We start from the raw sequence: 63,342 nt of genomic DNA, 5'->3' as shown, positions 1-63,342 counted from the left end.
CACGACCTATACTTACCTGAAAAAAAATGATGCCGATATTCTTGCCAGGACCGTAATGTCCTCACACAATCCAACATCCACTCTAGTTTGTTGACACTAATGCCAAACTCAGTCCCACCTTGTCTCATTCTAGTACTAAAGACACTGAAGCTGAATGTAGAGGTGTTGCAAACATGGTGTCCGTGATTTGTTGGCTTTGCAACCTACTATTGGAACCGTGTCATCCTAAAAAACACACAATGCTTGTCTATCATGACAATGTTAGTACCATATATTTATCAGGGAATCTAGTTCAACGCCAACAGATCAAACGCATCGAGATGGACATCTACTTTGTTCAAGGTTCTATGAGGCCAAGTTTGAGTTCTTCATGTTTCGTCTCGGTATCAAATTGCAAATCTTCACAAAGGACCTACCTAGAGTTTTGTTTCATGATTTTAGGTCCAGTTTTGACATTCTTTCACCTTCTGCTTCTGACTGTGGGGACATCATATAGACTCAGATCCAATATTATTTAGTATATTGTTGTGGAGATATACATAGTCTCCTATTTAGCTGTTGTAATGTAATTGTATCCATAAGTAGTTAGATACACGTTTTCAGAAATTCTTTTTGTTATTTCTCCCCATTTCACACTACTAAAACCGCTTCCATCTATTAAATTTACATATACTGAGGCATTAAACACATCTATTTACACTTGATCAAGATGAAAGATCTGTTGATCCAACAAAAACAGTCAATCAATCAATCAATCAAACATACCCAGTGGAATCCCACCAATAGCAAAGCTATAAGTAGGGTCTGGGGAGGGTGGGATGTAGGCACACCGTACCTCTATCCGATGGGATAGAGATGTGGCTTACAGGGAGACCCTCAGCTCAAAATAACATTGTATAGGGGAAAATAAGGGGCATCAAAGTACAATAGTAATAAAATTGATAATAGCACGTAGTAAAATTAATAGTACCAATACATTTATAGATAACCATATAGAACTATATGAGAAGAGGAAACAACATGGTGTGTGACCAAAAATCAGGTAAAGAAGACCCCTAAGGTATTCCTTTCTCCCTAAAAGTCCTTAGCCTTAATTCTAAGTCTTCAAGAATTCCTATCCTCAACCATGTCCTCTGAGAGGTTTAGGTCTAGCAAATCATGTCTAATCCTCTCTTCCCAAGTCAATTTAGGTCGGCCTCTACCCCTCCTCCCCCTATAGTAATGTTTTCTACAGATCTAACAGGGTTCGTCATCTGTCTTCTCTTCACATGTCCAAACCATCTCAATCTCCACTCTCTTATCTTGTCGGATATGTTAGCTACCCCTAATCTCTCCCGAAACACCCTGTTTGTTATTCGGTCTAACCTTGTGTGCCCACACATCCAGCGTAACATTCTCATATCTGCTACCTCCATTTTCCGCTCTTGTGCCTTCTTGGTGGCCCAACAATCTGTTCCATATAACATTGCAGGTCTAACTGCAACCCTATAAAATTTTCCCTTTAGTTTAGTTGGGAAACTCTTGTCGCACAATATACCTGTGGCTGCTCTCCATCTACACCATCCTACCTGAACTCGATGTGCCACATCGCTGTCTAATTCCCCATCGCTCTGAATAAATGATCCTAGATACTTGAACTTCGTTACCTGTGTAACCACTTGCCCTTCAATGGTGATCTGAACGTCCTCATTGTCATTTACCCCACTAAAATCACAGTGTAGGTACTCCGTCTTAGAGCGATTAATCCTTAATCCTTTTGTCTCTAAGGCTGTTCGCCACTCCTCTAGCCTCCCTTTTAGTTCTTGTTTACTCTCAGCAAATAACACAATATCGTCTGCGAACATCATGCACCACGGGAGTGTCTCTTGAATTGACTTTGATAACTCATCCAAGACTACTGCAAAAAGAAACAAACTCAAAGCTGACCCCTGGTGAAGGCCTACCTCCACGGGGAAGAAATCGGTATCCCCCACGGGCGCACGAACACTTGTTGCACTCCTGGTGTACATATCCATAATTACCTCTATATATTTCCTCGGAACCCTTCTATCCTGTAGGCACTTCCAAAGAAGTTTGCGTGGCACACTGTCGTACGCCTTTTCTAGGTCAATAAACACCATATGGAGGTCGCGTTTCTTCTCCCTATACTTTTCCATCAATCTTCTTATAATGTGTATTGCCTCTGTGGTGGAACGCCCCGGCATGAATCCAAATTGGTTCATCGTAACCTGAGTTTCCCGTCTAAGTCTAGCCTCCATCACTCTTTCCCAAAGCTTCATAGTATGGCTTAGTAGTTTGATTCCTCGGTAGTTACCACAACATTGGGCGTCTCCTTTGTTCTTATAGATAGGGACTACGACACCGGTCCTCCACTGGTCTAGCATTTTACCAGATTTGAGGATAATATTGAACAGAGTAGTTAGCCACATGAGTCCTTTTTCTCCCAGGCACTTCCACACCTCGATGGGTATGTTGTCTGGGCCAACCGCCTTAGACCTTCTCATCCTCCTAAGTGCAGTTTGGACCTCTTCCCATGTGATCCGTCGGCTGTAGCAGTTATTCGGTTGTTGTCGTTGAGGGGTTGTGTCATATTCCTCTTGTTAGGCTCTCCCATTGTTAAAGAGGTTGTGGAAGTATGTTTGCCATCTTATTTTGATGTCCTGCTCCTTAACCAGTACATGGCCTTCTGTATCCTTTATAAACTTCACAGGCCCCAGGTCTTGCCCTCTACGCTACCTGGCTTTGGCAATCTTAAACATAGCATGTTCCCCCTCTTTTGTTTCTAAACGTTCATACATCTGTTTATAGGCCTTGTATTTTGCTTCCGACACCTCCTTCTTCGCCTCTCTCTTGGCCGTTTTGTAAGTCTCCCTCAATTCCACTCGCTCCTCCTCATTCGTGCACCTCATAAGCTCTCTAAAGCTTACTTGTTTTTCCCTTATATTGTCTTGTACGGCCTCATTCCACCACCAAGACTCCTTATGCCCACCTGTATTTCCTGTTGTGACCCCGAGAGTCTCCTTTGCTACTTGAATGATCTTTGTCGCCATAGATTTCCATATCTGAGTTGAGTCCCCATTTAGTTGAGCCAATGTCTCCAACACGAGTTTGTCCTTAAACAGTGGAAGCTTTTCGTCCTTCAAATTTCCCCATCGTATTCTCGGTGCACATTTCCTTTGTCGAACCGTTAGCTTAATTCTGAAGCCTATATCTGCAACCAACAGTCGATGTTAAGCCACGACCGTCTCCCCCGGTATGACTTTGCAGTCGTTCCATCAACGTCGGTCTCCTTGCCTCATCAAAATGTAATCAATTTGCGTGTTGTGTCCGCCACTACTAAAGGTGATCAAATGTGGATCTGGTTTCTTAAAATACGAATTTATAATACCTAGGCCGTGGGCCACCGCAAACTCAAGAAGCTCTGTGCCGGTCTCATTCCTATTACCAAAACCGAAACCTCCATGTACGGCTTGGAAACCATCGTTAGCCCTACCAATGTGTCCATTAAAATCCCATCCTATACAAATCCTCTCACCCCTAGGTATGCCCCCTACCACCGCGTCTAGGCAATCCCAAAATTCTCTCTTTTCCTGATCCCCTAAGCCTATATGAGGCGCGTAGGCGCAAACCACTGCCACTGCTTCCTCTCCTAATACTAATCTCAACACCATAATCCTGTTGTTATATCTTATCACTTCCATCACACTAGATTGTAGTTACTTAGTCACTAGAAACCCCACTCCATTCCTCGCTCCATCGGACCCCGAGTACCACAACTTATATCCGTTAAACTCGGCTCCTCTATGCCCTTTCCACTTAGTCTCCTGAAGGCATGCTATCTGAACCTTACATCTTTTGAGCACATCTACCAATTCTAGCAACTTACTATTTAGTGTTCCTACATTCCAAGAAGCCAAATGCAATATATGTCTATCTTTACCCTTACCTACACCCCTCGTTTCAGGACATGGCCTCAAGTAGTACTCATCGTTCCTACGCTCTATGATTGCAAATACTCACACAAATACAAGCAATAGAGCACCGAATCACAACTTAATAACCCAAAAAAATAATAATAGTAACTAAATAACTATAAATAAATAACAATAATAAAATTAAAATGTGAAAAAAAAAATCAGAAGAAGAAAAAGATGTCATGGATGGACTCAAAACAAAGACCCAAATCTCAAATTATCAATTAATAAGAAACCCAAATCATGGCAATTGAAGTTAGATCATGAAACCCAATACCCAGCTCTATTCAAACAAATCGGGCAGCTAAACCCAACTCAAATTGTGAAATTGACAAGTGCAAAAGTGCTCAGAAAGAAACAAGATTAGTGAGGATGGTGAAGATTAAAGGGGTAGAAATACCTGTGTACCGCAAAAACTATAAATAAGACGTAAAAAAATTCGCCGGCCGACTTACGATCTCGTTGTCTAGCTCCTTCGGTTTCGAGCGGTGGCTTGCGGGTGGTTTGTGGTGGAGACGAGGGGCGAGTGGAGAAGAGAGACTTACCTGTTGTCGGAAGCTTTCCAGTTGATACCGCCGGAAAAACTGCCGGAGGACTTGTACGAAGATGTGAATGTTGGGGGTAATTGGTAATTGTACGGAGAGAACGTTGGGACTTGTAGGAGTAAAAAATATATTATTTTCTTCAAAAACAGTATATATATCAAAGAAGGAAACTTATTTATATGGGAAAATGCAAGAAGGTGACAAGTGCGCGCACATTGCCTTTATCTTTTTATTTCAAAATCAAACACACATTTTATTTCATTTAAACTTCATACAATAAAAAGTTACTGATTTCATATAACTGTGGGAGAACATATATCCATCACATCCTCCTATATAATAATCGAACTTAAGTTTTTATCATCATTCATGGGGTGGCAGCATGATATTTAGTTCATGTAAACACCGACAAAGTCAGTGTGGCTCGAACCGACGTAGAGTGCATCGTTAGTCTCCTGAACCACAGCAATAGTAGTATCCAAGAACTGAGTTAGGGGTACAGTTTGGAGCACCACTGCAGTCCCATTGACCCTTAGTCCTTGACTCGGCTTCTCTGCCGCCACCCAAAACTCTCCATCATTTGCTGCCCTCTTAATATTCTTTGGGCTACCAAAGTTGGCCATGAAAACCTCATTTGTCCCATGTTTTGGTCCCTGCAGCCAATATCTATGTATTTTCTTGTTCATGTAATCCGGAACCAAAACGTACTTTCGGTCACTACTAACGGACGGACCACCTCCACCTGAAAGCCCGCTCATCAAAACGGTTACCCGTGTAGTTCTTGGATCATATTTCAATAGCCTTCCAGTCGAGTCGGTTGTAAACCCTGGTTGTGCCATGTTTCTGCACAACGCAAATAAAAATTTTATCGTTAGATACGATGAATCAAACACGAATAAAGTTCTGATAAAAAAGGGTTTCTAAATTTACCTTATGTCGTAAACCAAGCTCGCATCAGTCATATAAACATTTTGGGTATATGACTCGACATCAATACCAGATAAGTACTTGTAACCACCAGAAAGTTGAGTTGCAAGACCACCGTTGAATCCTACAACTAGAAGACCGAAGAAAGCGTCGGTGATATAGAGATCATCACTCTTATAGTTAAAGCTGAGAGCCACTGGTCTTCCACATGTTGGTCCTAATTTAAGATCATTTGTACCATCACATAGTTTCTTGGTCCTGATAAAATAAAATGTGACAAAACAAATTTTTACCAAGTAGTTAGTAATTAACTATTTATATATATGCATGACAAACAAACAACGTCAATGATTTAAAATTATCTGCGTCAAAATGTTGCAGAGATGTATACAGCTTAATTATATCATTTTCATGTAATGGTATGTAACATTGTTTTTAGTCACATACAATGATAAAATAATGTGCTAGATATGAAATTAAGCACACCTGTTAGGTGAAGTGTAAGCGAAATCAACGAACCCCGTGGCCGGATCTTTCCATTTTAGGATCCTACCATCTGCAACAGCCACGTATGGACCTTCCCCAGCACGGTCGAAAACAGCAGATTGAGGGCCTGTGACACTTGGAGGCAATGCCACTTTCTTAAAAGTTGTATAATCATTAGAGAACACAAGACTTGCCAGAAGCAAGAACCAAACAATGAGATTGACAACTAAAAGGCTGCTTGTTTTCATGATTGATGTGTAAGTAAACGCTTGTGTTTTATGTGTCAATTGCGGTTATGCATCTTGCGGTTTAGATATCGTCTTCTTATATACACATTAAAACACACGTACAGCTACTATGTGTTGTAGCAACAAGTTGTTTACCTATGCTATTGCTTCTTTGGGATAAAGATTGTTGCTTAAACTTGTTGGAAAGAAACCATGCATGCCGACTATAGATGTCGGTGATCGTTCACATATCTACGTTTTCGTGTAAGTTAAATTAAAATGAAATATACAAAGAGTTATGTATATGTAATTTTATACACCAATTATCTATTTGTCTAGTGATATTGTATTCCCACTTATAAAAATGAGGTGGGTTTAAATCCGAAAAATTTTTAGAAATAGGAAATACTAACAGGGTGTAATGGTTTATAGGAGAGAAAATAAAATGACAAATAGGCATTTTATTGTTAACGGGTTTTATCTCATCGCACTCTCGTGTCTTCAGACGAGTCTTTACGGTCGAAGATATACCCCATTAACAATAAAACGTCTATTTGTCATTTTCAAAAAAAATATTATATATGTTGTTCACTAAACAAATTAATAGAGAAAATGAAAAAAATAAATTAGCTATTTAAAATATACTTACCTATGATACTTTTTATTTCTATTGTTCACTTATGCCATTTGAAATGACAAGAATAAACAGTGATTGTAGGTTAAATGTGTGATTAAAAAACCTGCAGACAAAAAGTGTGTCATATAACATTGTTCACTTCCGCCATTTGAAATGGCGGAAGTGAATATGTGGTCAAAAAGGTGGTAGAAAGTCATGTCATGTGTCATAATTGTCGGTACTGTTCACATCCGGCATTTGAAATGGCGGAAGTGAATAGTGTTGGTCAACACCCCTCATCAGATGTGTCAGGATTTACACTATTCACTCACGTCATTTCAAATGGCGGAAGTGATAAAAATAAATAGGTGTAGGAAGGGGTGAAAATTGTGTTCCGCCATTTGAACTGGCGAAACATGTGGTTTTTATTCGGCTTCCGCCATTTGAAATGGCGGAACACCAAATTAACGTCCATGTCACCAGACTGTTACTGACAGGTTATGCTACCCTTGTCGGTTCCGTCATTTGAAATGACTATTCACCTAGAAACCCAAAAAAATTTTCTCTCTCATATAAACCATTACACCTCATTAGTATTTCCTATTTCTAAAAATTTTCGTTTAAATCCTTGTATTTTATGTGAAAAAAATCGTTGTTAAAAACAAATTTATATTTTTATACTACTTGAATATTTTTATATAAATATTGATAAATTAAATGAGTATACTAAATAAATAAAAGGTTGAAAGTAAATATATTTCATAAATCTACCAGGAAGAGAGGATTTTATGAATGTTCTTTGTGATTTGAGACAAATTTTATGCATATTCTCTAATGTTTAAAACTTGCAAGTATGGTTTCTAAACACTAACTTTGGTTTCATTATTAGTCTAAAAAGATAACCCAGTTAACTTTTGGTGTTAAATGCTACACGTGAAGGATGGTTTGGTCCACTTAATTCTTTCATCTTTTTATTTTTCCTCTTTTATAACGACAAATCTTTTTCACACTCGTCCACAACCTAAAACCTAAAGACTAGATTTTCTAATCCCAAAATCAAAGATAGTTCATTGTTAATCTTTACCATATATCGATTACTATGTAATATTTGGCATTAATTGATTATGTCTACCTTGTCCTAACCATGATGGAATCAACTCAACCATATTTTCAAACCATAGATCCGTTTTCCAACCACAACGTTTAAGAAACCAAGAGTTATATCTAAATATATTATAACTAAGAGTTAATTGCCATTAAACTAATAGTTGTATTTCTTTTTAATATAACCTACATGAAAACAAACAATATACTCTATAAGTTGAGTACCAATTCTTGCGTATGGCCATTTAATTGATATTTGGTCACAATAATCAATAACATTCTAAATGCATCTATTTAAATTTTACAAAGCGACACCCACTGCCACACGCGGCTGGAAATAATTTATCTCAATAAAATACTTTGATTACCTTATCATAAACAATTGAATTAATAATTAAAATAATATAATTATAAGGTACGAAGTTCATCTAAAGCTAGTTCAATTTTGAAAAAAAAATGATATAAAATAATGGGAGATGGAGAAAGATGAGAAAACTAAATGGACAAAAATACTTTTTCATATGCAACAAATAACACCAAAAGTTAATTGAGATATTTTTTTGAACAAAACATGATACTAAAGTTAATTGTTAGAGACCATACATGCAAATTTTAAACATCAGAGATTATGTATAAAATTTGACCCAAACCACATGAATCATTCGTGGATTCTCTCTTCTCTAAAAAGTTTAAATAATTTGAAAAGTCTTAATTTTATTTTTATTAAAAAGCATTTAAAAACAAAAATGTTATATACTGTGGATACAAATTAACATATGAGATATATTTATAAAATTTGTACCAGAATTATGTACGAGTATTTTTTATCGAATGCAAGTATTGTATTCATACCGAACTGATACCGACCTAACATAATCATTATCAGTACCGGCATTATTTTTTTGTTTTTTATTTTGATTTCTTATATATTACATTTGTGAGACCTTACTGAAAACTATAGTCAATTAAAAAACGGATGATTGATTGTCCGTTACATAAAGTGTAATAAACAAGTACCAGGCAACAGGGGCGGGCATATCTTATGTCGAGCCGTAGCAGGCTACGGCTCAAATTTTTACGAGTAGTGTAAAAAAAATAATTTGGTCGATTTTCGTGTTTCGTTACGGCTGGAAAAAGATAACGTTCCGGCTAAGATTTTAAGCCCAACTAATATATGTTTTAAACCTAATCAAAAGATAAAGCCCAAACAAAAACACCCATTAACCCAACCCAACCAACCCATTAACCCACCTTTCACAACAAAAAAAAATCATGCGTAGTCTTCCACCTCACAATGCTTTATCAAAACATCTTAAAAAAAAGAGTCAAGATTTCTTGGAAGCGTCTAAGTTGATAAGCGGGACAAATCGAGCATTGAATAATCTAAGACAAACCGGATTTGACAAGATGTTGGCAAAAGTTACATCTTTTTGTGAAAAAAAAACAAGATTAAGATGTTAGATATGGAGGAAAGTTATGGTAATCAAAGAAACCGGAAGTATGTCATTACTAATCGATATCATTTTGAGGTTGAAATTTTTAATACGGTCTTAGATATGCAAATTCAAGAACTTGGAAATAGATTAGTGAGGTCTCAACTACTTTGTTAGAAAATATGTCGGGTTTAAATCCTTGTGATTCGTTTTCCAAGTTTGACATATCTAAGATAGTGGCTTTTTCAGAGATATATCCGAATGATTTTACTAACGAAGAAAGAGGGTGTATTCCGGGTGATCTTACGACCATTTATTACACTTTAAAGGAAGATGATAAATTTGCAAAACTTGGTGGAATGGGTGATCGTGCTCGTGTAATGGTGGAAATCGGAAAACACACAACTTTTCCTTTGGTTTATCGGATATTGAAGCTAGCATTGGTTTTACCGGTTGCAACTGCAACCGTTGAAAGATGTTTCTCTAAAATGAAGCTTATCAACACGGATTTGTGCAACCGAAAGGGTAATGAGTATTTGAACAATGCTTTAGTTTGTGCGGTCGAAAAAGAAACGCTTGATAAAGTAAATGAAAAAAAAATTGAGCGCTCCTGCTCAGTTTCGAGTCTAGATCTGCCACTGCCAGGCAAACACTAAGATAACAACTTTCTATATAATAATAATTAATCAGGGAATGTCATGCATGGCGTATGGTATGATTCAATTAGAATGTTTGTTCTCTATCATCATTCTTGTACACTTGATAAGTGTACAAGAATGATGATAGAGAACAAACATGCATGCATACTTATCTTGTATTAGTTACGTTATACTATTTTAACATACCCCTACTGCATGCCCTACGACGAACATATAAAATACTCACAATATTACAAAAGAAAAATCAAGTTATTAAGTAAAAAGCTAAATAAACAAAATAAAGTAAAATTACAAGTTTTATGCAAGATTCGTTAATAAATAATTAACTATGGATAAAAAATGTCGTCTCCGAGAATTTAAACACCTCGGCCGAGCTAAAATAAAAGGGCCCGTATACCTTAACGAAATATTTTTATTCGCTAGCGTACATGGATAAAACTTTTATCGACCGGTTTATTATAAGCAGAAACCATTCTGAGCATGTACGTATCTCATAAACCATATCAAATAACCTTATTTTTAACACCAAAAAACATATATATGTAATATGTATAAAAAAGTTTGTGCCCCCGAACCTTTTGTGCCCCGGCCGATGGTGCTGTCGCACACCCTCCGAGCCTCCCTGTCATCAAATCTTTTAACAGAGTCACCCTGGACCAGACCCCAGAAAATATATTTCTTTTACTATCGACAAGACACAAGAGTGTTAAACTAAAGATGATTATTAGGGGGGACGGGGTGGTGCCTGATGGGGCTTCCACCAAGCGTGGTGGAGCGTGGAACACCGCCATCGGTCCCTCCATCACGCGTGATGGGGTCATTACCGTGGTGGTGATCACGCTTGAAATCCTTGAAAAGTTACTGTTGAAATCCTTGAAAACCATCAAGCCCTACTTAAACGAGTTGAGTAATTGGGTTTAAACATTAAAAATTCACACGCACACACACACACACATATATATATATATATGCATATAAATTTTAATAAAAATTGGGTGTATCAGGCGATCAGGCTGGCGGCCTGACCCATCGACCGCCATTTCAAAGGGCAGGATGGTCGATGGGTCATTAAAGACCACTTTAATTGGTAGTCTATTAAAGCGAGTTCGAGTCATTCAGATCCACTTAAGCTCTAATGTATAAGGCGGCTTTTCTTGTAGTGCAATACCTAGCTTCTAACTCCTTTAATGGCTTAACCAATAATATCTTATTGGTTTGACATAGATCTCAGTTCTTTTAAAGAATTGGTTTTATTTTCCTTATGACATGTTAATTAATAAATATAAAAAAGAGAAAAGATAAGGAGAAATTGACTAAGCAATCCCACACAAGAAGTCGGCATGCATGGTTTCTTTCCAACAAGTTTAAGCAACTATCTTTATCCCAAAGAAGCAATAGCATAGTGATAGGTTATCTTTAACAAGTTGTTGCTACAACACATAGTAGCTGTACGTGTGTTTTAATGTGTATATAAGAAGACGACATCTTAACCGAAAGATGCATAACCGCAATTGACACATAAAACACAAGCGTTTACTTACACATTAATCATGAAAACAAGCAGCCTTTTAGTTGTCAATCTCATTGTTTGGTTCTTGCTTCTGGCGAGTCATGTGTTCTCTAATGATTATACAACTTTTAAGAAACTGGCATTGCCTCCAAGTGTCACAGGCCCTCAATCTGCTGTTTTCGACCGTGCTGGGGAAGGTCCATACGTGGCAGTAGCAGACGGTAGGATCCTAAAATGGAAAGATGCGGCCACGGAGTTCGTTGATTTCGCTTACACTTCACCTAACAGGTGTGCTTAAATTTCATCTCTAGCACAGTATTTTATGCATTGTCATTTTATCATTGTATGTGCCTAAAAACAATGTTACATACCATTACATGAAAATGATATAATTAAGCTGTATACATCTCTGCAACATTTTGATGCAGATAATTTTAAATCATTAATGTTGTTTGTTTGTCATGCATATATATAAATAGTTAATTACTAACTACTTGGTAAAAATTTGTTTTGTCACATTTTATATTATCAGGACCAAGAAACTATGTGATGGTACAAATGATCTTAAATTAGGACCAACATGTGGAAGACCAGTGGCTCTCAGCTTTAACTATAAGAGTGGTGATCTCTATATCACCGTACGCTTTCTTCGGTCTTCTAGTTGTAGGATTCAACGGTGGTCTTGCAACTCAACTTTCTGGTGGTTACAAGTACTTATCTGGTATTGATGTCGAGTCATATACCCAAAATGTTTATATGACTGATGCGAGCTTGGTTTACGACATAAGGTAAATTTAGAAACCTTTTTTTATCAGAACTTTATTCGTGTTTGATTCATCGTATCTAGCGATAAAATTTTTATTTGCGTTGTGCAGAAACATGGCACAACCAGGGTTTACACCCGACTCGACTGGAAGGCTATTGAAATATGATCCAAGAACTACATGGGTAACCGTTTTAATGAGCGGGCTTTCAGGTGGAGGTGGTCCGTCCGTTAGTAGTGACCGAAAGTACGTTTTGGTTCCGGATTACATGAACAAGAAAATACATAGATATTGGCTGCAGGGACCAAAACATGGGACAAATGAGGTTTTCATGGCCAACTTTGGTAGCCCAAAGAATATTAAGAGGGCAGCAAATGATGGAGAGTTCTGGGTGGCGGTAGAGAAGCCGAGTCAAGGACTAAGGGTCAATGGGACTGCAGTGGTGCTCCAAACTGTACCCCTAACTCAGTTCTTGGATACTACTGTTGCTGTGGTTCAGGAGACTAACGATGCACTCTACGTCGGTTCGAGCCACACTGACTTTGTTGGTGTTTACATGAACTAGATCAATCTTGATACCACCCTATGAATGATGATAAAAACTTAAGTTGTATTATTATCTAGGAGGATGTGATGGATATATGTTCTCCCACAGTTATTTGAAATTTGTAACTTTTTATTGTGTGAAGTACTTTAAATAAATTAAAATGTGTGTTTAATTATGAAATAAAAAGATAAAGGCGATGTGAACTTGTCACATTCTTGCATTTCCCCCTATAAATTAGTTTCCTTCTTTGATATATATGCTGTTTTTGTTGGAGATTCAATAGATCTTTCATCTTGATCAAGTGTAAATAGATGTGTTTAATGCCTCACTATGTAAAGTTAATCGATGGAAGCGGCTTTAGTAGTGTCAAATGGGGAGAAATAACAAAAAGAATTTCTGAAAAGGTGTATAACTACTTATGGATACAATTACAACAATTAAATAGGAGATTATGTATATCTCCACGTACAACAATATACCAGATAATATTGGAGTTTATATGATGTCCACACCATCAAAGTAGAAGGTGAACGAATGTCAAAAGTGGACCTAAAATCATCAAACAAAACTCTAGGTAGGTCCCTTTGTGAAAATATTTGCAATTTGATACCGAGACGAAACATTAGGAACTCAAACTTGGCCTTGTAGAACCTTGAACAAAGTAGATATCCATCTCGATGTGTTTGGTCTGTTGGCGTTGAACTAGATTCCCTGATAAATATATGGTACTAACATTGTCATAATGGACAAGTGTTGCGTGTTTTTTAGGATTACACAGTTCCAACAGTAGGTTGCAAAGCCAACAAATCACGGACACCATGTTTGCAACACCTTTATGTTCAGCTTCGACACTAGAATGAGACAAGGTGGGACTGAGTTTGGCATTAGTGTCTGTCTTGAAAGGACATCAGAGAATATTTTTCTTTCTAGTAATTGTGTATGTTTGTTACAGAGACCAAAGAAGAAAATACCACAAAGAAGAAAATACCAAAGAAGAAAATAAATACATATGAACCACATTCTTAATCATGGAAAATAGAATAAAAAGTAAAAGAAAGTCCCTTAATTGTTAGAGATAACGGTCACATATGGCTGGCAATTTTGGTGGTGCTTTGATGTTGCAATCTTCAAATAAAGAAATGATGTTAATTGGCATATCCTTGAATATTCTTGATTATAATTACTTTTATATTTTCTAACACTCCCTCTCAAATTGAGTAGTGGGATTTCCAATACTCAACTTGCTAAGACCGTTGTTGAATATTCTTCCGTTGACGGCCTTTGTTAAGATATATGCTAATTGGTTTTTTGATCGGACGAACGGTAACTCTATAATTCCATCTTCAAGTTTCTCTTTAATGATGTTTCGGTCAACCGCTATATGCTTTGTACGATCATGTTGTACAGGATTTTCTGAAATTTGGATTGCGGCTTTGTTATCACACATAATTCTACTTGATTCGGTTGGAGGGAACCCAATCTCGGTTAAAAGTTTGTGGATCCATAGAACTTCTGCCACGCCTCGTGCAATTCCTCTAAATTCCGCTTCAGTGCTGGATAAAGCCACCACCTTTTATTTTTTGCTTCTCCAAGTCACCAAGTTTCCGCCAACCAGAGTGAAATATCCTGATGTAGATCTTCGGTCGTCTTGATCTCCCGCCCAGTCTGCATCAGTATAAAGCTGGATCTTCAGATTTTTATTCTGTTTAAAGAGAACTCCATGACCCCCTGTTCCTCTTAGGTATCTGATAATCCCTATTACTGCCTCCATGTGAGAATCTTGAGGTCGGTGCATAAACTTGCTAACCACTCTCACTGCATATGGTATATCAGGACGAGTATGTGAGAGATATATTAGTTTACCCACCAAGCGTTGGTATCTTTCTTTGTGTGCTAACTTGGCTTCTTTTTCCATACGAAGTTTGTGGTTTACTTTCATTGGTGTATCGGCGGGCTTGCAGTTGATCATTCCTGTCTCGGCTAGAAGGTCAAGAATGTATTTTTTCTGGCATATAAAGATTCCTTGTTTGGACCTTAGTACTTCAATTCCAAGAAAGTACTTAAGTCTTCCCAAATCCTTCATTTCAAATTCTGTGAATAGGTTGGCCTTCAACTCTCTCATTTCGTCTTCATCGTTTCCTGTAATGATCATATCATCAACGTATATAATTAAACAAGTCACAAGTTTACCTTTCCGTTTAAGAAATAATGTATGATCGGAATTGCTTTGTTGGTATCCATATTTCTTCATTGCTATAGTGAATCTACCAAGCCATGCTCGAGGAGATTGCTTGAGCCCGTAGAGAGATTTTTTTATCCGGCATACTTCGTTTGCTTTGAAATTTTTTGTGAACCCCGGTGGAGCTTCCATATAAACTTCTTATTCTAACTCTCCATGTAGGAATGCATTCTTAACATCAAATTGATGAAGAGACCAACCTTCATTAGCTGCAATAGAGAAAAGAACTCTGATTGTGTCAAATTTGGCTACTGGGGAGAATGTTTCAGAATAGTCCACCCCGTATGTCTGGGTGTAGCCTTTAGCTACGAGCCGTGCTTTATATCTTTCAATTGTTCTGTCGGGTTTGTGTTTGACTGTAAAGACCCAACGACATCCAACTGGTTTCTTCCCTGGAGGAAGGTTACATATTTCCCATGTATTGTTTTTCATTAGTGCCTTCATTTCGATATCCATTGCATTCGTCCAATTCCTCGATCCTAAGGCATGTTCCATAGAAGATGGAATTTGTTCGGCATATAAGGAAGAAGTAAAAGACTTAGCTTCTTTGGAAAGGTTTCCGTTGGCTATGTTTGCTATGGGATACCTAGAGGATTTAGATTGTTTTTCTGGAGAATATCTTTTTGCTGGGATGCCTCTGTTGACCCTTGGAGGAAGGACATATTTCTCGGTCGTTTCTTCTTCTCTTGTATCGTTTTGTACTGGTTCTTCTTGTTCCCCCTGCACTGTTTGTTCAACTTCTATCTCATGATTATCAGATATGTCACTAGTTTGATTTTCATGAGATTCTTTATTTGTTGTAGTTTGAGAATCACTTACTTCGGATGGCAGATCGGGAGTATTTGGATCTGAGACACTGACTCTTGGTCCATCGGATTGTTGTGAAGTTTGTGACTCATCTTGGGTACTGTGATTGACTTCTTCTGACGATGAAGCCCACTTTGGGACCCATTTAAGCCAACTCAGTGTGTCATTTTCGGTCTCCCCCTGAGCACTGTGTTGGGTGGCATAAAAGAACTCGGTTTCAAGGAAGTCACAGTTCATGGTAGTGTGCATTTGTCGGGTTTTTGGATTATAGCACCGGTATCCTTTTTGATTGACGCCATAACCAACAAATACACACTTCTCTGTACATGGATCAAGCTTGGTTCGATTGCTTTTGGGTATGTGAGCAAAGACAGAGCATCCAAATATCCGTGGTTGTAATGTGAGGTCCGGTGGAAGGTCGGTGAATTCTGAAAGGGCTTGAAGAGGGGTTTATAGGTCGAGGGCTTTTGTTGGTAGTCGATTGAGAAGATACGTAGCGGTAGCGAGGGCATCAGGCCAAAAAGATGTTGGAACTTGGGATTCAATCACTAAGGCACGAGTTATTTCTAAAAGAATGCGGTTTTTCCGTTCGACGGTGCCGTTTTGTTCGGGAGTGTGTGCACACGACGTTTGATGAATTATTCCTTTTGTTTGACAAAATTGTTTCATTGAGTCGTTACAAACTCCCTACCATTATCAGATCGAAGAATTTGGATATTAGTTTTAAATTATGTTTGTATCATAGCATAAAACATAGTAAATTTATCAAAAACTTCAGATTTATGTTTTAGAAAATAAATCCATGTCATACGAGTGCAATCGTCAACGAATAAAACGAAAAAACGAAAATTTTGACCTCCAAAAAATTTTGTCGGTCCCCATACATCCGAATGAATAAGTGAAAATGGTGAATTAACCCCCGTATTATTAGGTTTAAAAGTATGTCTATGGCTTTTGGCCAAGACATAAGTTTCACAACGAATACTTTCATTTAAAGGAAATAATTTTGGAAATAAAATATGTAAATAACCGATATATGGGTGTCCTAATCTTCTATGCCATAGCCAAACTTCTCTATTGATAGTTCCATGGGCTAGCATCACAGTACCGTGTTGAGTCACTTCTTCCACATAGTACAATCCCTGGCGTTAATTATCGCTCCCATCCTGATATCCTGTAATATACAGAAAGTCGGGTGCATTAAAACAGAGCAATTTAATTCTTTGGTCACATGACTAATAGATAAAAGTTTATGTGACAATGACGGGATATAAAGGCAATTTGAGAGTTTTAAAGTAGGTGAAATTTCAATGGTTCCTCCTCCCTTTACGGGAACCACTCCCCCATTCGCAGGTTTTATATAGTTAATCTTAGGTTTAGAGTTTGAAATTATATCTGATAATTCAAAGGTCATGGTGTCGGTAGCACCGCAATCAAAAATCCAAGATTTATTTAAATTTTCGTTGGTTTTGACCATGATAACTTCTCCCATGTTTTTGTTATTTTCAAAAACATCATTTCGAGAAAATTATGAGATATGCTTTTTATATTGTTGGCTTCTATTAAATATATTATGTTCTTTAGAGATTTTACTATTATTAATGAATTGTTCATGAGTTTTAAAAAAATCGTATTCTTGGTGTTGTTTATTGGCATTAGTAGGTTCACCAACGGAGCTCTTTAACAAATCAGATTCTTTAGAATTATTTATTAAATCTCTTTCTTTCTCAAGGGGTATTTTAAGCAATTTTTTAACTATAGGATCAATAAAAGATTCATGACAAATACAAGGGTTTGAGTGTATTCCCTCAAACCCGTTACCTCTTCCTCCGCCATCATCATTCTGTAGAGGCTTTGAAGCTTCTTCATCAGCAAATGCCATGCCGCCGAACCCTGCACCCTGGTGGTTGTCTTTTCCAGTTGTGCTGCCGACGGCACCTGCCGCCTTTGTCCCTTCCTTGTTCCCTTTCTTGTGCCCATCATTCCACCACTCGGGATAGCCCACGAGTTTAAAACACTAATCTCTGGTATGTTTTGACATCCCACAATGGCTGCACTTTAGGTTTGTCTTATTGATCCGGGATGATGAAGAATTTAAATTCTTTTTGCCTGATTTGCCCTTTGACACAAACCCTAGCCCTTGTCCTTCCGATTCGTTTGACCTGTTGGCAACTAGTCCTGCCGCCACTCCGTTCTGAGAAGATGAACTATCTGTGAGGTTTCCTAGTATACCTTGGTGCGCCATCTCTTTTTGAACGACCGAGTAGGCACCCTCTGCTGAGGGTAACGGGTCCATTCGGAGGATTTCCCGCTTAACGGTATCGTATTGTCGGTCAAGGGCATTGAGGAATTGAAAGAGTTTTTGTTCTGACCGGATTTTGTTGTATGTTCCTATGTTGTTTGTGCAAGTCATGGGGTTTGGATCTCGTCTTTCGATTTCTCCCCACACACCTTGCATAATAATCCAGAAGTTTTCTAATGACATTCCATTCTGTTTGATCCAGTTTGCCTTTACGTGTAAATCAAACGTTTGTAATTTATCCTTTCCACTACTGTAAGTGATCACCAAGGCATCCCACAAAGTTTTTGGTGTGGGAAATTCGGTTAGGTTGCTTGCAAGATCGGGTTCGATATTCTGTACTAACCAAGAGAACACGACTAAATCATCTTGTTCCCATTGTTCATACGTTTCATCGGTAGGTTCCGGTGGTGCCGGGTTTCCCGATAAGTGACTCAAAAGAGATTTTGATTTCCCTGAATCATTCGAGCCCACAACGCATAGTTTTGGCTGTTTAGCTTGAGACTAATTTTCAAACTATCGGAAAGGTTTTGTTTTTGAGATTGATTTTGGTTGTTTAGACCATTTTTGAGTAGGTTGGCAATTTGTAATGCTAAGTCGTCGTTATTATTGTTCTCGGACATGATGTTTTAACACAGGCTGAATGGTTGAATGGCTGGAAAGAAAGGTTATGTTTTTGATAAAAGAACTTGTATAGGTTTGTTTCAAGCTTTGGCGGGGTTAAAAGGTTGGGAAAAATGTGGTTTGCAGCAGGTTTTCGGAAAGAAATTCAGGTTTCACGATATTGGAAATTGGTAGATGATAATCGGTTCCGAGCAGGCCGATCCAAAGATCATATAACCTGCTTTGATACCATGTTTTGAAAGGACATCAGAGAATATTTTTCTTTCTAGTAATTGTGTATGTTTGTTACAGAGACCAAAGAAGAAAATAAATACATATGAACCATATTCTTAATCATGAAAAATAGAATAAAAAGTAAAAGAAAATCCCTTAATTGTTGGAGATAACGGTCACATATGGCTGGCAATTTTGGTGGTGCTTTGATGTTGCAATCTTCAAATAAAGAAATGATGTTAATGGCATATCCTTGAATATTCTTGATTATAATTACTTTTTATATTTTCTAACACTGTCAACAAAAGTGGATATTGCGTGGTCATATTTTTGTTCAGATAAGTATAGGTCGTTAGAGTAACAGAATTGCCCAAGCAATAACTCATGGAGTAATGGTGAATTCAGTAGCTAGAGGGGACATGAAGTGTTAACGAAGAGTATTTGAGGAGGCGGTAAGTATAATATCATCAACATAAAGGTAAACGTAGACCATGTCTGCTCCATGTTGGTAAATTAAGAGTGAGTGATCTCACCAGTCACCACCTGTGAATGTGATGGAAACCCATGGTAGATACATAATCCATAAGGCATTGATATCATGCTTGTGGAGCTTCTTTTAAACTGTAAATAGATTTCTTGAGTAGGCATACATACATGATTCAGAAGAGTTGGGTCACGTAAACGGTTTTATTCAAGTTTCCTGGAGAGAAGAGTTCTTCACGTGATGAATTGGCCAAGAACAAGCTGGTATGATGCTAAAATTGATCGAGTAGTATCCTAGTAGGCGGTTTGACTATTGGGCTAAAAGTTTCACCATAATAAATACCAACCTGTGGAGATTGGCCATCAAAGACCAAGCGAGCCTCATATCGCTTAAGAGAACCATTAGAGCATGTAACATATAATGTTCATATGAGGTGGAATTGGTTTTAATTCCCACATCTTATTAGCAATAAGAGTATCAAATTCACCGTGGACATTCTTCTAAACCGAGTTAGAAATAGCATTTTTGGGATTATGGGGCAAGGGATTGATTTGTAAACAGGGATTGAGATAGAGAGTGAGTTTAACGAGTTTATTTTGGAAATTCAAACCATGCAACGGGTGGTCATGGTACGAGGAGAGAGTTTGTGGGGAAGGCTGTGACGTGAGGGCGGGTAAAAAAATAAAAACGGTGGTGGTTCCGTAGGAGTGGTCGGGGGACGCGGGAAAATTTAGGTTAATAAAACTTACGGAGTAATAATTAACTATCTATTGGATTACCATAACTAACCAAACTTAGATATGTTACTTATATATTGTGACATAAGAATGTATACTTAAAACGCAATACCAGAACAAATACTAATGTTTAGGTTACTAAAACACTTTTGGTGTAATAAAACTTAAATCGACAACATCAACTACACGCTTAGCAGTTTCATTATGCAAGCTGTTTTCATAGTAGATTGCTAATACGTACCTGGTACACGTCAATGTATCACATTTAATTTTTCTGGAAAGTTGTTGAAAACGGAAGAAAGATCCACTATTGATTGATCATTACACAAAGCCTGAATTCAAACTGAAGCATGTGATCACTAGTTAATACCAACTTCTTTCATAAATTAAAAAGCCAAAGTTGATTTACTTGAATTAGGGAAGTGTCAACATGCATGTCCTAGCTAGCGTATTATCCAAATTAGAATAGAATGTTTGTTCTTTCCTAAGCAATCTTACATAAGTCTAAATGCCGACCAGTTGACAACTCAACAAGCATGCAATCACTTGTACATTACGGATGCCATTTTTATACACTTTTAGTAATAGATAATTACATGTAGTTTGAACGTAACCATACGTATTACCGACTACTAGGGTTGTCACATTTTTTTATTTTTTATTTACTGTGCATATTACAATGCCAAATACAGATATGATCATATAATTAACATCTGTGTCAACGGTCCCTCGAAAGTGGTTAACCATTACTCAAACCCATGGATTTTATAAAACCACGAAGTTGGACCCAAAGCTCATAAGGTTATCGAATATCCACGTCCTTGGTGACCGCAACATAATACTCCTTGGAATACACTCTCCTTGCCAATCAGATTATCAGACACGATTGACGTCTAATAGTTATAGCGTAATTGAATCTGGTACCATGATAATATAGAAAGAAATGAGAGAACAATTTCTTTATTATGTTTTGTCAATTCCAAAGAAATACATAACTAACTACCTAGCTGATTTAGTCAGGTTAACCAGCTAACTTTAACAATAAACTAACAAACTAAACTCAAGTACAGTAATACTCAAACCAGAATTCATCTAGTAACAAAATCAGCAGACAATAAAACCCAAATGATTAAATTCTGAATTTCCCATTTCAAAAACATAAGTTTGGTAATAAAATCTCAACTTTTAAACAAAATTTCTGTAAATTCAAAACATAACCAAGTGGCTAAGGCTCTTTAACCTATTTCTTTTCTTCTTTCTCAGCCTCTGCAGCTCTCTTCAACCGTGCGCCCAAATGGCGTTTGTTTGCTCTCTGAAGACGAAGTGTTGCATACGCATTAAACGACTTCATTTCTTCAGTAATCTTCACAAATTCTATAGCTGGCTTCACCCTAAACATAGGCAACACTGGACCTCGAAACTGAGTAGCAGTTGCAAGCTCCTCTGGTGTAGAGTCACCCCACACCTGATCAACAAAAAAATTTAACTCGGTATTATATAAAAGAGTCCACTGCTATACCAATAATTGGAGCAAGTTTCTTTGGAATACCGGCAGCCTATTTTTACAAAAATAATGAACTTCACAGCAAAAGAAAAATGTACAATTCGAGACCGTATAAAGTAATCTAGCTAAGAAAGTTCACATGTTGTAGCAATTGTAAGTGAGCCGTTCGGCAGAAAGTTCGTTTACGTTCATTTAATTAGAAAACAAACAAATATGCACAAGAATTTGTGTTCACTTGGTTAAACGAACAAACATGAACATATGTTTTAATCGTTCACAAAATAGAGTTTATGAATGGTTGAGTTTAGTGTTGGTTAATCGGTTTTAATACCTAAAAATACGGTTTTTAATATTTAAAAAAAAGGCATAATTATCACTATGTCACGCTACTAAGGGGTTATACATCAAATAGCGCCATAGCGGGAAAGAACCTATAGCGCGCTATTCTCGCTATTGACAACTATGTTGTGTTTTATATTCATTTATGTTCATTTATGTTGGTGAATTGTTTGTCTAGAACGAATGAACATGGACAGACACATCATGTTAATTTTCTCAACTAATGAACATGAACAAAATTCTTTCAATTAATTATTATTCGTGTCCGTGACATAGTTATTAAGTGTGTTTGGTGCACTCAAGACGCAAGACCTCGTTTGGGGCCTAGGCGCCAAAAAACAAGGGCCTAAAAAAGCCTACTTAAAAAAAAGTTAAAATATATTATGTGCTCCAAAACTCAAATAACATAGGTAAAATACCAAAACTCAAATAACTTAGTTCAAAACTTGAAAACCAGATGTCAAAAAGGTTCAAAGCTGGACAATTTAACTGATAGCCCATGACTTATCAACAACAAACCAAAATAGTATACATCATCAATGAAAAGACATCCCATGACTTGTTAAGTTCAGAAGTCTGTATTGATACGTGTTTAATTAATTAATCTGGGATTTTTAGAAAGGTTCTGGGTGGGAACTTAACAAATAGCCCCATGAACTTAACAGCACTCTTATTATGAATTTAAAAATCATGGGAATTAACCTTACAGACAAGTTGAAGTTCAGATAATTACCTCCAACAAACTAAATTAAATTGTAGTTTAAAAAACATGAGCATCTTCATACAAGTATTAATTTGTCATTGTTTAACGAATAATTAAATATTGAAAGTTTTAAAAACCATGAGCACTGTTAATAAATAAAATCAACAAATAAACATGTTTTTATGTTACTAACCATTCGTCGATTGTTGCTCATGTTAACCTTGTTCTTCCTTCAAGAGATGATGAAGCAGAACTATCGATTGATTTGATTATATAGAGAGATTGGATCTGATTATGGTAATCCGCTTATGTTTAGGTAAATCTTTTAAATATGTTAAGAGATAAGGCAAAACAAATCAAAAGAAATTTTATAAATCCAAAAAAATATCAAATGCCAATATTGGCTCCTAGAATAGTGCCTTTACCATATAATTAGCCTGAAAATACCGCCTAGGCCTGACAAGCGAGCGCTTTTCATAATTATGGTTTGTGTTAAGTTAAAGTTAAAACGCATGGTCGGTCCAACGATTTTGGTGCCCTAAAGCGAATTCTAAAAGGAAGACCTTTCGTGAAAAATAAATCATAATTCTGCTAAAAAGCTAACAAGTTGAAACATGGATCAATATTAGACAACGACCTGGGTTTGAGAGGTGGAAGTCATGGTTCAAGTTACATAGACGTTAAGACTTAACAAAAAATTCTTCGTTTTAAAAAAAGTAATTAAATTCACAAAATATGGACCTATTTTTCATTAAACAAAACATGAAATTTGTTAGCATTCTAAACGATCACCAGTGAAACGTTGATAAATCAATTCCTCTACCATAAAAACTATAACGAAGTTGATCTTTAGAGCATAAAATTTATCAAGAATGAATTATGGAAAGGATCATGTAACATGTATACATGCACTACACGTATCAATACTATGCAAGAATTAGACTAAATGTGATGAATATATACTTATAGTTTTGAGGCCCTAAAAAAGTGGTGGCCCCAAGCTAATGCTTGGGTTGGTAAAGCATAAGGGCCGGCAATGGTTAAACGATCCAACATGAACATATCTTCATTCGTGTTTGTCGAGTTCGTTTACAGACCTACTAGCAAGCTCCAAAAAGAGACTATAATTGTTATGTGATACTAAATTATACGAATCATCTTACTTCCAACTTGATGCAGGAGGCATCCCATCCATTAAGCCGGCCCGGCAGGCCCAAATGCTTATTTTTATATATAAATATGATAGGTCTTTTGTTTTTAGTTAGTTAATTGTTTTTGAATTAAAAATTGTAAGCTTTTAAGCTTGTTTACCGAATCATTCTGTTCGAATCGTTTGAATGAAATCGTTGTGTTCTTGAGCCATTTGAGTAAAGCCGTCATTTTATTCCCCCTTTTGAAAAAATACTAGTCCTCGAGTTTTGTCTCTGGCTTAAATCCACCTGGATCAAATGGAAAATCAACCCGATCCTGATTTATTATTATGATGACCTGCTCAAATAGTTCAGCTTTACTAATCTCTCGTCCGACTCTAGACTTGTACCACTAGGTTCAAAGGGAGCATCGATACGCTTTCCACTTTCTAAAATTTATGCGATCTTGATAATATTTCTTTGCTTGCATATTTAAGAACTGACCCCATTATATCTTGTGCATTTTTAAGATATATTTGATTGACTTCTAACCTTGATGCATGCAAATCTTTAAAAATGGCATTATTAACCATATAAAAATTAGTGTTTTGTAAAAAACCCTTCCATGGGTTTTCTTCTTCTTGAATAATATCTACGCCACCCACAATATTTGAAAAGTCAACCTTCTCAATACAAGGATTTATCTTTGACAAATGATTTTGAATCTCCAAAGAATCCTCCTCAATATTCAACATTTCATCAATTTTAAAATCATCTCCAATTAGAAATTCCACCTTCCTAGGAGATAATGTCGAGTGATATACCAATTTCAAACATTCCATATGTTCCACCGGATTAAATGGAACTTCCAAAATCACCACATCAACACCGGTAGCCTCCAACTTTTGCAGCTCACCACCATCTACCTCACCATCACCAATAATCATCGGTCCACATATCACCACCGTAAGGCTACTGCCACAATCTTCTTCGTCACCAACATTACAAATCTTCGAAATTGATTCGTCACTGGAACTCCGCTAAGAATATTTTTCACAAGTCGACATTCTTCTTCGTCGAAATCAATTCCGTCTTCATCAAAGACAGGGTTGTCTTCTGACACGCTTTTTGGATAGATCGATTCAAAGAACTGGGGAGGGTGATAGTAAAACGGATGCTCCTCTTCGCCGTCACCTTCATCCCTTACTGTTGGGAAAAAACGACCACCTAGCCACGAACGGTAAACAAAAAGTGAGGAATTAAACTTCGTTTGGCTAAACTTTTTCCCGACCCGAATGAACCAATGAGGATGCAAACAAATAGGGTAAATAAAAGTAAATATGACACAATAATTTTAGCGTGGAAAACCTCTCAAGACGAGAGTAAAAACCACGGGACTAGTAGAGCCGCTTCAAATCCACTATCACCAATAATGAGCAATACAAAGTTCTTCTCTAGGTAAAACTAGAGGAATACACAAATCATCATATACTTGGTACAAACTAACATCAAGTATATGGAACCAAACTACAAAAGTGTAACGAGTAAGAGGTATCACCAACAAGAGAATGAATCAATCTTTGGCACGTCTCTTATCTTCACGAAACACCAAAATCTTGGAGCACAAAAAACTTCTCTTCGTAAAATCTTGATACAGCAGAGGCAGAAGAGGAACACTTCAAATAGGTTTTAATATATATTCGTGTGTGTATCTTTTCGGAAGAATACATCACAAAAGAAAGTAAAACCAAATATATAAAATATATATTATGACTCTCTTTTTTTCTTTATTATTAAATAATAATAATAATAGAATAATAATAGTAATAAATCCCATGAAGGTTAAGATTGTTGTCGGATTTTCTCATAGGCAAAAATAACCCAACAAATCTCCCCCTTTTTGTCTATGAGAAAGAACTCATCACCCCAGCGAGTGAGCAACAAATCTTCAACTTCTCCCTTGCCAAAGCTTTGGTCAACATATCGGAACAATTATCATCAGTATGAACTTTATCAAGTTCAAACAACTTGTCTTCAATAGCATCTCTAATCCAATGATACCTCACATCAATATGTTTTGTTCTCTTATGATACATAGAGTTCTTAGCAAGGTGAATAGCACTTTGATTATCACAAAGAACCACGTAGCGCTGTTGCATAAAGCCAAGCTCTTGCATAAATCTTTTCAACCACAATAATTCTTTGCATGCTTCTGTTGCTGCCATATACTCTGCCTCGGTAGTAGACAAAGCAACGCAGTCTTGACTGCCATGACACGGCTCCCCCTGCAAATAACATCAAATATCCAGACGTGGATTTCATGTTGTCCTTATTTCCCGCCATATCAGAATCCGTGTAACCAACAAGCATCGGCTCCCCATTTCCAAACGTTATACCCAATTTGGAAGTACCTCGTAAATATCTAAGTATCCACTTAACTGCTTCCCAATGCTTCTTACTCGGATTTGACAAGAACCGACTAACAACACCTACTGCATGGGCAATATCAGGCCGTGTACATACCATTGCATACATCAAGCTTCCAACCGCTGATGCATATGGAACACCATCCATCTCTTCAAACTCTTTCTCAGAAGAAGGGTAATCTTTTTCAGTTAACTTAAAGTTGGGAGTAAGAGGTGTACTAACCACATTAACTTTAGACATCTTGAATCTGCTAAGCACCTTTTCAATGTATTGCTCTTGTGACATGTGTAACTTCTTTGAAGCTCTATCTCTAGTAATCCGAATGCCAAGAATATTCTTAGCTGGCCCAAGTCTTTCATAGAAAACGACTTGCTTAACTCTTTCTTCAGCTGGACAATTCTTTCCGCATTCTTGCCAACAATCAACATATCATCAACATAAAGCAATAAAATGATAAAATCATCATCACCAAACCTCTTAAAGAAAACACAGTGATCAGACGCAATCTTTCGGTAGCCTTGCTTCCCCATAACTGACTCAAATTTCTTATACCACTGTCTCGGTGCTTGCTTCAAGCCATAAAGACTTTTATGAAGTTTACAAACATAATCTTCTTTACCTTTAACCTGAAAGCCTTCAGGTTGCTCCTTATAGATCTCCTTATCGAGATCACCGTGAAGGAATGCTGTCTTGACATCCATTTGCTCAACCTCAAGATCAAGACTAGCAGCTAAACCAAGGATCACCCTGATGGAACTCATCTTCACAATTGGAGAAAAAATCTCATCAAAATCAATCCCTCTCTTTGACTGAACCCTTTGACCACCAATCTTGCCTTGCACCTAGGCCGTGAGGTATGTTCTTCAGTCTTCAATTTGTAGACCCACTTGTTTTTCAAAGCTCTTTTGCCCTTAGGCAACTTCACTAACTCAAAGGTATTGTTCTCATACAAGGAATTCATCTCATCTTGCATGGCTTCAACCCACTCTATTTTATGCTTATGTTCCATGGCCTCTTTATAATACTCGGGCTCTCCCCCATCAGTGAGTAAGACGCACTCACCGGCCGAATAACGAGTAGAAGGTTGACGGTCTCTAGTAGACCGCCTGAGTGGGACAAATGCAGGCATATCTACTGGTAACTCGGGATGAATATCCTCATCCAACTCTACCTACTCTTGATTATCAACATTATCAGTACCATGTTGTTCGTCATTTTGAATATCATCTTCGTGTTGTGGCTCAGAATGCTGATAGGTATAGGATCCAAATCAATGAGATCATCATTATACTGAGGAACTACCTGTGTCTTATTAATATCTTTCAAACTCTCGTCTTCCACAAACACAACATCAAGACTTCTAACAAGCTTCTTTGAAACCGGATCATATAGCCTGTATCCAAACTCATCTTGCCCATAACCAAGGAATATACACTGTCTAGACTTCACATCAAGCTTTGATCTTTCATCTTTGGGGATATGCACAAATGCTTTGCATCCAAAGACCCGCAAATGACAATACGAAACATCTTTGCCACTCCAAACCCTGTCTGGAACATCATTATGCAAAGGAATACAAGGAGTGAGGTTAATAACATGTACCGCTGTATGTAAAGCTTCTCCCCAAAAGGAATTAGGCAACCCTGCATGTGAAAGCAAACACTTAAACCTTTCAACCAAGGTTCTGTTCATCCGTTCTGCTAAACCATTCAACTGTGGTATCTTAGGAGGTGGCCTTTGGTGTCGAATACCCTTCTCTCTACAATAAGCATTAAAAGGACCAATGTATTCACCTCCATTATCTGTACGAACACACTTGAGCTTCTTCCCAGTCTGTATCTCAACTAGGGCATGAAACTGCTTATAACACATCAAATACTTGATCTTTAGACTTTAAAGTATAAACCCATACCTTCCTCGAATGATCGTCTATAAATGTGACAAAATATAAGCAGCCCCCAAGTGTTCTAGTCTTCATAGGACCACGTACGTCTGAATGCACCAAGTCAAGTATACTTTCTTTTCTATGAGGCGGGTGACTATGAAAAGAAACTCTCTTTTGCTTACCATTCATACAATGAGAACACTTTTTCAAATGAACATCTTTCACACCAGACAAGACATTTTTCTTCAATAAAATAGACATCCCCTTTTCACTCATGTGAGCAAGTCTCTTATGCCACATATCAGTCGCATCAGAATTCGTCAATGAATTAACCGAGTCTCTGGAAATCTTTGGATGTGCCATGTACAACTTTGAAGTTCTTTCACCTCTTGCCACGATCAACGAACCACGAGTGAGTTTCCAAATTCCACTACCAAAGGTACTGTGGAAACCATCATCATCTAATGTGCCTGCAGAGATCAAATTAAGTCTAATATCCGGAACATGTTTCACATTGTGTAAAACCAAATCCATCTCAGTATCAAACTTCAAACAAACATCCCCAACACCAACGATCTTTGATAGCCCATTATTACCCATCTTGACATTCCCAAAATCACCAGGAGTATAAGACGAATAAAAATTCCTTTGTGATGTCACATGACAAGTAGCACCACTGTCAACAACCCAACTCGAATCATCGCGTGCAATGTTCACCCTATCATAATCACAACAAATATGAAACTCTTCGGTGGCAGTGTTAGTTTCATAAGTACCTTCATCACCGTCATCATTCTTGTAGTTGTTCTTTTTATTGTTGTAATTAGCCTTCTTGTTCTCCTTTTTCAGTTTCCTGCAATATTTTATTGTGTGCCCTTTTCTACCACAATGATGACACTCATATTCTTCAAACTTCCCTTTGGACTTATTGCGGTGCTTTGCTCTATTACTCGGACCTCTACTATGGCTTCCCCCCTACTTTCGGTAACCAAGGCATCTGAATGTGAAGAGGAACCTTGTGACTTTCTTCTCATCTCTTCATTTATAATATTACCTTTAGCCAATTCCATAGTAATAATACCGTTAGCTGCGGAGTTGGACAACGATGTCCTAAAAGTCTCCCAAGAATCCGGTAACGTACCAAGAAGCCATAAACCTTGTATCTCGTCTTCAAACTTAATACCCATACCTGCAAGCTGATTAATAACACCCTGAAACACATTCAAATGATCAGTAACAGGAGTTCCATCACGGTATTTCAAGTTAATCAACTGTTTAATCAAGAACAACTTATTGTTCCCGGTCTTCCGAGCATACAACTCTTCAAGCTTGGTCCATAGAGTACGAGCATGACTCTCTCCGCTAATATGGTTCAAAACATTATCATCAACCCATTGCCGAATATACCCGCAAACCTTCCGATGCAAAATATTCCATTCTTCATCAGTTTTATTTTCAGGTTTATCGGTACTAAAAACAGGCAAATAATAATCCTTCACATAAAGAAGGTCTTCCATCTTGCCTTTCCAAACATGATAATTAGAACCATTCAAACTCACCATCCTACCCGTATTAGCTTCCATCGTTCAAACAAGTCTTAACCCAAGAACAAGAGCCGAAGCTCTGATACCACTCTGTTGGGAAAAACGACCACCTAGCCACAAACGGTAAACAAAAAGTGCGGAATTAAACTTCGTTTGGCTAAACTTTTTCCCGACCCGAATGAACCAATGAGGATGCAAACAAATAGGGTAAATAAAAGTAAATATGACACAATAATTTTAGCGTGGAAAACCTCTCAAGGTGAGAGTAAAAACCACGGGACTAGTAGAGCCGCTTCAAATCCATTATCACCAATAATGAGCAATACAAAGTTCTTCTCTAGGTAAAACTAGAGGAATACACAAATCATCATATACTTGGTACAAACTAACATCAAGTATATGGAACCAAACTACAAAAGTGTAACGAGTAAGAGGTATCACCAACAAGAGAATGAATCAATCTTTGGCACGTCTCTTATCTTCACGAAACACCAAAATCTTGGAGCACAAAAAACTTCTCTTCGTAAAATCTTGATACGGCAGAGGCGGAAGAGGAACACTCCAAATAGGTTTTAATATATATTCGTGTGTGTATCTTTCCGGAAGAATACATCACAAAAGAAAGTAAAACCAAATATATAAAATATATAATATGACTCTCTTTTTTTTCTTTATTATTAAATAATAATAATAATAATAATAGAATAATAATAGTAATAAATCCCATGAAGGTTAAGATTGTTGTCTGGTTTTCTCATGGGCAAAAATAACCCAACACTTACGACAGTGCTCGACTCGGTTTCCGTCTTGCGGATCTCCCATTTCAACTCGAGATCTCGGATTCTCTGTCGGAGCCGCGTGATCTTTTGTTGTATTTCAAGATCTCGGACTCGTTTACGGAGCCGTTTGATCATCTTAAGATCCTGTGGGTCAGAATAGACTCCACCGCTGCCTCGGTCGGCGAATCTGCGAGTAGGGTGTCGATCTTCTACACGGGCACGTGAATCACCGATGTTCTTGTCGATGCCTCGGTCGGCGACTCTTCGAACAAGAAAACAACCGCCTTCACGTAGAGCAATTTCAACAACCAAAGCTCCGATACCAAATGATACGGATTCCACGGCTTTACACAAATGGCTCAAGAACACAATGATTTCATTCAAACGATTCGAACCGAATGATTCGATAAACAAGCTTAAAAGCTTACAGTTTTTAATTCAAAAACAATTAACTAACTAAAAACAAAAGACCTAACAATCATATTTATATATAAAAATAAGCATTTGGGCGGGACCGGCTTAATGGATCGGATGCCTCCTGCATCACAACTCTTCAAGAGAAAATCCACGTCCCTCCCTAAGTTTCATGTTGTATTTCAACGTTTGTTCATGAACCTGTGGACGAAGTTTTCCAGCAGGCCTCGGGAAAACTTTAACCGCCTTCGCTTGCCGAGCTATAAATAAACATAAATAACACGAGTAACGAACCACCAAATCAGAAAGACAAAGTAAAAACGAGGCAAACTAATAATAATAATAACAACAACATACATATTGACATAATTCAGCCAATGCTTTTTGAAGTGCCCATTTGGCCATATGGGATAACATTGTTGTGCTTAACCATGACTCCTCTATAAAAGATAACATTGTGAAACTTGTAAAATGAAATACTAAATAAGTGCAAATAATAACTTATCAAAAATCTATTTTGATATAAGAGGGGGCAGTTATTTGGGTAGCTAACTCATTCATATTTGCAGAGATTTAACTTATAGTAACATGTCATAATAATGTTAATGTAAGTATATCTGAGTTTGGCTTAACGGCTCAGATTCATTGTCATGTATACTGATCTAAACATATGTGGGCCGGCCCAACTAAGACAGTGAGGGTTCAATACCTAAGGGAGAGAATGAAATATAAGAAGTTGACAAGTACAAGCAGGATTTTCCTTTTAAGGGCTAACAAATAAGAGCCCAGCCCATCGATTGCAAAAAACGACTTCATAGACTAGTGATCGCAGAAATGTTGAGTTGCGCAAGTCATGTGTTCTCTAATGATTATACAACTTTTAAGGAACTGGCATTGCCTCCAAGTGTCACAGGTCCTCAGTCTGCTGTTTTCGACCGTGCTGGGGAAGGTCCATACGTGGCTGTTGCAGATGGTAGGATCCTAAAATGGAAAGATCCGGCCACGGGGTTCGTTGATTTCGCTTACACTTCACCTAAAAGGTGTGCTTAAATTTCATATCTAGCACATTATTTTATGCATTGTCATTTTATCATCGTATGTGACTAAAAACAATGTTACATACCATTACATGAAAATGATATAATTAAGCTGTATACATCTCTGCAACATTTTGATGCAGATAATTTTTAATCATTATTGTTGTTTGTTTGCCATGCATATATATAAATAGTTAATTACTAACTATTTGGTAAAATTTGTTTTGTCACATTTTATTTTATCAGGACCAAGAAACTATGTGATGGTACAAATGATCTTAAACTAGGACCAACATGTGGAAGACCAGTGGCTCTCATCTTTAACTATAAGAGTGGTGATCTCTATATCACCGACGCTTTCTTCGGTCTTCTAGTTGTAGGATTCAACGGTGGTCTTGCAACTCAACTTTCTGGTGGTTACAAGTACTTATCCGGTATTGATGTCGAGTCATATACCCAAAATGTTTATATGACTGATGCTAGCTTGGTTTACGGCATAAGGTAAATTTAGAAAGCGTTCATCATAACTATATTTGTGTTTGATTCACCGTATCTTACGATAAAAGATTTGATAAGAGTTTATATATGTTGTGCAGAAACATGGCACAACCAGGGTTTACACCCGACTCGACTGAAAGGCTATTGAAATATGATCCAAGAACTACACGGGTGACCGTTTTGATGAGCGGGCTTTCAGGTGGAGGTGGTCCGTCCGTTAGTAGCGACCGAAAGTACGTTTTGGTTCCGGATTACATGAACAAGAAAATACATAGATATTGGCTGCAGGGACCAAAACATGGGACAAATGAGGTTTTCATGGCCAACTTTGGTAGCCCAAAGAATATTAAGAGGGCAGCAAATGATGGAGAGTTTTGGGTGGCGGTAGAGAAGCCGAGACAAGGACTAAGGGTCAATGGGACTGCGGTGGTGCTCCAAACTGTACCCCTAACTCAGTTCTTGGATACTACTGTGGCTGTGGTTCAGGAGACTAACGATGCACTCTACGTGGGTTCGAGCCACACTGACTTTGTTGGTGTTTACATGAACTAGATCAATCTTGTTACCACCCTATGAATGATGATAAAAACTTAAGTTGTATTATTATATAGGAGGATGTGATGGATATGTATATGTTCTCCCATAATTATTTGAAATCATCATCATCATCATCATCATCATCATCATCATCATCGTACTCAGTATATCCCACCAATAGCAAAGCTATGGTAGAGTCTGAGGAGGGTAAGATGTAGGCAGCCTTACCTCTACCCCATAGGGATAAAGAGGCTGCTTCCGGTGAGACCCCCGGCTCGAATTATTTGAAATCAGTAACTTTTATTGTATGAAGTAATTTAAATAAATGAAAATGTGTGTTTAATTCTGCACTAGCTAGAAATACCGATATTTGCAAGAAGGATGATAGATTGATCATTACACAAAGTCTGAAGTCAAACAGAAGCATGTGATCACTAGTTAATACCAACTACTTTTATAAATTAAAAGCCAAACTTATTTTACTTAAATTAGGGAAGTGTCAACATGTCTAGCTAGCGTATTATCCAAATTAGAATGTTTGTTCTCTGTCCTCATCAATCTTAAATACTTAATCTTAATGTCGGCCAGTTGACAACAAGTATGCAATCACTTGTTCATTACGGATGCTATCTTTAATTACATGGAGTTTTAACAACATGACACAGATTCCCGACAAACTTAATTTTGCTCACTAAAAAATATTGTTTACATCGATATATATGGCAATTTCTTGACGGACTTAAGCATGGATTCGGGTGAAAAAGTTTTCTCATAATCAATTTCTTGAGTTTTAGCATAAGTTTCGCCAAAAACCGTGCTTTATAAATATGCATTTTCCCACCCATGTCGCTTTTCTTCTTGAAAATACATTTACTTCTGGCAGTCTTGTCGTTAAGAGGAAGTTCAACCAAATCTTAGACTTGGTTGTAAGACATGGATTGTATCTCGACGTCCATGATTTCAAGCAATATATTAGATTCAACATCTGATAAATTAAACAACTCGGGCTTGAAGTGCCTAACGAGCCAATCCAGCTTTAACTCGGGCTTGAAGTTAAATGAGATAGTCGGTTCGACTCGTTTATGCAGTTATGCTTAACGAATTTAAATACGAATTTCATCTCATCTCGTAAATAGCTTGAGCCAACTCGTGGCTTGACGAGTTAACTAGCTTAAATTAAAAATATTAAGAGAAAATTTGATCTATTAGGTGGTCTTTGGTGTTGATCTATTTAGTTACTTCTTATTCACTTTATGTGAAGATAAATACAAGAACACAGAAGTAAAATCAAATAACCTTTAAAATGTGCTTCAAACTGAGAGATGATAATAATAACAATAAACAGCCATCTTCGTTCTCGTTAAGAAATGTGACCGATTTGCAGAGATTATTCATCCTTCTTCATCTTCCCTTTTTCGAGCTGATAAATCCTCTCAGCATCAGGCACAGCTTTGATTATGGTTTCCAGTTTCAAGTTCAGTTCATCAATCTTCTCAATAAGTTTATCATTTGTAAACATTCTGATCATCACACTTTGAATTGTCTGCCAGCTTTCAGCCAAAGGTAACACGATGATCACAGCTGACCCGATTGTACCCCATGCTATTGCTACAACTGCCCAGAAGGTGAAGTATCCTTTGCTGAATTCCTCTGCATTCACAAGATAACACAACTGTCAGATGAGTAAACTAAACGGGTTGAACGGGTTAAAGATTGGGTTGATTAAGTTACGAAGTCGAAAACCTTTGATCCCAAAGTAAGGATCTTGAAGTAAAACAAACACATCATTGAAAAGTGTAACCAGATCATGAACTTACTCGCTGGAAGTGAAAAAATAGGCCATATTACAACGATCACAATCGTAAAAACGAGTCCCCATTTAACGATCCATCTCTTCGCACTAATCAGCTTCTCCTCCTTAAACTCATCAACCGCGAGTTCACTCCTTTCCTTCTCAACAATCGTAATCTGCCTCGTGGTTTCCCAGTCATAGTTTTGAGGCCTCAACAAACTGCATATAGCATGAACCGCACCACCTATTAGGATCGAGACCAGGTTCCCAGCCAGCATGGGTGCATTCCTTCCTGTTGTCTCTAAGTTGACCCGACCATATTCAACACTGGTAACAGATAACCATGTGATGATCCCGAGAACACACCCGACTATGGTCCCTAAGATGGCTCCAAATGCATTGGCTTTTCGCCATAGGAGCATAAAGGCGATTGGGATCACGGCTGACCCGATGAACACACCCATGGCTAAGTACATCCAACCTAGGGATATCCCGGCTTTGTTTAGTATGACTGCTAGGATTCCTATGAAACATCCGAACAAGAATACGACTGTTCTAGAAACTTTCAAGATTTGTTTCCCTGTGGCGTCCGGGTTGATGTATGTTCGGTAGATGTCGTATGTGCATAGTGATGAGACCGCGATTAACTCGGAAGAACCTGCAGATGTTACAGCCCTGATGCAAAAACATTAACAAGTCAGAACACGTGGGCGGATCGGGGGTTTTGGGTTAAGGGTTTGGGTCAGCCTAATACTTTTTAGGGCCCTATTGACTGTTAAAGATAAAACATAACCCAAATCGACATTTATAAATAAATGGATAAAGATTGCCCCGTCTAGTTTCTTGATGAAGATTGTTAATGAGGGTGGTAATTTCTGACATGACACGAAATAATCTAGTTTTGGGTTATCATATATAACCATTCAGTAAATGGGTCGTGTTCGTTATGACTTGTTTTATTAAATGTTTATGTGTTCGGGTTGATTGTTTAACCCGTTTAATTAAGCAGGTCAACATGACAACGTGTTTAATTAAACAGTCGTGATTGGGTTGACATGTTTAATTATACGTTATGCATTTTGGTTGGCAGGTTTGTCCCATTTAACCCACTTTTTACAACCAGGTTAACACATTTGATTACACCCAGTGGTGTTAAACGGGTCGTGTTCGCAGGTTGACGCCTTGGCGGGTCCAACCCAGCATGAACCCAATAAATTTGACACGAATCCGAACACGACCTGAACCCCAAAACCGTGTAAGACACATGACCTCTAACATGACATGCATATTCACAGGTTCACCCAAACACTAGTCAACCCATTTGACACGTTTAGATTAAGGGGTTAAACAAGCTATTTGGGTTACACGATTTTCGCTGTGTGCAGGTTATAGCTGATGTTGACACAAATAATTAGCCCGGCTAATTATAACTCACATTAAAAGCATGGTGAGAAGGAGAACCGAACCCCCTTTGCCCATCAAAGCCATAGCTGTAGCCGGAGGGATGAGCCCATGGCTCGCTTCACTTGCTGTTAATGGAAGGTCAAGAGCTAAAGCTCCTAACCCGAGTGATGTAGCCAATGAGAATGGCACAGCAAACCACCCGAGCCCGCCCAACAAGTAGCCTTTATGAGTCGATGATGGTCTAGCGGCGATGGCACTCACCCAATATCCCTATAGAGAGAAAAATAAACATTATAAAGTCAAAACCTATTTAGATGTGATCCAGATCTTTTGATGAAAAGTAAAAACTTACATTGTCGACGAAAACAGTACCAAAGTTACCGACAATGTTGATTATACCAAAAACTAGCCCACCCGAGCTCAGCATTGTTAGGTAAGATCCTTGGTAGTTTCCAGAAACCGGTCCACAAGATTGTCCATTGTGGGATATGGGCTCTTGACACATTCTATTCCGGCTTCAGACTTCTGCTAGACGTCTATAGACAACACTCGGGCTGCCAAGCTCGCTGCTAGCTGTGTAGACTAAGAACACGAAGACGACTAGCACCACGTGCACTGACAACAAGACCAAAATGATGTACAAAAGTCAAGACTTATGTTTCTAACTGGCAAAATGTGTTGTGAGTTGTGATTGATATGACATTTTAACACGACTACTTGACCCAAACATGATATGTTTAATACTTTAACTAAATGTGTCATTTTCTTAAAACGCAAACATGGACATGTTTAACAAGGGGGTTACACGACACGTTTAACACAATTAAATGTAACCAGTTCAATAGCATGAATGACGGGCATGTTTATCACAATTAAATACGATCAACTCAATAACAACAATAAGACAACACGCTTAACAAAATTATTGCCCAACACACTAAAGTTAATACCTAAGACACAATTTATACAATTATATAAAATATACCATTAAGTAAAATCTATATTTAATTTGTGAAACTATAAAACATTGTTCTATGAACAAGTTATAAAAGTGGTGTGTCAACCTATTACGGGCTAGGTTGAACTCGTTCAGACACATTTTTTATCATGTTGACCCATTTATGATCCGTGCCCGTTTAATCCGGAACACTAATCCTTTTAACTCCATTTTATGTCAAGGGGTTGTTTCATAAACTGCCAGGTCTATTAAGATATAGGTTTGACTTAAAAGTTAAATAGGAAAAGAAAATGCAAGATACCTATCACAGAATGTATATAACTAGCCAAGAAAGTGGCCTTCAATCCTCCAGCCAATGTATACACAATCACTCCAAGAGGTATTAAAAAACTAGCGGCATAAATATTGACTCCGGTGAGTGCATTGACCACCGCAGAGCCACCAAGAAGCAGCATTGCTGCTACTATAATATTTGTCATGAAACAGAACACCAAAAACACGAGATGTGCAGCCGTCCCCCATCTTAATAAAAAAACACGTTTAAAACAATAATAAGGATTCGAATTCACAACCTCAAACGTGAAGATTAAAGTTAAATGTACCGGGCTTTAACGATTTCACAAACAGTGTGAGCATGAGGGGCCTTTCTTTTAATCTCTATGGCCATTACACCAAACAGGAGTACCTGTTTATGCAGAAAAACAAGAGTTTATGGCTAGAGTGCAACATACAAAGCATGAGAAATGGAGGTTAAAAGGTGTGGTGAGTTTAGAACCTGGATGGTGGCACCACTGGCGTACCAGAATGGATCGCTGACTCCATACTGCCAGGCAACATTTGAACTTTGCAATATAGTAGCAGCCCAAGTCCACTATCAAGACATGTTTAGTGTTAGATCATACAAGATAGAAGTGCATGTGAGTGTGAGTTGAGCGGTCAAAACCAACAGATCCAGAAGACCATGTCAAATGCATGTGCCCGAACATGGCATGGGTCGACATGAACACGACTCGCTGAACTGATAAATTATTTAGTATTGCATATTAATATAGTAAAAGTACAAATTTGGGAACAAAATACTCAAGTAAAGTTAAGTCATGACTATGTAAAAACTAAACTGGTTAAACGGGTCATTCCGCAAACACGCCAGGTTGACCCGAGCACGACCTGTTTAGATAAACTTGTTAGTTTTGCTCGTAACTGAACCGAGACCATTTAGACTAAACCCAAAACCACGAATTTTGATGTTAGGTTCACTTTGTTCTTTTTATCATATCAAATGGGCCCATTAGGACCAGGCCTACATGGCCCAGCCCAGTAATGACTAAACATGTTATCTAGAGCCTAGAGGTGTGCACTATAACCGGTTTCTAACCGGGTTCTAACCGTTCTCTAATCGATTTGTAACCAGTGTTTCTCTAACTGGTTTATAACAGGAAAAACCGGCGGTTTATAGCCAGTTTTACATTTTAGCCCAAAAACCGGCTAATTGTAACCTGTTTTAGGCTTTTTAATTATTTTTTTTAAACAGTTTTTTTTTTCGGTTATTTACCAGTTAACTAGTTCGATTATACCAAAAACCTGTTATATCAGTCAGGGTTTTTGTGCTTGAAAACCGTGTAGTACCCGACACGATCAACTAGTCGAACCGGTTATTTGACCGTTGACCGCTACCCTGTTTTAGAATAAACAGTTAACCAATTTTCACATGTATAATGTTATCACCAAACTCTATATATTAAGTGGGCCTCATGTTTTTGGTCGGTTTGGTTTGGGTTAAAAACCAAAACAGTTTACCTTATGGTAAAAAATTACACATTGGAATGCACTTTTTGTAATAAAATTTATTAAACTTAGTTGAAATGAAAACATTTTATAAACACGTGTAAATTAGGCAACCAATAATCACATCACCCTGTTTGGTTTAGTCCCAGTTAAAGACTTTTCCGTAAGGATCGAAAAAGTCAACTCAAGTTTCCAATCACAAGAAACCCAAAAACAATACCTGAGACACAATCACACTTGCTATGAGTCCAGTTTTAACGTTCCTTCCGGCAGTATTAAACCACTCCGACGTATGCCGGGCTCCAACGTAACGTTTCTCCAACCAAACCTGCAGTTAATAATAAACGTTACCCAAATTCTAATCACATGATCGTACATGGTGCAAAAAAAAGTTGTATCAGGGCCGGCCTGGAAGAGAGGCAAATTTCTTAAAATTTATCTACGTATTTTAAGCTTTTTTAATACATTTTTCAAGAACAATATATTTTAAAGCTGGGCCCAGATTTTTTAAGGAATTCTCGGGACGGTCCTGATTATTACGTACCAGGAAAGAGGTGAAGAAGGCGAAGAAAGCACCGAATCCGAGAATAGCGGAGTACCCGACACCTTGATTCAGGACTGCTTTACCCGCGAAGAAGCTGCTTTGTCTCACACAACTGTCGCCAGAGGTTTGGTAATACAATCAAAGGGAGGACAGGTAGCCATATCATATATGTGTGTGTGTGTGTGTGTGTCACATATTGAATGATGATAGTGAACTATAGCTAGTGACAAATAAGTTAAATAACGGACGAAAATAACAATTGGAAGTCAACAATAGAGGTGAAAGGATCAAGCTGTAGGATCTAATCATTTATAGCGGCTTGGTTGATTCCAAAGTGGGCCCCAATGGAATCAGAACCAGAATATCTTTAAATATTATGATGACGATGATATTAATTGAATACTATATTAAAAATCATAACAATGTTACCATCTTTGTAACAATTCCAGAGTGCCAGCTTGACTCAAGTAAATTGAGATTTTTGTTTTTTCTTAAATGGAGGAGAATCTCACGTATAAACCTATTGTATTGGGTTATGTTTAAAGTTGACTTCTCAACCGCTATGAGGCGGTACTCTCTTGATGTGCGAGAACCTGATGGAATCCGTAACCTGTCGCCCCCTGTTGGGTTTGAATGTGGGAGTAAAGCCCTCACTCATCCTGTTCACCCAGATATCCGTCAAACTGACCCGAGTGAGAAACAAACATGCATCTTTATTAAAAAAGACAAACCTCAAACCATTGAACTAAATGGAGAAAAAAATATTTTTAAAAAGAATCACGAGTCATAAAGAACTAAATATAAAAAAATCTCAAATACTAGTGTAGTTAATGCTTTTTCTTATTAAGAAAATGATAAAATATAATAATAATAATAAAGATTGGTGAATTAACCTCTCATCTTGTCATTGGCCACATGTATTGACTATAAAAGTCTTCTATATCATTTTTTAATTGATAATCATCTATAATATGGTTTCAAGGTTCTATCAATTAGACACCCACTAAATAGTCTATGGTATGTCATTCGTGATTTTAATGTCATTGAATAATTTATGTAGTTGATATTTATGATGATTTCATATCTAAGTATGCTATTAAAGCAATAAGCTTTAAGTTCATATACCCTTTTTCTATTGGTTAATTCTCATAGTTTCCATTTATATCAATGTTTTCTCTAATTTTCAAGGTAATAAAATAAATTAATAATATATTAAATTAAGATTCATCAGTGCTATTAAATTATTATCTTTCCTCTTTCTTTTAATCTTTAATTTTTAATCTTGAATACTTAAATAATAATGTAATAATGTAATATTTTAATATTACATTTAACTAGAAGTGTAAATTTAGATTAATTAAATAACAAGACAAAATATTATAATTAATGCAATATTTTAAAATCATAGCTATAGTTTGAATACGAAATATTCAAAATTTCTTTTTGAAAATTTAATTATTTTTGGTTGATTTCATTCACCACCTTTGTTATTTTTTGGTTGATTTCATTCACCACATGTGTTAATTTTATAGATAATATATAATAAATAATTTAATTAATTATTTGTTATTTCATCAATAGAAAAGATTACGGATAATATATATATATATATATATATATATATATATATATATATAATATAGAGATACCGATATAAAATATTATAATTGTGTTAAAATATTATTTTATTTAAATTAAATTTGTCAAATTCGTAAGGAAATTAGGAAATGATGACCCATTTTATTAAGGAAAGGTTTAATTACGGATTTGTAAATTTTTTAAATTTGATATTCCCTCCTTCCTATTTGAATTAAGTTTTACTATAATATATAATAAATAATTTAATTAATTATTTGTTATTTCATCAATAGAAGAGAATACGGATAATTATATATATATATATAATATATAGAGATACCGATATAAAATATTATAATTCTGTTAAAATATTATATTATTTAAATTAAATTTGTCAAATTCGTAAGGAAATTAGGAAAGTATGACCCATTATCAAAGAAAGGTTTAATTACGGAATTGTAAATTTTTAAATTTGATATTCCCTCTTTCCTATTTGAATTAATTATTGTCTAAATTATGGTCTAAATTTGAATGTAAATTTTATTTAATTAACAATCATTAAGTTTTACTATAATTACGTTAGTTGACTTTCTTCCCAATAACATAATTCAAAAACAAATTTTAATTAATCACAATCAATTTATGATTACCAGAATAAATAAATATTAAATTACCAAAACAGAAAGTTTTAAATATATAAATTATGATCATTAAGAATATCTTGATTTAAGGAAATAGTTATGAGAATATCATTTAAAGAAGATTGACCACTACTTATTTTGCCAACTATTTTACTTGGTAGTCAAATGATTTAATGGTAACATTAATTGGGATCGTTTAGTTTCAATTTTTCAAGGACATATATATAACTCACCAATCATCTCTCTCAAGTAAAGTTAACCCTGATTTCAGTGTGGCCGCTCAAAATCCAATTGATTCTATAGTCGTTGTTCTCCCTAAGGTATTAGGTTTGTGAATATTGTCTCTGTTGTTTGTTAATCTAACTTTTTATTTATTTACGGCTTTAATCGGTTGATTGCGTTTCATGCAGGATTTTGATTCCGATCTTTGTATTCACTGTTTGATCATCATGGTAATGTTCGATTTTTATTCGTTTATTGATGTTCTCTGTCTAAATATTTGATTTTTAAGGTTTTAGAATTTATTTACAATGGTGTTAAAACTGTTTTTTGTGTTGATTATATTTGTTTTTTGCAAGCCTATCGTTCCCGCAAGGTACAATTTTATTCCTATTTGGTATTGTTTGTGAAATTAACGACTGAGTGGACGTTTATTGTTTGTAAATTAATGATTGAGTGCAAGTTTACTCAACCATGCTAAAAGTATCAAAATCTCTACCAAAATACTTTAATAGTATTGACCAAAATGAACATGTTTAGACAAAATGCTCTATTTTAATGTATTTACATAGTTTGACCTTGAGAAATCGAACATTCATAAAACAATTCAATTTATTTATTATTAAATTTTAAAAGTAAAAAATTCAATGTGCAATAAAATGGAATTTAGTTATTTTATAAATATGAAAATGTATACACACAGAGTAAGCTAAATAGTTTGTTAAGAACTAAAATAATATGAAACGTTGATAAAGCTTTATCAGTGTAAGTTTTATTATTATGAACAAAACCATTTTATTTGTTCATTTAATCATTGTTATTTATTTTAGATATTCTTGCAAGTGTATATAATTTAGGACTTGTAATTGTGGCTGCAGTGGGAAGTACTAGCCCATATATAAAGGTAATGGGTTTACAACATTCTCATATATCTAAAATTTAATTTCAATAATAAATTGTATTATGTTGACTAATAATTATTGATTTAACAATAGTTATACTTTCTATATATATGAAGCTCTTTGAATTTAAGTTTTTGCATTTAATTTTGACCAATAATTATATCTTAAATGAAACTTTAATTATATAATATTTTCTTTTATAAAAAAATTAGACTTTCTATATACGTGAATATGTAAATCCGTTTAAATTTAAGTCTTTTCGAATCATTTTGAAACTGTTAATATGGTTTTTCATACATATTAGTCAACTTTATTTTCATATTGTTTTGTTTTGGATTATCATTTATTCATATTCTTAAATGTCAAAAAGAAAACCATCACCTCATAATACAAAACCTAAAATTAATGGTTAATATTCAAGTTTTGCATTCTATATTGTTTACTAAAACAATTGCAAAACATACTCTACATTGTTATATTCAAAATGCTTACTTTCAAGATGCATGTTTGACCTTTCTTAAAATGATTTTAGAAAAAGTTATTTTTTTGAAAATTAGACTATTTAACTTTCTATAATTCTTAACACAAACTTGTTACCATTTTTTATTCAAACAATTTTCTAAACAATTAATACGATTTCCTTATTTATCAAAATCAAATATTTATTTTGTATTAATTATATTTGATTAGGTTTTGACGTTTCCTTAAAATATGTATTCAAGTTGTTATTCTTAATTCATATTTATTTTAAGATAAGTAGTTACTGGGTAACATTTATTCATTTTTTATTTTCCTTTTTAAATAATTAATTTGAAAATTTTGTCATGTAAATAATGTTTGTTTGCTTTGTTTATTCTTATAGGTTACGGTATGGGTTGTTACGTATAGATAACGTTTTTATATTCAATTCAGTATTGTATTCTAATATATAATGGTGAATTTTAGTAATGATTGGTAAATCGTACATGTAAACAAATTTGAATTCTTACTCTTTTAGTTTATTGAGTGATCATAACAAAAACATAAAAATGATGGCTTGTCAATTCTTTTATTTCGTCTGAGACATTGGTTCAATGTTTACTTTTGTTTAGCTTGGTCTATGTTTGATACGTTAATAATTTTATGAACACATGAACTGATCATGTTTATGGTTAGGCTGCATCGCACAATTCATGACATAACTTTTCTACTATGGTAAAACAATTTATTCTGACAATTGTATACACACACACCTGAGTATTCTCTCTATCACAGCTCACACACTTAGAATTATTGTACCACTGATCATAATCTCCACAATTGTAACACCCTTTTTTATTAATAAAGTGGTGATAGATGATTTGTCATCACCCGGGGTTTTTGTGCCGGCGATCCGAACCAGATCAAGGGCTTTTCCCCGTAACAAATCTGTGTGTTTGTGTTTGCAATCGATACATACTTATTTTCATCACCATAGCACTAATCCTCACTAAACGAATTTGGATACATTATCCTTGAGTGATTTTTATCCAAAACAATTTGGCGCCCACTGTGGGGCAATTGGTGCTATAATCCATATTATTCCTATCAATATTCAACCGTTCATACCCATATCGCCATCGATGGCCTCTCAATCAACCTCTGCTTCATCAACCATGCCATCCTCGGTTTCTCTCTCATCAAGAACTTTGCCGCCGATGCCTTCTCCAATTACGGGAGCACCAAAGACCACCGCGGCTGGAAACAAGACACAAATTCCAGTATTCCAGAGCTCAAAAGCCACTGCTGCCACTTCGGTGGTCAAATCTATCAATGATGTTTCTGCAATGTTTTCATAGGTTAAGGTATACATGGAGCAGTAGAACAAAACCAACCAGATGATCCTACATGAAATTGAAGATCTCAAGAAAAGAAAGAGGCCAGCGGAGGATCAGTCTCCCTTGATGCCTAGGGTGCTGGATTTCACTACTCCAGGATCCATGGCTCAACATACTCAAGGATCCTCGATCCTTCAGCAAGGATCATCCATCCTTCAACCAGGGTCCGTGGGTCAACAAACTCAAGGATCCTCGTTCTTTCAGCCAGGATCATCTATCCTTCAACAGGAGTCCATGGGTCAACAAACTCAAGGATCCTCGTTCTTTCAGCCAGGATCATCTATCATTCAACAGGGGTCCGTGGGTCAACAAAATCAAGGATCCTCGTTCTTTCAGCCAGGATCATTTATCCTTCAACAAGGGTCCATGGGTCAACAAACTCAAGGATCCTAGTTCCTTCAACAAGGATCATCCATCCTTCAACCAGGATCCTCTGGGTTGTATCCTCAAGGATCCTTCAGCTCCCAACCTCAAGGATCCTTCTGGCAGAATCAAGGATCCTCAGGAATTCACCATCAAAGGTCTTCAGAGGTCCATGAAGGGGACATCATACCCATGCAGACCATTGCCTCTAGTGGACCTGCTACTGTAGCAGATGCCTCTTATCTTAACTACACTTCTGGGATGCCAACGTTCAACCAACCAAGAGGTAACGCCTATAATCACATATCCTCAGACACTAACATTGGCTCTATGAAGGATACATGTATCAATCAGGCTATGGCTAGGGAACTTCAGAAGCTTAAGGATATGATATCCAGCGTGCCAGGAGTGGTCCGTCCAATTCCTGAAATACCAGAAGGGAGCCACAAGCTGTCGAGATTTGCTCCACCGATATGCGATGCGGAGATCCCGAAACGCTTTCAAACCCCCAACATGAAGGTGTATGATGGGACCACTGATCCGGAAGAACACGTGGCTCAGTATAGGGAAAGGATGGAGATCAATCCAATTCCTGAAAGACTCAAGAAAGCTTGTCTATGCAAGGGTTTCGGATCCACACTAACAGGATCTGCACTTAAATGGCTGCTAAGTCTTCCTCCTTATTCTGTTACATCTTTTTCACATTTAGTTAACTTGTTCAACAGCTAGTTTTCTTGTAGTAGGAAATTTGAGAAGTTAACTAGTGATTTATATAGAGTTTGTCCAACCTTATGATGAATCCTTAAGGGATTTTGTTACAAGGTTTGGCAGGGAAGCCCTAGAAATACCTAATCTTGATATGGCTACGGCTGTTGAAGCATTCAAGATGGGACTTCAAAGGGGCTCCCCATTTTATGACGATCTTGTGATGACTCCGTGCAGGACCTTAGATGAAGTCAGGAACAGGGCGCTAAGATTCATCCTATTAGAAGACGATAAAAGGATCCAGGATCGTCTTGGGGGACAAACGAACAAGAATTCCCCGACAAGAATAAAGGATCCTCATACAGGAACAACAATTCGAAGCCACATGCCAAGTTCAACAATCAAAACGTACGAGCAGTCGATGAAGGAGATGACGATGAAGACTATCCTTGCATCTCTGACTATTGTTTCTCTGTGGACACTCATGGCTTGATCTGTTCCATGAAGGACCTAGGGGAAAAAGCAAGGTGGCCCCGAAAGAATGAGAAGACAACCTCCTTCAAAGACAAGTCCAAGTGGTGTGAATTCCATGAAGACTTTGGCCATCAGACCGATGATTGTATTGGTTTAAGGAGGGAAATTGGATACCTCCTAAGCAAAGGCCATTTCAAAGAACTCTTGGGAAGGAAGAAATCCAAGATCATCTCGAAGGCCTTCCACAAAAAGCAACGCCACCACCACCAGATTTTCATGTAATCAACTTCGTCGCAAGATATTACGACATGTTTCGAACCTCTTGTCCTGCAAAAGTAGAGCTTGCAGAAGAATTTAAGTTGGACGATGAAAGAAGACCGCTCATCCCCACTACTCGAGTGACTGATCAAAGAATCTTTTTCAATTCAAGGATCCACGATCCTCATCAGGATAAGCTTGATATGCAAACGGTCAATTTCATTTCCAGAGGATCGGACACATATGGAACTTCTTTCTCTGCAGCAAAAGACTTGCCAAAGAAATCAAGATGGATAACGGAGATCGACCGATAGTATCTACCACTTTGACAACAGATAAAAGGATCTTCTTCGATGAGGAAGATAAACTAAACATCCAGGATCCTCACCATGACGGTTTGATTATTACTTTATTTATTGCTAACCATTATGTACGCATGATCCTAGTTGACGGTGGGAGCTCGGTCAACATTATCCAGGATGATGTCCTCAAGAAGATGAATATACCAGATTTGGAGATCATTCCTAGAACATCAGTGCTAGTCGGTTTTAGTGGAGAAACCAAGAAGACATTGGGGGACATCAACCTCCCAATCTATATTGAAGGGTTAAATTCATATAAAAATTTTGTGTTATTGATAACCTTTCTTGTTGCAATGTTATTTTAGGCAAGCTTGGCTGCATGGAATGAGGGCGGTGGCCTCAACTTACCACCAATGCATCAAATTACCTACTCTGTGGGGAGTTGTGAAGATAGTTGGTGATCAGGCAGAGGCCAAGAACTATTATTCTTCATCGATGAAGCCAACGACCAAGCAAACTATAGCATAGCAATTACAGCAATATCCTAGGGACGTGCTGGAAGCTCGGGAGAAAGACCTTAAAGAAGTATCTTTGGACCCCGAGGATCCAGAGATAAAGGTATTCCTAGGATCCAGTATCCCTAGCAAGATCGAGGAGGATCTCATATCCTTCTTAGGGCGAAGAAAATCTACCTTTGCGTTCAAACACTCAGACATGACAGGTATTTCAATAGAGGTAATCACTCGTAAACTCGGCCTTGATTTATCTGTTAAACTCGTCCATCAGAAACGAAGGAAATTCGCTACTGAGAGGAACGCGATCATACAAGAAGAAACTGAAAAACTTCTTAAGGCCGGTATGATCAGAGAGGTTATATATCCTCGATGGTTAGCTAATGTGGTTGTTGTTTCTAAAAGAATGGAAAGTGGAGTGTGTGTGTCGATTTCACTGATTTAAACAAGGCATGCCCCAAGGATCTTTTCCCATTACCACATATAGATTCCATGGTGGATGCAACGGCAGGACATGAAATGCTTACCTTTATGGATGTTTCCTCTGGATTCAACAAATTCAGATGGAACCAACTGATCAAGAGTATACAACATTCATGGCTCCTACCGGCATATACTGTTATACTGCTATGCCGTTTGGACTAAGAAATGCAGGGGCAACATACCAAAGACTAGTCAACATGATGTTCAAGGATCAGTTGGGCAAGACTATGGAAGTATACATAGACGATATGGTGGTAAAGTCGAAGAAAGCTGAGGACCACCTTAGATACCTTGAAGAAGCATTCAATATCCTTGACCAATATAACATGAAATTGAATCCATCAAAATGCCACTTTGGTGTTAAGGCTGGAAAGTTTCCGGGATATATGGTGACTAAAAGAGGAATTGAAGCAAGCCCCGAACAGTTGAATCCATCTTCAATTTGAAATCTCCTGCAAACGCAAAGGATGTCCAAAGGCTCACAGGAAGAATAGCCGCTCTCAATAGGTTTATCTCAAGATCCTCCGAGAAGTGCAAGGACTTCTATGACATCCTTAGGAAGAATAAGAAGTTTGAGTGGACGGAAAAGCATGAGGCTGCGCTTACATCCTTGAAGGATTACTTATCCTCAGAACCGGCTCTGATGAAGCCTGTGGATGGAGAATCCTTATACCTCTACCTAGCTGTGTTAGGTAATGCTGTAAGTGCCGTCCTTGTAAAGGATCACGATGGTGAACAACATCCCGTTTATTATGTAAGTAAAAAGCCTCTTAGACGCAGAGGTCAGGTATTCTCATTTAGAAAAATTAATTCTTGCACTTATTATGGCTTCTACTAAATTGAGACATTACTTTGAAACTCATACTATTATTTTGAGAACTAATTATCCTGTTAAGAATGTTCTAAGAAAGCCAGAGTTGTTAGGTAGGATGGCCAAGTGGGCTGTGAAGCTAAGTGCATATGATATTCAGTATGAGCCTAGAACAGCCATTAAATCACAAGCGCTTGCAGACTTTGTGGCTGATTTCAGTAGTGACATGCAAAATGAAGCTGATCTAGAGGTCCAACAACTTGAAGAAACCAAGGATCCTTGGATCCTCATCACAGATGGAGCGTCCAATGTAAGAGGAACAGGTTTGGGCATACTACTAAAATCGACACAGGGGGACATAATACCCTAGTCCATTGCATGTGCATTCCAAGCCACCAACAATGAGGCAGAATACGAAGCACTTATCGCAGGTTTACTCTTAGCTAAACAGATGAGAATCAGGTATCTTCAAGTTTATTTAGACTCTTTACTTATAACTAACCACTTTAACGGTTCTTATACTGTGAAAGGTGAGAATATGGTCAAATATTTAGAAATTGTGAAGGAATTGGCAAAATCCTTCGAATTGTTTAGTATAATACAGGTACCAAGGGAAGAGAATGCTGGGGCAGATGCCTTAGCAAACTTAGCATCATCGTTGAATATCCCGGATTATGTAAAGATACCCATCCTTCATATATTGTCTCCGGCAATTGGAGAACATGAATCCGTGAAGATAACAGTGGATTGCACAGGAGAACATACGGATCCTCCATCCTCTTCAAAAGTAGGATCTTGGATCATTCCAATCAAAAAATTCCTGCAAGATGGAGAGATCCCTACAGGGAAAATCCTAAAGCTTTCAGATTAAAGGTATCACAATTCATTATTTTACAAGATATTGTGTATAGAAAATCTCTTGCAGGTCCCTATCTGAGATGCATTGAGGATCCTGAAATACAAGAGGTACTTCAAGACTTTCACGAAGGCGATTACGGAAACCACACAGGGGGAAGATCATTATTCTCCAGGATACTTAGGACTGGATACTTCTGGCCAACAATGAAGAAGGATGCTATGGAATACTCAAAGAAGTGTGATGCTTGCCAAAGTCATGGAAACATTCTTCACCAACCAGCAGAACCTATGTATCCTATATCCTCTTCATGGCCTTTCATGAAATGGGGAATGGATATTGTAGGCAAGCTACCAAAGGCACCAGGAGGAAAGGTCTTTATGCTTGCTATGACAGACTACTTCTCTAAATGGATTGAAGCAGAAGCATTCGTGCAAGTCCGAGAAAGGGAAGTTATATCCTTTATTAAACGAAATATTATAACTAGATTTGGTATCCCTTCTGAAATCGTTTGTGACAATGGTTCCCAGTTTATCGGGAAAAGAACCACTAACTTTTGTGATAGTTAGGGCATCAAGATGATCACTTCTACACCAGTTCATCCTCAAGCCAATGGTCAAGCGGAGTCTAGCAACAAAATCATCATCAACAATTTAAAGATGAAACTAGGAACCAAGAAGGGAAAATGGGCTGAAGAACTTCCTTATGTTCTTTGGGCAGACATAACTACACCTAAAAATGCAACAGGCCAAACACCCTTCTCATTGGTGTTTGGATCAGAGGCAGTAATCCCTACAGAGTTGGTGGTTCCTACAGCCAGAACGAGCATCCGTGATCCCGAACTCAATGAAGATATTCTCCTTGAAGACTTGGATACTATTGAAGAACTTAGAGACCTAGCCAAAATTAGAATGGCAGCCTATCAACAAAGGGTAGCCGGGGCATACAACAAGAATATAAGAATTAGAAGATTCCAAGAAGGAGATTTAGTTTTGAGGAAAGCCTTCCAAAGTACTACCAATCCGGATGATGGAACGTTAGCACCCAAATGGGAAGGACCTTATCAGATTGAGTCGGAGGCAGGAAAGGGGGCATATCATTTGCTCACAATGGAAGGCAACAGGTTACCAAGAGCATGGAATGCTATCCATCTCAAGAAGTACTTTTTCTGATCAGGATCAAGTATCCTAAGAGGATCGATTATCCTTAAATGATCTAGGATCCTAAAATCGGTAACATCTATCTGATCACTTATCCTTTTCAGATTCTTATTAATCTAAGGATAATATATTTTTAACGTTTGTCTTTTCCAAGTTTTTAAGTAACAATGCAGGTTTCAATAAGAGGTTCAATGTCTAAGAGGTTGGCCACTTCTCCTTTACATTTGAGGTAATATCCTATTTCTCTTGGCTTAGCCCACAATTGGATATGACCCCCGATGGTCATATCCTCCAAGGTTTAAAGGTTTTCACCTTTCTTATAAATTAGAGTTTCTACACTCTCGCTTGGAGCGCACGCTATCCAACGTATAGTCCGGGGCAGCGGGACCAGTACACGCTTAGTGGCTGACAATTTCGTTGCTTTCGGCTATATGGAGGATCATATGATTTATGGTAGACGTACCATGCACCGGTTTATAACATTTTCACGTTATCTCAAGACAAAGGTTTCTAACATTTTCATGTTAGCTAAGGTTTATAACGTTTTCACGTTATCTCACGTTTGGGCTAAATCTCGGTTTGGGCGAGTCCCCAGTTAACATTCGTATTTGGGCTTGTCCCCAGTTTACGGGCTTGTCCCCAGATTACACGGGCTTGTCCCCAGTTGCACGGGCTTGTCCCCAGTTTATCTTTGGGCTTGTCCCCAGTTTATTGGGTCTAATCCCAGATAATATCATAAGTTATTTGCATCAGGTATCATAAATTAGATTATGAGGATCACCGAAGGATCAATACTTATGGTAACTTAGGTCTAACCAGACCTTACGGTATGATTTCTGTTTATCGATTTACACTTATTTGATTTCAGTATATATCTTCATTGATATAAGGATTCATTATTCTCAATCAATTTTTATAAGGATTTAAGATCCTGGTTTATTTTTGCAAGGATATTTTATCCTAAAAACTTTTTACTAAAGAATATTTCTCAAAACTTTCAACAAGTCTAAAACTATATCAGACATACTTTCAAAATAACAGAAAATCAACAAATAGTTAAAAGATACTATTTACCTGAAATTACCAAAAATCTTTAACCCGGATTTCACCATTTAAAGATGGACCATCCATCCGGGTTAAACAGGTGTTACTAGTTGTTCATGATTTTCAGGGAGAAGGATATACTGCTGGAAGGGAAGTTCCCATGGAAACTCCAATGATATGTGACAATTATATCCAACTTGTCAAATCTCATATGTTTTTGCAAGAAGTTTGAATTCAAAGGCAAAATGACAGCTGTGATCTTATCACAACTGCCATTTTGGGGGCAATTGTTAGTGCACAGAAATTTGACACTGTGGATATGTTATCCTGGCATATGTTTTGGATTAGTTATCCTTAGCGTGTGTTCCAGATCCCTTCAGGATCAAGGATCCACAATACTTATTATTTACTAACGGTTGTTCTCATGTGTAATCTAATATTTAGCAGGTATAACGATTAGAAGACTCAGTCTATCTACTAACTTGTAGTCAAGAAGATATTTACGTATCTGGATCAATTATCCTTTTGAAGAGTTCCAGAGATATGTCAGGACCATGGATCCTCGGTATTTGGTGCTATTAACAGTTATTTCTTATATGAAGGCTGATATTTATCAAGTGTAACGGCTCCAAGACCTGGTCTACCCCCTATTTCGCAAACTGAGTGATGGAGCACGCGGTCGAAGTGGCTGTTACGTTTACATTGAAGATAAAGGCGGATTTTTAGGAAAATTAGTTAATAGCATTTATTATTAATAACTCCATTGAGTTATTATCTATTATATATAATTGAGATTATGATCAGTTATAGGACACATTGTATACACACACACCTGAGTATTCTCTCTATCACAGCTCACACACTTAGAATTATTGTACCACTGATCATAATCTCCACAATTGTAACACCCTTTTTTGATTAATAAAGTGGTGATAGACGATTTGTCATCACCCGGGGTTTTTGTGCCGGCGATCCGAACCAGATCAAGGGCTTTTCACCGTAACGAATCTGTGTGTTTGTGTTTGCAATCGATACATACTTTTTTTCATCACCATAGCACTAATCCTCACTAAACGAATTTGGATACATTATCCTTGAGTGATTTTTATCCAAAACAAAAAGGAATATCGAATCCCGTCCCACATGGAAAGTGGTAAAGAAATGGAAGCTCTTTATAAGGAAGAGATTTTCCATAGTAATATTATTTTATGGATATCATGCACCAAGTGGTCCTAGCGGAGGGTGCGTTGCACCCGACGCGCTCGAGCGAGGACGAGGACGAGGACGATGGCGAAAGCGAAGGCTACGGGGACGACGAAGGGCGTTGGGCGCAATGTGGCGCTTTGATGGCGCACTTCGCACGCTCGCATCTCCGCGAGCCGCTTGAGTGACACCTTAGTATTTTTGAACAATGAGAGTTAGACCAGAAGCGATAAGCTAAAAAAGACAAGGGACCGAAAATGAAAAATAGTATACAGGGACCCATCGCGATATGCGATGAGTCCAAGGAGACGGCCATCGCGATACGCGATGACCCGTGTTGACTCAGGGACATGAGTCACACCCCAGTGACACGTGGCAGACGTGTCAGGCCACGTGGCGAGACGTGGCAGATGTATCAGGCCATGTGGCGACACGTGGCATGATCTCAGAAAGCTAGGCGTCACGGTACGCGATGCTGTTGAAGAAGGGGCCCATCGCGTACAGCGATGGGACCAGAAATCAACTATAAATATGAGGGGCATCGGCACATTTCACACACACACTTTCCACTCTCTCTCTAGAAATTACACTCTCTTTACCTCATTTTACGTGACAAACACCGTTTTTCATGCCAGTGACCTGACAATCATCACCTCGTAATCTATGCCAAACACACGGTGTTTTCCTCGAAGTGCGTGCCACCCAAAATTAACCCGACATTATGTCTCGTAGTACGTGCACGACCCGATGACCGTCATTGCATCGATTTGCATGCCAAGAAGTGTTGATCAAGAATGCCTAGTTAAACGTGCATATAGAGTAGAAGTGCTGCCCTTATAACTTAGGAATATCTAACTCCAAATACGCGTGCGAGGTAGGGGTTCTGCCTAAGTTATTGTTTTACTATTATAAATGGCTTAGACTATAGTCGGAAGTATAGCCAAGCCTTGAATAAAATTAAGTATTATATAACTTTTCTTAAGAGAAGGTTATAGTGTTTGATCCCGTTTTCACTCGTTCTAATCAATAACTAATGTTTAGATCTGATCTAGATCTATACGTTAATATTAATCATACGGATCTAACTCTTTAATACCTTAGCTCGATTGTTATTGGTATGTAGTATATATTATCAATAAGTTTAACATGAAGCTTGAGAGAGAGAGAGAGAATACTTTAATCTTTCTGAATAATGTTATTTCTCTCAAAACTTCTTTTTATACAAGTGAACAGTGGTTCACTATTTATAGAAGACGATCTGGTTCGCTAACATCCCCTAGTTAACCAGCATCCCCTTTGTTAAATAAATTAACTTAACGAACCACCCCCTGATTCGTTAACATCCCCTAACGAATCAGGAGGGAATACATTATAATGTCCTAGTTCGCTAACATTCCTAGCGAACTAGACTTAACCTTAACGAACTAGTCTTAGTTCGCTAACATTCCTAGCGAACTAGACTCAAACATAACGAATTAGATAAATAAACATTAAATATTACATTTAAATATCAAATAATCATTAAGGATAATTACAAAGACTCTAGACGCAAAACCGTGCACTAACAGACACCCCCTCGTCTTGAGCTTTTTGTCTTTAACTTATTTGAAACGCTTTGTCTGCCAATCTCTGCAACTATGAATCCCATGTTCATGGCATACACGAACAACACGTTGGAATTGCATAGCCAGGTCGTAATCTTCTTGGCGTTCAAACAAAATCTGCTTCCTGTGTAGCACGTCATTGTCTGTCTCTGAAAAATTAACCAACCACATCGGATCGATTATCTTGATGAGCTCAGTCTGTAGTCCTTGACCACGAACAATAACGGCCTCGCCAGTACGATTGTCATAGTACCAACGGTTGAAAGACAGATAAATATCTTGAGGCATAGTCTTCACAGGAACCCTTTTCATTGTCTTTGGTGGCTTCACTTTCAAGACAAGTTTCTTCCAGCCGGTCCTTGGATCAATCTCATCAGTACGTTTACGTCTTGGGACCTGGGGCTTGAAGAATTTTAAGCCATGATTGACCTCGAACAGTAAGTGTTGATGAAACCACTCAGCAGTTCGGTTACCCCCACGATTGATAAATGGACGTCTCGCGAGGGTGCGTACATCCCAACGCGGTAGTGTTAGAACATCCATTATCCTCTCGTAATATTGCACACCTTTTTCCCATTTAACAATACATACCTTAAGGTCTGAATCATAGAGCCAGGAGACAATATCACCATGTACCTTAGAAACAGTCTTGAAGGTAGTCATCTGATTTGCCTCAATCCAAGCAGCAGCGGTATCCTTTCTTTCTTTATCTACATACCGAAAAGCACTGACGATCTTACCCACTTTCTGGTGTTTGAACCATCTTTCAATGTCATCATCAGTCACTTCTTTGAGTGAAGGAACCGTTCGCTGCACAATCTTCTCCAAATCATCCTCAGTCTCTTTAATTACGTCTTCATGAAATACCGGAGCACCATGATCAACATCTGCATGTTGATACAAGTCCGGGTACTCTTCAGCTGTAACATCCTCCATCTCAATCTCCTCGTTCTCATAAATAAAATCCGTATCCATAAATAACAGATCATCTTCCATTTCATTCTCATTGATCACTTCGACATCGGGCTCAGTCTCTAATGCAGTCAGCTGATCGTCATTTAGCCCAAGTAGAATCGAGATCTGCTCCCTTGTCAAAGATCTAATCACAAACTCACCGATCTGTATCTCATCTCTGTTCACCACACTTCTAACCATCCCCAATTCATCAATAAATATCACCGTGTTAGCCTCAATCATTTCTATTGGTTTGGAAGCTGTTGGATCTTGAAATGAAATTATCTGCTTGTTCGAATCATCAGCGCCACTAACATCAGCACCAGAGGATGAACCATGCGATTGTTTAGGCTCACCTCCTACATCAGGCTCACCTTCTGCATCAGACTCGTCAGGATCATCATCATCATTTTTGAGTTTCTTGAGGGCATCTTCTTTACAAATTAATTGTAAAATTAACTCATCTTGTTCTTTTAATTTCACCCCCTGAGACTCAACAATCGCACGCAACGACTTGGTCTCCTTCTGACAGAACGAAATGTAACTCATCATTTTTCGTTGATTCTCCATGAGTCGTTCTTGATTGAGTCGGTCAGCTGCCATTTGATTTTCATATAAGTGTAACAGATTAAGCAGCATTTCCGTTTGACGTCCAGGTGACAAATTGTATACAGATGGATGAACTGGTTGAATAGGTCCCTGAGGACGAGTGATTCTCATGAAAGAGACATCACTAGGCACAGGCGGAGGAAAAGTAGTTGTTGGCAGAGGAGGAGGTCCCATTGTAGTGGTGGAGGAAACAGTTGACAGCATAGCAGGAGGCCTCGGTATTTCGGTCAACGCCATTTGAGGAATTAAACCGAGCCTCTCATGTGACACCATTGTCGTGGTCAAAGTAAGCATCGGAGTGCTAGTAGTTAGCGGCACAGCCGAGCTTTGAGTAGTTGATTGACGAGGTGGTGGTGCACCAATAATTACACCAGCCCCAGAAGACACACGGGGCTTCTTTGGTGGCTCGCCAGTAGCTACAGCCTTACCCTTTCGTTTTCTTTCTTGCTGAGCTTTCATGGTGGCAGCTAGAGCAGCATCGACTGCATCTTGTTGTTCTTTCAGAGCTCGCTCACCAGCTCCATCATCACCATCACCATTGTTACCATCATCATCCCCACCATCATTGTTCCCACCTTCTCCCCCTTCACGCTCGGAATCCGAGTCATCATGGATCCAGCGCTCATTAGGAGGACATACATAATCTGGATTGATTATATGACCAATCATCCTTTTGTCCTGTGGCTTATCCTTTCGATAAATCAACATCCGATGCACCGTTTCAGCTTTCATATGTTCCATATCAAGAACATCGTTCACCAATGATCGATCAATCACCAAATCCGGTATCAGATTTTGAATAATTAATTGTAGAAAGCGTGGATACATCAAGAACTTCTTTGACGGTAGAGTTTGCTGAAATTGCTCTTTCAAATGATCAAAGATGAGTTATGAATAGTTGAATGGCTTGTTCAGGATTAAAGCAACAAATGCCTATTGTAAGCTCAGTCTACATTCATCGAAACCACCGCGACGTCCACTCAAGCAATGAAGCAAGACATGCTGCAAATACTTGTAAGGTGGACACAACCCATTCTTGTTCAACATTGATCGACGAATATCACCCCCATAATTTAATCTTGTGAATAGCCCCCTAACCAGCGTCCTGTCAAATTCACTCGGGTAATCATCACTATCGTCAAATTGTAGTACCCGACGAATGACCTCAACATCAATCGTGATCGAAAGCTGATTAATTGTAGCTTGAACCCAATTACTTTCCTCAACATATACTGCCGTGTTCCAGAACTGCCTGATTATACTAAGATACACCTTAGGTTTAGCAGTGATTGCATAATGTATCTTCGAACGGCGTAAGAAATTCAACATAGCTCCGAACGTCCTTAAATCAGCCACATCATGATCGACATAAGCACAGATGTTGTGCTTCTTATCGAACGGTAATAGAATCATTTCGACTTGTTGAGCTTGTTGTGGTGGTTGTACTTGTGGTTGTTCTTGACGAGGTTGTTCCTGTGGTTGTTCTTGTTCAGCCATGATTTACTGTATAAATAAAAAAACCGTACATAAGAATAGATAACACACAGTATATCCAAAAAAATATGTGTAATTAATCTAGTTACTCGTATTAGACGATTTATAATCTTTAATTAAAATAATTGAATATTAAATTAGTAAACTAATTAATTAGTTTAAAAAATATTTTTTTTAATGTCATTCGTTAACAATTACACTGATTCGTTATACAAAGATAACGAATCAGGCGATTCGCTATCAAGTAAATAACTTAACGAACTAGACCTAGAGAATCACTAATTAAGTTAACGAACTAAACTCTAGTTCGTTATATTTTAAACGAATCAAACTCTGATTCGTGTGACGTCTTATTCGCTAAGCTAGTTCGTGTAAAATCTTAACGAATTGGACACGAAACAGTTCCAATTCGCTAAGACTAACGAATGGTCAAAATTAAGACTTTTTCTTTGACTTCACAAATTCAAGGTCAAAATTATCAAGAACAATAATAGTCAACATCTTAACCCAGATTCATTTAGGCCATAATCATCGTTGAAATATCACGATAATCAGCTTGTTAAGCTCGGAAACACACTCGTTAATGTAGGTGAATGAGATTGAGACTCATTACCCAATTGTGTTAATCATCAAACGAACCAACAGTGAATATCAAGAACACATAACAATAATTAACCCAGCAAACAATAATCAAATATTGATTAGAGTCCACCAAGGGTATCGGAAAGTGATTCCGATCATAATTATATCAAAATCAGACAATTTAAGAACATAAATTATACACAAAAGAGTTTCAAAGGTTCAAATCCTTAAACCCCTAAAATCACATAATTCAACAGTTAATTCATTGTCATTTTTGACGAAAATGATATCGCCAAGAACATTTATACCTTAGACACTCAAATTGATCTTTGAAATGTTTAAACTTAAAGATCGAAAATATCAGAGAGAATTTGAATAGTTTCTGAAAAATTAAGAAAGAAGACGAACAGTGGAATACTATTCGTTTTTCTTGTCTTATATAGCGATACACGAAACCCTAGGCACAACTTGCATGAATCAGACGATTCGTTTAACTTAAATTTAGCGAATTAGCCCATTCGCTAACTCTATTCGTTACCTTATGTTAGCGAATCACAATGTGATTCGTTAAATTAAAGATAGCAAATCAAGACATGATTCGTGTCATGATAGTTAAATATGTATAACGAAGGGATGATTCGTTACAGAGTGCGGAAGCGAATTAGGTTAGCGAACCAGATGCTAGTTCGCTAAAGAATCACCTAGTTCGTTATCCATAAATAACTAATGGAGTTTAGCGAATTAAACCCTTTTATTTAATTTTAAATTAAATAAATAAATGAATAAATTAACATAAAAATTTATTTAAGTATTTTGTATAAAGAAGACGAAAATATTTTTGGAATTTTTGTAAAAATTTAAAGAATTAAAGAATGTATTTACAGAAGAATATCCGAACTATTAAAATATAGACAATCTTTTTGTATTTTTCAAAGATTTTATCAAAAGCAGTACATATTTTTGTAATTTTGTCGAGTTTGAGCAGAGAATCATATTGATCAAATTGTCCTTCCATCACAGTTTTATATTTCAGCGATATTATGACTGGCGATAAGCCGGTCATTGGTATTGTTGTCCACATAAATCTAATAACACACATTCAAGTATTTTTGTGATATGATTAAATAGTTCAATTAAAGCACAGAATATCAGAAGTTATCAGCCTCTAATCTTAGTTCAAGCTTAATTTGATTTTTGCCAAATCACCCCAACTTGACTTAAACCATTATATTGTTGATCAAAATTTTGATACAATTGTAGAAATTTTGAGCAATGCATTAAGTTTCCTTTACTGTGAGTGAGTATGCACGAGTCCATCTGTTGGCTTACATACATTGTATCCCCTGGGGTCCGTTTCTTAATGGTATTAAGACGCACACAAGGGAGGAACAATTGTATGACTAACAGCGGATTTTGATCAAGTCATTAATTTAAATTGTACGAGGTACAGCGGTGATCAAGTTTAATGACTTTGGGTTTGCTCTAGAAAGCGAATGAAATATTCATGCATATGAATACCCAGATGGTTAAGCCGCATAAAGACTCACAGTGTCCAGAATCTTAACACTTGTTATTTGCTTTATTTGATTTTTGGGTGATCAACAAATATAAGGCTTGAGTATGACTGGTTATTACATTTCTGCCATCCTCACCAAGACTTTTGCTAGAGACTAACACCCCTTTCAATTTGGCGTTTCTTTATGTTTATATCACATACTTTACTCTACTGGGTTGTTTTAAGACCTACCAATGCACCAATGCAATTAAGCACGCAGTCTTTTAAGCTTACTTTTTGCTGAACTTGGAGTCAAAATAATCAATGTACTATCATTTTCTCTTTTTGCTTCAAAAACTCAAAATTTGAGGAGCATAAAAACAAAATACAGATAAATTTAATCGCCCCGGTTAACTTAATGTTAATAAATAAATGGCTAACCTTCAATTCACAAGTGAATCATAGGACCAAGACATGCAAGCATGCTTCACAAACTTAAATAACCGACGTAATTTTCAGCGAGAAAATAATCTAAAACATCAAAAATCTTTTTGGTTTTTCTCTGTACAAACTTTAACACACAATATTTTTGTCTTTTTCAATTTTCTTATAAACAAAATAAACTTCACAATCTTTTTGGATTTTCGGATTTTTCTGTACAAAAACATAAATCACATTCTTTTTGGTTTTTCAAATGTTTTTAAAATGTTTTTGATTTTTCTAAATTTTAAAGGAAAAGACAATTAAAGAACAGAAATCACAATACTTTTTGAATTTTGAATTTTTTTTAATGTTTTTAGATTTTATCAATACAAACGAAAACACATTCTTTTTGTATTTTTAACCCCCTAAAACCTAAAACATAAAAAACATTAAGACTAAATCTATAAAGCAAATAAAAGATAATTATCCTAATTTTAGGATCTCAGCAAGGGTCTTCAATCCATTTAAACCAAGCAAAAAGTAAAACGTGTTTTATCAAACGCTTTAGTAAATAGATCGGCTTTTTGAAAATCTGTGTGCACTTTCTCAAGATCAATTAATTTCTTTTCATAACAATCCCGTATAAAATGATATCGAATCTCGATAAGTTTTGTTTTAGAATGTTGTACGAGATTCTTGGTGATACTTATAGCCGCAGAATTATCAATCAAGATGGGAGTAGTAAGAAACTTCAAACCGTAGTCGCGAAGATGTTGTTGTATCCACAAAACCTGGGAACAGCAACTCGAGGCTGCAACATATTCAGCTTTGGCTGTTGAAGTAGAGACCGTTGTCTGCTTCTTACACTGCCAGGAAACAAGCCGGTTTCCTAAGAATTGACATCCTGCAGTCGTTGATTTGAAGTTGATCTTACATCCTCCATAATATGAGTCTAATAGGCTGTAAAATCGAAAGTATTATCTTTGGGGTACCATAACCCGATGTCAGGATTTCCCCGTAGATATTGCAAAATACGCTTGATCGCTGCCAGGTGAGTCACTCGGGGACTAGCTTGATACCTAGCAAACACACAAATAGCAAATATTATGTCGGGTCGAGAAGAAGTTAAATACATTAGAGAACCAATCATAGCACGATAAAGGGTCGGATCAACGGTATCCTCCAATTCATCCGGTGATAAATTGTGACCCACTGGAAGAGGAGTTGAAGGGATTTTTCTGGCAGTTATCTTGAATCGGCTCAAGACGTCGTTCACATATTTAGTCTGATGAATGAAGATTCCCTTATCAGACTGATGAACCTGCAGCCCTAAAAAGAAATTCATCTCTCCCATCGAGCTCATTTCGAACTTTGTTTGCATGGAATTCTCGAACTCCTTACATAAAGTGTCATTTGTAGACCCAAAAATAATATCATCAACATAAATCTAGACTAGAAGAAGATCATCACCAACAGTTTTATGAAATAAAGTGCAGTCAACAGTTCCTCGTTTGAATCCATTATCCGTCAGATGGTCGGCGAGTGTGCCATACCAAGCTCTCGGGGCTTGATGTTAACCATACAGGACCTTGTTTAAACGGTAAACACGGTCTGGATAATCAGGATCTTCAAAACCAGGTGGTTGTTGAACAAATACTTCCTCATGTAGTTCACCATTGAGAAAAGCACTTTTAATATCCATTTGATAGACCTTGATATTCTTGTGAGCAGCATAAGCCAGGAAGATTCGAATCGACTCTAATCTAGCAACTGGAGCATATACCTCAGTATAATCAATACCCTCTTGCTGATGAAAACCTTGCACCACTAAACGTGCTTTGTTTCTGACAATCACCCCTCGATCGTCCTTTTTTACATTTAAATACACACTTAGTCGGAATAGCTTTCTTGACTCTAGCAGGCTTGTCTATTAAATCCCAAACACCCAATCGTGCAAATTGCTGTAATTCCTCTTGCATAGCTTCTACCCAAGAAGGATCTTCAAGTGCCTTACGAGCTGTCGTTGGCTCAACTTGAGATAGAAAGCAATTAAATTTAGCAATATTCACAATTCCCGAAGAGTGTAGATTAGTATAAGCACACAATACATTATTGTCGCTTGACAAAGCAACTTGATGACGTGTACGAACGCCTACATCAAGTTCTCCAATGATATTGTCCTGTGGATAATATCCATGAATCCGAAGAGTAGGATTTTCAGGAACAACAACATTATCAAATAAATTAGTGTAATGTTCACCCAACTCGGGAGATGAAGCATTATCACTATCAAGATCAATAACTTGAATCTCAGCTTGATCATCATCGGAAGAAGTAGAAGCACAGTCAATAACAATTGGAGGAACAACTTGAGATTCTTCAGTTGTAGCATCTGGTTGAACTTCAACTGCATTAGAACTTGAAGAGCTTGGAATGTTCAAGTGTTCTTCAAAGTATGCTCTAACCAGATCTTCATCGATGTGTTCAGCCGAAGGAATAAAAGAATTGAATAAACTATCGTAGTCAAACATCCAGTCTGGACCTTTCCCTTGAGGAGGAGTTGTGTACTTTTGACAGTCCACATGGTACCATTCTTCAACACAGCCAGATGTAAAATTAAGTACTCTTTTCTTTGGAGAAGCATATCCCAAGAAATATCCTTCGATAGCCTTTTCATCAAATTTACCCGATTCCTTTTTCAACATTGTACACGGACACCCAAATGGTTCCAGGTACTTTAAATTAGGTTTTCTGTTATTTAAGATTTCATAGCTTGTCTTCTTGAGTCGTTTTACTGTTAGATACCGATTAAGTGTATAACAAGCTGTGTTCACTGCTTCATTCCAAAATTGAATAGGAAGCTTTGACTCAGCAAGCATTGTACGTGCAGCTTCAATCAGAGTTCTATTTTTTCTTTCAGCAACACCGTTTTGTTGTGGTACATAAGGTGCACTATATTCTCGGTGAATTCCCTTTTGAATACAAAAGAAATCCAAAATAGTGTTTTTGAATTCAGTACCATTATCCCTTCGGATTCTCCTCACCTTTTGTTTGTACAGTGATTCGATCTTAGTAATAAGGTTTTGTACCAAAACAGGTGTTTGATCTTTTGAACTCATAAATAACACCCATGAATATCTTGAATAATCATCTGTCACTACAAGACAATACCAGTCTCCAGAAATACTCGCACGATTCACTGGACCAAACAAATCCATATGAAGTCGTTCAAGAGGAGTATTAATGGAATTCAATAATTTAGAAGGATGTGTCTTCTTCTTCTGTTTGCCCTTCTTGCATGCAACACAGTGATCAGATAACTTAAAGTTCTTTAACAAG

At 37.3% G+C, this 63,342-nt stretch overlaps 1 protein-coding gene and 4 pseudogenes across 2 annotated transcripts; 2 read left to right on the top strand and 3 right to left on the bottom strand.

The window, feature by feature from the left end:
- Nucleotides 1–4,838: 4,838 nt before the first annotated feature.
- LOC143537950 (protein STRICTOSIDINE SYNTHASE-LIKE 12-like) lies at nt 4,839–6,180 on the bottom strand. Its single transcript, XM_077031607.1, has 3 exons — nt 5,933–6,180; nt 5,450–5,704; nt 4,839–5,362 (listed from the first exon to the last, which is right to left on the bottom strand). The coding sequence occupies exons 1-3, from the start codon at nt 6,178–6,180 to the stop codon at nt 4,909–4,911; spliced, it is 957 nt and encodes a 318-aa protein (XP_076887722.1). The 3' UTR covers nt 4,839–4,908.
- A 5,005-nt stretch (nt 6,181–11,185) lies between these two features.
- LOC143537949 (protein STRICTOSIDINE SYNTHASE-LIKE 12-like) lies at nt 11,186–13,211 on the top strand (annotated as a pseudogene).
- A 7,979-nt stretch (nt 13,212–21,190) lies between these two features.
- Nucleotides 21,191–31,353, bottom strand: LOC143537969 (large ribosomal subunit protein eL13z-like; annotated as a pseudogene).
- Nucleotides 31,354–31,754: 401 nt separating this feature from the next.
- Nucleotides 31,755–33,102, top strand: LOC143537960 (protein STRICTOSIDINE SYNTHASE-LIKE 12 pseudogene; annotated as a pseudogene).
- Nucleotides 33,103–33,829: 727 nt separating this feature from the next.
- Nucleotides 33,830–39,958, bottom strand: LOC143537968 (urea-proton symporter DUR3-like; annotated as a pseudogene). Its single transcript, XR_013136172.1, has 9 exons — nt 39,476–39,958; nt 39,152–39,259; nt 37,922–38,017; nt 37,749–37,831; nt 37,448–37,668; nt 36,541–36,803; nt 36,220–36,458; nt 34,810–35,459; nt 33,830–34,642 (listed from the first exon to the last, which is right to left on the bottom strand). The product of XR_013136172.1 is annotated as an urea-proton symporter DUR3-like (transcript).
- Between the last annotated feature and the right edge of the window lie 23,384 nt (nt 39,959–63,342).

Source organism: Bidens hawaiensis, unplaced genomic scaffold (assembly GCF_021521415.1).
Source record: "Bidens hawaiensis isolate Kalapana, Puna unplaced genomic scaffold, B.hawaiensis_p1.1 tig00011438_1, whole genome shotgun sequence".
Taxonomy (NCBI): Eukaryota; Viridiplantae; Streptophyta; class Magnoliopsida; order Asterales; family Asteraceae; genus Bidens; species Bidens hawaiensis.
The sequence above is the reverse complement of the archived record's forward strand: the minus strand, read 5'-3'. Positions and strand labels throughout refer to the sequence as shown.

Bases quoted from the DNA above. Each gene is read 5' to 3' on its own strand.
- LOC143537950 (XM_077031607.1), bottom strand. From the start codon at position 6,180: ATGAAAACAAGCAGCCTTTTAGTTGTCAATCTCATTGTTTGGTTCTTG. The intron at 5,705-5,932 runs GTGTGCTTAATT...TTATTTTATCAG, and splicing joins GCTTACACTTCACCTAACAG to GACCAAGAAACTATGTGATG. The intron at 5,363-5,449 runs GTAAATTTAGAA...TGCGTTGTGCAG, and splicing joins AGCTTGGTTTACGACATAAG to AAACATGGCACAACCAGGGT.